At 36.4% G+C, this 72,089-nt stretch overlaps 2 protein-coding genes and 3 long non-coding RNA genes across 13 annotated transcripts; 3 read left to right on the top strand and 2 right to left on the bottom strand.

Moving 5' to 3' along the window:
• The first annotated feature begins 26,655 nt into the window (after nucleotides 1–26,655).
• LOC110870815 lies at nucleotides 26,656–28,444 on the top strand. Its single transcript, XR_002553260.2, has 3 exons — nucleotides 26,656–26,790; nucleotides 27,331–27,384; nucleotides 28,201–28,444. It is a non-coding gene; the product is annotated as an uncharacterized LOC110870815 (long non-coding RNA).
• Nucleotides 28,445–28,599: 155 nt separating this feature from the next.
• LOC110870814 lies at nucleotides 28,600–30,098 on the bottom strand. Its single transcript, XR_002553259.2, has 2 exons — nucleotides 30,060–30,098; nucleotides 28,600–28,800 (listed from the first exon to the last, which is right to left on the bottom strand). It is a non-coding gene; the product is annotated as an uncharacterized LOC110870814 (long non-coding RNA).
• Nucleotides 30,099–39,788: 9,690 nt separating this feature from the next.
• On the bottom strand, nucleotides 39,789–40,601 carry LOC110872024 (E3 ubiquitin-protein ligase RHA2A). Its single transcript, XM_022120780.2, has one exon. It carries the CDS (start codon nucleotides 40,550–40,552, stop codon nucleotides 40,043–40,045), a length of 510 nt encoding a protein of 169 aa, XP_021976472.1. The 5' UTR covers nucleotides 40,553–40,601; the 3' UTR covers nucleotides 39,789–40,042.
• Nucleotides 40,602–45,088: 4,487 nt separating this feature from the next.
• On the top strand, nucleotides 45,089–50,891 carry LOC118481170. 7 transcript variants are annotated; one of them, XR_004864655.1, is made up of 10 exons: nucleotides 45,089–45,371; nucleotides 46,135–46,212; nucleotides 46,343–46,446; nucleotides 47,116–47,738; nucleotides 47,857–47,909; nucleotides 48,064–48,131; nucleotides 48,229–48,322; nucleotides 48,733–48,840; nucleotides 48,937–49,103; nucleotides 50,087–50,891. It is a non-coding gene; the product is annotated as an uncharacterized LOC118481170 (long non-coding RNA). The 7 variants fall into 7 exon arrangements; XR_004864652.1 differs by lacking the exon at nucleotides 48,229–48,322; XR_004864654.1 differs by having other exon boundaries at nucleotides 48,229–48,840.
• Nucleotides 50,892–61,138: 10,247 nt separating this feature from the next.
• LOC110872023 (DNA replication complex GINS protein PSF3) lies at nucleotides 61,139–62,908 on the top strand. Of its 3 annotated transcripts, none has more exons than XM_022120777.2 (7): nucleotides 61,139–61,298; nucleotides 61,586–61,684; nucleotides 61,783–61,851; nucleotides 61,944–62,044; nucleotides 62,132–62,224; nucleotides 62,309–62,448; nucleotides 62,550–62,908. In XM_022120777.2, the coding sequence occupies exons 2-7, from the start codon at nucleotides 61,640–61,642 to the stop codon at nucleotides 62,660–62,662; spliced, it is 561 nt and encodes a 186-aa protein (XP_021976469.1). In that variant the 5' UTR covers nucleotides 61,139–61,298; nucleotides 61,586–61,639; the 3' UTR covers nucleotides 62,663–62,908. The 3 variants fall into 3 exon arrangements, with proteins under 3 accessions (XP_021976469.1, XP_021976471.1, XP_021976470.1); XM_022120779.1 differs by having other exon boundaries at nucleotides 61,141–61,298; nucleotides 61,596–61,684; XM_022120778.1 differs by having other exon boundaries at nucleotides 61,141–61,298; nucleotides 61,591–61,684.
• The last annotated feature ends 9,181 nt before the right edge of the window (nucleotides 62,909–72,089 follow it).

The following is a 72,089-nucleotide window of genomic DNA, read 5'->3' as shown; positions in this document are numbered from 1 at the left end:
TAAAAATAAGAAACATATCATTTCTCACCGCGAAATTCGCGGGTATTTTGTTGCGGCAGTCTATGAACGTTGTGTTGTAATTCAGGTCGTGATCAAACCGTGCGTACATGTTTGGTCTACTTTGTACACATATTGTATATAACAAACGTACAGTGGGGTTATGGGTTCCGAGCCACGGTGGTTGTGGTCTATAGACACCGATCTGTGGCAAATGGGCTTGGTCATGTAATGGGTCATAAAAAGAAACAAACCCGATGAGCCGAAGCCATAATGTCCAAGTCACATTTCATATTCATTTATTTTAATTAAGTGTAATTTTATATTTACTTTATTACTAATACTGAAACAAATCTTTCGTTAAAAGATTTATGAAAACACCGTTAAATAATATTTTTTTTTGAGGCCACCCGTGTAACACATGGGGTCTTAAGCTAGTATTACTATATAAAAGATCTCTTTGTTCTCGATTGCAATTTTACAAAATTTTAAGACATCAAACACAAATTTTAATGTGTAATGTACAATTTATTAATGCATGAAAATGATTTATTTCTCATTTAACCCTTATTAATATAGCATGTAAGGCTTATTAATTTTACTCATTTGTAGCATATAAATCTCTCATTTTTAATTGATTTAAAAAAATCTAAAATAACATCAAATAATAAATAAATTAAGAGATGAAATATGTATTCTTAAAATTATAAATAAATAAATCAATAATAACAATTATAACTATAAGAAAAATATATGAACTAAGTTTGATTTTATAAATTTAGGGTCAGTTTTTTAAAACAAACAAAAGGGTATAATTTGTATTTTACCCATTAATATATAGGTAGGTCTATGTTAGGATCTGAGTTTTAACTTGTGTTTGTTCTATGTGATGAAACAATGAAATGTTGGTAAAATAGAAATGAATTATGGATAATAATTATGAATGCAACGAAAATTGAAGACAAACACATGCCTGGAAAGATATCATAATGTTTTCTAATGATAACCAAAAGATTACAATTATATATATGATTATACAGTCCCTTTCAGCCTGATCACTCAACTTTATTGTTCGTACAAAAGGAATATGTGATAGCGATGACAAAATCTCTAACATGTAAGATCTATTTATACAAAGCACAAACATCTATTGGCAATCAGGAATGACATCACCCTAATAGCGACATCTAACATTCCTAACATAAAAGATTCCACAGATGTTAGACACAGATGTTAGAAACATCTGATGGAATTTAACAACTGTTCTAAGTCAACTAACATATGTTTAAACATACAACGTTACTGTGAAACGACTGTTCTTTAAACCACTGTTGGCATGATCCAAACATTTGTTCTGGTCTAAACAGATGTTTAGCACTTTAGCCTTCTATTTCAATGTTTTTTCTTCAACAAGGCTTTGGGCATTGAACAGACTTTTCTTCTTCTTCTTCAACAATGGTTCCATGTCTTCAACAGATCTTTGAAGTCTTTAAATAGATGCTCTGTTAGTTTTCAAGATTCACTATCTTTAGGAGAAGATGCATATCATAGCTTGATTATTTATTGATCAGAACAGTATGATTTGGCTTTTACAATCATCTATTCTTTTGCAGGTCTAACAGTCTAACTGAAAAAATATCAAATCAAGAGGCTTTCATTTGTATTTAACTTTCAATACAAGGGCCTAATGGAAAAAATCCATCCCCGGATTAGCGGGTGGTGTTCCCGGACCGGGTAAATTTGATTTCAGCAAAACAAAAAGTTCGTCAAAGTTTATGTTACGTTTTGCTCTTTTCTTATATAACATTGTCATTGAGAAGTACTTTTAACGAAATAAAAACGCAATGCGGTGTGCATTTTAGGTTTTCGTTGCGAAGTGTATAAAAGATTTTGTTAACAAAATAAAAAACTTAAATTTATTGGAACGAAATGAGACTTGTGTTAAACACTTTTTAATAAGCGGTTGATATTTCAAAATATGACTTGTAGTGTCTCTTCCTAAATCTTTAAACTAACTAGGGGTTACCCATCCGCGCGTTGCGGCGGGAAATCCCTTGTAATCTGGTTAGTGTTGAAGTGGTCACATTTCTCGCTTTGATTGGTCAGTACGACTCTCCCTTTAAAAACCCAAAAAAAAGATCACGGCCATAGATAAGTTGTTTACTTTAAACCATCTCACCATACCACTTAGATTTTAATAACGCGTTCAAGCCCGATTGATAACTCAACAATTCCTTCATTTTTTCAAAGTGTCTGTTGTCCTTGAAGGATTCTTTCCAGATTCCAAGGCTTGTTTCGAAAGTTTTTAGTGTAGCTCTTCTTTGGATTGGGACAATATGGTAACTTTATGCAACAATTTATTTACACTATCAGCTGTATAAAAGTGTTTTTAATATGATATGTTATACAATTCTTTTCTGCAAGTGCACTATCATTTTGGTGGCCTAAGAATTAATCTGAATCTTTATCACAATGGAAAAGTTGGCTTGAGCCTTCTAAACACTTGGGTTGGTTCCAAAAATGAGAAATGGACACCTGGTGTACTCAAACTTAAAGTCAAAGGCACAACTTGTGATCCTGGAAGAACCTTCTAAGAATATGGAAGATCTTGAACATCAGCAAGAGTTTTCCTTTTATCTTTTTTAATCTTGATGATAATGAAAAGATGAAATATTATAAACTTTACCTCACATACTAATTAAATAGTTGACTTATGGAGTGGGAATTTAAACTAATTACATTGATACCTGAGTCTCCAACTCGGTTATTCTTTGTAAAGATCTTTCTTCTATACACGCATGTTTTTTGGTATTCTTCAAGCAATCCAACTGATATCTCAACTCAACCATCTCCTGAGTTAACTCTTCAGCTTCTTCTTAATTTTTTGTCCTATAGTTGTTCATGCCAACAATAAAATTAACCAATAGCTGTGACCTGTTTGTTATATCCTATCACTTAAATGTTAACATACCTTCAGCTGGTTCACAAGAAGTTCATATTCATGTAGTTGAGCTTCATATCCATTTGATTCCTCATCTTGATTTCCGAAACTTCATTGCTTTCAAATGCATTAAGCTTCTCCCTCAATTCTTTATATTCTTCAACTAATAGCGTAACATTTTTGAGCATTTTGTATTTGAATCTTGTAGTTCTTAGTAAGTTCTTGTATCCTACAATGTTCTTGAGCAGCTTCTTCGTGGAGTTCTTTAGCTTCAAGAAAACTATGATCCATGGCCATTAAATCAAGTTTCATGCTTTCTGTATCACATTGGAAATCTAGCGTGATATCTGAAGTCGACTCCTCTAAGTTTTTCTATATATAATGTTGAATTACGCAATTCTTGTACTTTGTCCTCTAGTTTGTTCGGGTTTTTTACTTCGAAAGATGACATAATATCATTTTCAACCTGTTTAAAAATAATTAAAATAGATGATAATTAGAATGACAAAGAAGCTTGCAACCATATGACAATCGATGCTAGAAAATGTCGATACTTCCGTATACGCAAAGAGATGACGGCTTCGACTTTTTGGTGTGTCCCCTTTAGAGGATCTTTTAATTACAACAGCAGCGACTATCAATTTTATTGTTTCACAGTTTGCTGAGGGCGATGCTATGTTTCAAGCATATGCAGAAAGCATTATCCGGGGACTAGGTCAGTACTTCCATACAGCAGAAGTCCCGGGATAATACCCCAGATATCACTGAGCATAAAGACCTAGTATCTCAGAATAAGGGACCTTTCAAACAAGATTTCAGGGGTTACCTATATATCCAAGCAGTTGTAAACCCACAGAACAAGCAAGTTTGAAATTTTTATAAACGGGTTAATTTGGATTGGGTTTTTAATCTCAACCGGGTTATTCAAAACTATTTAACTAAAAGGGATAGAAAGATGTCCAACGTTTATTTTTAATGTAATACAACCCCCTAAGCTAAAGGTGTTTGTGGGGCAACCAGACCCGTGCTAACCTATTATGCAACTTGCCCACTCCGCAACCTCTAATGAAACGTAATCAAATTTTGAAATATTTATTAAATATACAAATAATAGTTTACCATAAGGTAATCAGTAGGAGCACATATGTTAACAAATATTTATTATATATATAGAGAGAGAGAGTGAGAGAGGACTTCGGCTATTCATCATTAGAAAACATGTTGCTAATAAGGATGAGCTCGATACCAACCAGTACGGGTACAAAAAATCCCAACAAATGGGTAAAAATCCCAACAAATGGGTACCGGTATGGGTACCAAAAATACCCGATACATACCGGTATTTGAAGGTAAACACCGGTACCGAAAACGCAAACGGTCGGTACCGAAAACGCAAAATGTCGATTCTAGAAATTCGGTACCGGTTCCGAACCGGTACCTGGTACCATTTGCTAACCCCTAGTTGTTAATCATCCATAAGCATATTACATTCTGTTAAGCATCCAGGTATCGGTTCCGAACCGGTACCTGGTACCATTTGCTAACCCCTATTATTCAAGTAAAAAAATATTGTGGAAATTTGTTGGATACCAACCGCTCCTTCCAACATAAACAATTTACCGTCCAACAACAGGCCTTTGAGTATGAATTCCTAAATAAGTGGGTGCATATTTAACGTGGATGGAATGAATGAGATATTAAATTGAACTAACGTAACAACCATTCAGATTGTACCTTCTTTGTCTTTGCATGTTGCCTGCAAATTTTAAATACTATACAATTGCAGGCCTAGCTTTAGTTAACCCAACTAAAACAACATCTTTAAATCATAAAGTGAAAAGAAGAGACCCAACAGAAAAACATATCATACCGTCATCCATCTACAACAAAAGGCCACATCCCTTGACATTAGAGCAAAACCGCAAAACTATTACATCGTCATGGCTGCAACAGAGTTGTAAGTGGAGCACCAATTTGTCGTCCTCCGATTTTGGCACACCAAATTGCATAGAATCTTAAACCGGTCTCAACTAGGATCACCTTTTTCTTCTTTCCTGGAAATAATTATATAGTTTATTAAAGGAAACCGGGTAAAGCATGCTATAAGCGACATATGAACATTAGTGTTTGTCTGCAAATGGACTTTTTTCTCGAAATTTTCTTAACTAAAATGGGTTAAGCATGCAATAAGCGACATATGAACATTACTGTTTGCTGCAAATGGACTTTTTTGCTCGAAATTTTCTTAACTAAAAAAAACTGATCCCTTGTTGGCCTGCAAAACCTGGGTGTTTATCGCCAACTTGCTCTACTGATCCAAGCTTGTCCCTAACACACAAAATGCAAGACATGGACTATAACAGTACACCATTCATAATCAACTTCCATGATTAACAAAGATTATGGATTATGAAGGATACCCATGTGTTCACAAAATAATGACATCAAGAACATAAGTTTTTGATATCGTTGATAAAAATCTAAAAATTTTATATAATCACTTAAAAATATACAGATCTAAACTCATAGACACAAACAATGAAATACAAACATACATGCTGATAAAACCTCATCGGAAAAGGTAGAGCCGAAACATCTCCGATCATTATATGAGTCGACCTATAGAAAAAATAAAGACAAGTAGACGAAAAGGGCTTACCGGAATTCTCGCCGGAAACCTAGCCACCTTCACCGGAACACTAAATCAAGTCTCTAAGATTGCGGTTGTTCAAAATCACCTTCAAGTCTCCGATTCTTTCTCTAGATCGTCCAACGAGAGTCACCGGTACCCTCGTCGGAACCCTAGAACCCCCAGCCGTTATTGTCGGCTTCAGCTACCACCGATAACATTATTGTCGTCATACTATCATGTTGGAACCCTCGTCTACCACCGTCTTCTACCATCGTTTCACCGTCTTAACCACCACAACCCACCACCGGTCTGACCGAAGGCCAAGAGGGTGACCGGCGGGAGACGATGGTCGGTTCCTCCATTACCGCCGCTCCTCTCTCTCTATCTCTCCATTGCTATAGCTGCGCACTCTTTCTTTATCCATCTCCGTAATCTGGGCTTTGAACTGGTAGCGGTTGAGGGGGAGGTGTCCAAGTAAGTGTCAGTTGTGAAAGTGTAAAATCCCCAAAATACCCTGATAACTGTTCATTCACTTCTTCTATTAATATATAGTAATAATTATTAAAAAAGAAAATTTCAATCTGATTGTTAACTCAGAAAAATAGTGTTGTTTAAGAGAAAATGGCTTGAAATGTAAAGTGAATCGGTTGTACACCATCCGAAATTGAACAAACTCTGGACATGGTGTCGTCCCAAATTTCCCCAAAACTAATTTATTTTGATCTATTCTAAACTATATATTTAAAATATTTTAACTAATTTAAAAAAATTAAAATAACATCAGATAATAAGTATATTAAGAAGTGAAATATGCAGGCGCTTGAACGCTTAAATGTCTTTCTCCCAGACTTTGATATCGACGGTTTCTCTTACAAGGACACCGCCCCCTCGAAGCCATAAAAAATTTCGACGAATGACCTGTTTAGCAAAATCCCTCAAAGCCTGGGAGAAAATTTTGATTTGTCATCTCACCAGAAGGCGGTGTTGGAGTGTCTGAAGGGTCCCCATGCTCAGGATTTTAGCACACCGTTATCCCGATTAAGGGGTTGGGACAGCGTATGTCAGCAGTAGAATACAGAGCCATCCTTAAATACCGGCTGATGATCCCTACGTACCCAGAAGATGAAACATGCCCGATATGCCGTAAAGCTTATATGGATAAATACGGAGAGCGCGCCGCGCATTGTAAAGAGCTCCCTAGGTTCAAATATCGGCATAACTGGGTGCAGGATGTTTTGTGGGACATTCTGAGAAGAGCTGGGATTTCGGCTAAGAAAGAGGTTCCTGTGAATTTCCTTACGCACCCTATAGAAGGGAGATCTACTCTGTGACCAACGGATCTACTCTGTGTGGACCTCACGGGGGTTTCCCCTCTGGTTGGTTTAAGGGAAAATGGGTTTGTAGCTGGACAAGCAGTAAGAAAGTCAGAATCATAGAAAGTTGATAAGCACGCTAAAGCTTGTGCAGAGAACCAACATGTTTTTGTCCCTTTTGCCTTTGAAACATTTGGCTCCCTGGCCCAGAAGCTATCCAATTTCTACCAGGGTCCAACGAGTCATCCACAACAATTGTTCAGCCTCAGGGGGCAGGGTTTTGTCTTTGGTAGATTAGGGTTTGCAATTCAGAAAGAGGTGACGACGCAACTTGTTACCCGTCTACTTTCTGTTTTGATGTAACTTGTCATTTTATAATCAGGCATGATATCACTTTCTATTTAAAAAAAAAACCTAATATAATATCAAATAATAAACAAATCAATGAATAATAATTACAATTATAACAAGATTATATGAATTAGGTTAGGAGTTGGCTACAAAGTCCAAATTTCCTAAAAAGGTTAAAAAGTCATAAAACATCAAATTATCAACCATAAAACACACCAAAACCCCACAAATAACAAAATGAAGATTAATAAAACATCATATATGTGGGTTGTGTTTTGTGTTTTGGATGATAAGGCTCTGATTATCGAATAACAAATATTATTGTGGTTTATGTTGATTAGCATGTTGTGTTTTATATTCATAGTTCTACAATTGTGTGTTTGAAGTTTTTATGGACTATTATGCTTTGAATATGGTGTTTTAGTAATTTTCACTATGTTATTTGTGGGTTTTAGATGTGTTTTATAGCTGAAATTATAGTGTTTTATGACTTTTTGTACTTTTTAGGAAATTTGGACTTTATAGTCGAACCCCACCCATATGAATTAAGTTTGATTTTATAACCTTAAGGTGACATTTAATTTGTATTATATCTATTAATATAAGGGTCTAAATGAAAAGAAATCAAATTAAGATGATTTAATTTGTATTATATCTATTAATATAAGGATATAATTGTACAAGTGAAAAAAATCTACTATAGGAAAGGGGTGGTGTTTCAGGACGGTGTAAATTTGATTTTAACAACATAAATAGTTTTTTTTTTTGAACGGTCAACAAACTCAATCCTGAGCACTCTCGGGGCACCTACTGGACAAACGGAGTACTCCGAGAGTAATCCGAGTCCACCACTAATTCCGGGAAAACCCGGTAATCCACCCGCCCGTAGGCACGAACCTGCATCTCTCAAGAGAAATGTAAGCTCTCCACCACTTGATCTAGAGATCATTGACAACAACATAAATAGTTACACTTAACTTGCATTATAGCCTAGTGGTATCTTGGGGGTGGGATAAGGCTTATGACCATTAGGTCATGAGTTCGATTCCCACAAAGGGGGTTTTCCCAGATTTATTGGGTTTCCTCCTGAATTGGTGTATAGGCATTATTGCCTAGTGGAGATGGATATGATCGGGTGGTTCTATTGGTGGCACGATGATACTCCAGTGGTCCGTCAGTGATCCAAATTTGCCGTTAAAAAAAAGTTACACATAACTTGCAAAGCATGTGTTACTTTTTGTTTTTTCTTATATAAAGTTTTTGTTGAGAAATTTTTTAACAAAATAAAAATGCAACGCATCATGTGTGTTAGGTTTTTGTTAACAAATGTTTTTATTTTAGTTTTGTTGAATCACCAGCCGTGAAGTACAGATTCTGTCACTAGTTATCTATTATCTATCTATATGAGTAGAAAAGATGTGATACTTTATTATTGTATGTTACTAGTGTGTTAATAAATAGGAAAAGTTGAAAGAAGGGGTGATGGGACACAGGAGGCAGTGGAGTTCAGACTTCAGAGTAGTTGCTGTTTTGTTCAAGGAGCAGCACCAACAAACTAAGACGTGACACTGCTCCGCCCTTAAATATACCCTTTGTATATATTTATTTATTATTAAATCATTTAATATGTTATTATTAAATATTAAAAAATCACAGATATGAAATAACCACCATCATGTATGAGTGTATGACATAGATTCTTTTAAAGGACTTAGTTTTACAGTCAAACCTTTTTTCCACTAAATTCTCCAACACGTAGTTAAAAGGATGGATTTTCCATAATAATTAAGAAATAAAAGAACATAATAATATTACTTTTTAAATAACCATCATGATACATAACATATCAACATCTGATTCTAATCCTCTTTATTATAAACTCCTTATATTATGCAATAAGTGTGCATGAGATCAAATGTCACACTCCTAGTGATATGGCAAATTGGAAATAAATAATCTCAACTTTCTTAATTTGGTTGATAATAATCCCAAGTCGGTTATTAGCCGATAACAATCCGAACTGGTCAATTTTTTTTGTAAAATAGTCCGCCGTTAAAATAGCTTAACGGAGTTAAATTTTTTTTCGAATTACAAATCAATGAATTATGGCTTTTGATCAGAACGAGAACACAAACGTAAAGTTTGAAGGTAAAACCTGCTGTATTTAATTAGGTGAAAATGTGAAATGAAGTTTGTTGTTTGTTGTTAAAAAAAAAAGGTTGAAGGTAAAAGAGCCATCAAAATCTGTCAAATGGTAAGAGGAAGTGATGTGATGGCACACCCCCCACATGTCACAGCTTTTTAATCACAACTTAATCCCAAAAAAGATTTCCTTTTCCCACTTTAATTCTTTCTTTGTAGCCACGTTAATTTTGAACCCTTTAGACTAATATATTATGTAAAAAAACAATGATAAGACATTTCTAGGGATAAATTACACTTTCCGTCCTTTATGTATGTACCGGATTGCAATAGATAGTCTTTAACTTTAATAATTACAGTCACAATCCTTTATTTGGAAAACTCATTACACGTTAGGTCCTTTAACACTAGCCAAGTTAAAATTTTCAATTAGGTTTGGTCAATTAAGGGTAATTTAGTCATTTTACTAACTTAATTAGTATTTAATATAGTTTTATTAAAAAAACAAGTCAACAAACAATATTGCTTCTCTAAAGTCAACACCCTCTTTTTTCCTGCAAAAACCTAAACTTCATAAACCACTCCAGTCACCAGTCGGCCACCACTGCTACCACCACTCCGGCCACCACCTAATACCCTCACCTGCTTCTATCCTTCGTCAGAGATTTCAAATTAAAGAAAATCCTTCTCCACTTACACACCACCACCAGCACACCATCACCACCTGCCACCACACCACTACCCACCCTCACACCACCCCGTCGCAACCACTACACACCGCCATTAAAACAAAGAAAAATGGCAGGGTCTCCAGTGAATTCTGATGCCCTCTCTGCACATCCACAAAACCTTATTATTACTCAAAGCCCAAACAAGTAAAATCAACCAGTAGTGAACCCATTTGATCACACAATTCAACAGATCTGTACGAACCTGAATACAGTTGAAGAGTTTGTAATCCTTGGTGTCGGCTTCGGTAACGTATAGTTCAGATCTGTACGAACCTGCTTCAGGGTAATTAAGCCTTTTGGCACGAGCAAGACGCTTGTGAGCCAAGAATCCAGCATTGTGTAACATCAATTTCTCCACCTCCCTCGGTGACAACTTCATCTCTACACAAACATCACCGTGACTGGTTTAAAATGATGATAGAATATATATATTATACGTATAGTAATACAAATTCGAGAGATAAACTAAATAAACAGAGATTCGAAAACTGGAATGGAATTCTGACCGGCGATTGGAAGTAGACGCTGTGATAGTGAGCTTCAGAGTGAAGGATGCGTTGACCTCGTGATATGAAATTATGAATCGAAACTGTTATGATTGGGGTGGGGGGCGGTAATGGTGGTGGTGGTGTGTAGTGGTTGCGATGGGGTGGTGTGAGGGTGGGTAGTTGTGTGGTGGCAGATTGGGGAAGAAGCACTCAAACAGAGTTAGGGTTTTTTGGTTGGGTGCTGGTTGGGGAAGAAGCATTCAATTCATTCAAATAGAGTTACAAAATAGAACTTTTTTGTTTTTATATATAGATATATATTTTAAATAAATAGATAAAAGACAAATTTGCCCTCATGTGAGGTCCACATGACTAGATTTAACTATGAAAATTAACTAGGTTAGGGTCAAAGGACGTAGGGTGTAATGAGTTTTACAAATAAAGGATTGTGACTGTAATTATTAAAGTTAAAGGCTATCCATTGCAATACAATACAAACATAAAGGACGAAAAGTGTAATTTATCCATATTTCTATTTTTCATATAATTAAGAGTTAATTACATAGTTAGTTTATGTAGTTTACACAAACTAACAATCTAAGGTACTAATAGTTTAAAATAACTTCTTAAGGTACTAACTTTTCATTTCTTAACATGTGGGGGTATTAACGTTAATTCTCTGGTTAATTATTAATAGCTTAGATTGTTAGTTTGTATAAACCAAAAGGACTAACTATGTAATTTACTATGTACCTAATACCCCACATGTTAAAAAAATGAAAAGCTACTATCCCAGGAAGTGATTTTAAACTAGAGTTAAATGCCAAAATGGTCTCTGAGGTTTGCTCACTTTTGCCACTTTAGTCCAAAATCCAAAAATTTTAAATCTGGGTCTCTGTGGTTTGCATTTTGTTGTCATTTTGGTCCAAAAGTGAAATTTGACCAGAATCCTCAAATTAAACCCCCTGTTTTGTCCTTTTGCTCATGGGTATTTTTATCATTTTAAACATTAATATATATATATATATATATATATATATATATATATATATAATAGAAAATCCTCAAAACTCAATTTGATTACATATAGTCATCATCATCACCATCCCAACATCTGCATCTGTTTCTTCTTTCTTTCTCACCCCAGCAACACCACCCCTCTTCTTCTTTCTTTCTCACCCTAGACATCACCACATGCCACCACAACCACCACTTTTTTTCTCTTTTTCTAACCAGTTCAGATTAAGAGCCAAAAACCAAAAGCCACAAGTTTTAGATCCATCTCTATTCAAATCCATCTCTTTGATCGGAATCCTAGCCGCAAGTTTTAGATCCACCGCTAAATCTGACACTTGTCACTCCCGATCTGGACAAAAGAAGAACAATCAACTTGAAATGCCTTACCGAAATCTGACCAGAACCCTAGCCACTGTCGTCGGAGGCGGTGACTAGGTCTCCGAAACACCATTGCTGCTTTCTTCATGGCCCGAACAACCTTCATCACCGTCCTTTCATCTCTAGGTCATTATCACAAAACCCCAGACTCGGTGGTGGTGGGGGCGGGGGTTGGTGGGTAGGGATGGTTGTCACACCCCCAAAATCCACCTGCGGAGTATCACCGCTTGGGAGCGTGACTGACCAGGATCAAGCCACCAATCATATCGAACATGTAATTAATGTCAAGTATAATAAATGTAAACCAATTATTCAATACGATTGATGTTCCAACAGAACATAATTTAAGTAGCGGAAGCGTGATAATGATATCCAATGTATGTAAATAGTTCAAGTGTTGTAAGTATAACGTAACATCCACGATCCAATCTCCACAACGACTTGCTCCTCCCTGTGCAAGCTCCATATGTACCTAATGTCCTGCAAGGCATGCAGCAGAGAGTCAACAACTAGTTGAGCGAGTTCACAGTTAACAGTTCAGTAATAGTATAGCGTGAGTAGTAGTGGGTTCGTTCGTTATGTCATGTATCGTATTAGTTTCCATCGCGGCCTCCCAGGCAGGTATGCGAAGTTATTAGGGGATGTTCATCCCAAGTATTCTAGACTAGGTTTATCTGTATCGCGGCCTACCAGGCAGGTGTGCGAAGATTAGTATATTTCAGTTCGCGGCCTTCCAAAGGCAGGTGTGCGAAGTCAGTCATAATATCGCGGCCAACCCTTGGCAGGTGTGCGAAGATCAGTTCAACAAGTGTTACTAGTCTAGTCGTAGTTCAATCAGCGGGGTATGTACAATAGTTCATCAAATCACATCACTACGTTCCAGTATAGATAAGTACCAGTAAATAATCAAATCCCATTCCCACCCTGGGAACCCCATGCCTTGGCTGTGTGAACTCACCTTGGTTTGCTCGGTATGTTATTGCTTCTAGGGTTTGCTAACCGTCTAAGTCCGTTACACACGACCTAGGATGCATTGCACATGATTCGATGTAAGTGTTACATTCAAGTAGGGTTTACATGTTACTTATGTCTAAACAGTTGTGATCTGTGTGAGGGTTGTGTACAGGATGAGATGATAAGAATTGTTCGCACATATAAGATCATGTAGTACCATTCAATATCATATAGTCACATATAGTACATGCAGTAAGCTTTAACTGTTTGTTCTAAACTCAGGTTACACGTCACCTATAAAGTTCAGACAACATTATTCTAATCGTGTGTTCAGCATCATCAAATCCGTTACTGATTATCAGTAGTTTATTACAATCGTTTATTGCATGCATATCATGAAATCGTATATCTATATGTATATATATATCATTCAGTATTTGATCATCAGAACAATCACACAGCATCAGACAATTACATATCAGACAAGTGTGGGGGGGGCTTCCCCTGTTTGAATGTCGGACATATATGATCATGTTAAACTCAGTCCAATGGTTAGCCCATTAAACTCGGTCCAATGTATCATCATTAAATTCGGACAAGTTATCATCCAATAACCTAACAAACTCGGTCATGGGCTAGAGGCAATAAACTCGGGCTACATGTTTAACATAAACTCGGACCACCTTCATTAACATACTCGGACCACCATACCTTAACATACTCGGACATGAACAAGGGAAATGGTTTAAACTCGGACAAGGGATCTCCCTTTTAAATTCGGACATGGCTGCCCCCTTTAAACTCGGACCACATGCAATTTTAATAAACTCGGACCCTATGTGGTTTTGATAAACTCGGACCATATGTGGACTCTTTAAACTCGGACCATAGGATACAAATTAAACTCGGACATACAATACACATTTAAACTCGGACCATGTTGATTTCATCAACCTCGGACCAAGTTGATTTCATTAAGTTCGGACCAACTTCATAACCTTAAACTCGGTCCAACCCCATATCATTAAACTCGGACCAATATCATTCACATTAAACTTGGTCCATAATTAAAGCATTATATTCGGACCATGCATTCATCAAATAAACTCAGGCATAATTCCATTAAACACTCGGGCATGGATAAGCATATTAAACTCAGACATTTGCTATCATATTAAATTCGGTCATGAGGTATTATATTAAACTCAGACCACACATACATGGCATTCACAAAACTCTGGGAACAATTCCATCATTCATTCTTTGAGATCAAAGCAGTTACGTTACGTGGTTTCTAACCCTAATTCATACATTTTGACGGCAGAAACAATCATAAATCAACCTATTCTTAACAATAACAATCATTACAAGGATGATCTATCGAGCATGAAACCAAGCATCATCATAATCACAATTATCCCGAATCAAAACAAAATCACAGAATATTATATGAGGAACTAGGGTTTTCATGCACCAATCAATCAACAATTAGTCGCAAACAATGATATGACAATTACCTTGATTTGATTCTAGATGGATTGATAATCAAACTTGATGCCAAAGAACTTGTGAATCCAAAATGATAAGAAGATGGTTGTAGAGAGGATTAGAGGATGAGAGGGTACGTGCTTTTGATTCTTGATGTGAGGTTTAGTGAATGATTTAGGGTTAAGTATTATTTATGTTTCACTAATGACTCTTTACACCCTCTATTGTTATATTCTTCACAAGTACACCATCTCATAACCATTTCATAGTTTCACCACTAAGTTTATGCATTTAATAAATTTCTCACAATTAACACATAACCATGCATAATCACACAATGCACTTTATTGTATCAAAACGTTTATAATTCCATAGTAATTAACTGTGCAAATAATCAACAAAACACTACAAGAACGTGCAATAAATGCGAAATAGAAATCTTGGGAATTCGAGTTGTCACATTATCCCCAACTTGAAAGAAATTTCGTCCCGAAATTTGGTACGCACTCACTGAGGAAGCTAGGTAAGTTATATCGTTCACTGGTTTTCCTGGGGTGTCACATCATCCCCCCGTTGATTTGGAATTTCGTCCCGAAATTCAGTAGTGGTAGCTTCAGCCTCAGTAGTGGTTGCATTGGTTTCGAATAACTGGGGGTATTTTTCTGTCATCTGATCTTCGCGTTCCCAGGTGTACTCTGGGCCACGTCGGGAGTTCCAACGAACTCGAACAAGAGGGATTCTCTTGTGTTTGAGGACCTTAACATCCCGGTCCGTGATTTCAACTGGCTCCTCGACGAACTGCAACCGCTCGTCGATAGTGAGTTCCTTAAAAGGAACTGTGAGGGTCTCATCTGACAGACACTTCTTCAGATTCGACACGTGGAATACGTTGTGAACTGCACCGAGTTCAGTTGGTAGGTTTAGTCTGTAGGCTACTGGGCCTATTCTTTCAGTGATTTCGAACGGTCCAACATACCGTGAATTGAATTTGCCTCATTTACCAAATCGAACCACACCCTTCCAGGGTGAGACTTTTAATAACACCCGGTCCCCGACCTGAAATTCCAAAGGTTTGCTACGCTTGACCGCGTAGGCTTTCTGACGGTCACGAGCTACCGCCATGCGTTGTCGTATCTGTGCAATCTTTTCTGTGGCGTCCACTAAAATCTCTGGACCCGTAATCTGACTATCCCCCATCTCTGCCCAACAGAGAGGTGACCGGCATTTACGTCCGTACAATGCCTCGAACGGAGCGGCTTGAATGCTGGTGTGATAACTGTTATTGTATGAAAACTCCACTAAAGGGAGGCGCTTTTCCCAGCCGTTGCCGAAATCGATAACACACGCCTGAAGCATGTCTTCAAGAGTCTGGATCGTTCGCTCAGACTGCCCATCGGTCTGAGGATGGTATGCTGTGCTCATGTCTAATCATGAGCCAAAAGATTTGTGCATCGCTTGCCATAATTCTGACGTGAATCGTGCATCCCGATCCGAAATGGTGGAGGTGGGCACCCCGTGCCTCGAAACAACTTCTTTAAGATGGATGTCTGCGAGAGTGGAGAACTTATCCGTTTCCTTTGTAGCCAGGAAGTGTGCAGACTTGGTGAGTCGATCCACGATCACCCATATAGTATCATTCCCACGCTGGGATCTAGGTAAGCCCGTAACAAAATCCATGGAAATTTCTTCCCATTTCCACTGTGGTATCCCGGGTTGTTGAAGTAGACCTGAGGGTTTCTGGTACCCTGTCCTGTCTCTCGCACCAGTCAAACATTTGCAATGTGGGCCTTCATGCTAGACCACCAATATGTAGTTCTAATGTCGTGGTACATTTTATCCGACCCTGGATGTACCGAGTAACGAGACTTGTGTGCTTCATCCATCACAAGTTCGTGTAGTTCGCCATAGGGTAGGACCCAATACGTCCTGTTACATAGTAGGCGCCGTCTTCCTTTTGTTCTAACCGTTGCCTCGTGCCGCGTAAGGATTCAGTCTTGACGTTTTCTGGTTTCAATGCTTCTACCTGAGCATTTCGTATCCGTGCAGGAAGTCTGGACTGAGTAGTAAGCTGTAGCGCTCGCACGCGCTTAGGTAAAGTGTCCTTTCGACTGAGGGCATCAGCCACAACATTGGCTTTGCCTGGATGGTACTTGATGGCGCATTCGTAGTCGTTAAGTAACTCGACCCATCGTCGTTGACGCATGTTCAAATCCTTCTGCTTAAGGATATGCTCGAGACTCCTGTGATCGGTGTAAATCGTGCACCTGGTACCGTACAGGTAGTGTCGCCATATCTTAAGCGCGAAAACAACAGCTCCCAGCTCTAGATCGTGCGTCGTGTAGTTTCGTTCGTGAACCTTGAGTTGCCGAGAAGCGTAGGCTATCACTTTATCCCGCTGCATCAATACACAACCAAGCCCCTGTATCGATGCGTCACAATGGACCACGAAATCGTCGGTGCCCTCTGGCAATAAGAGAATAGGTGCACTGCGAAGCCAGAAGTCGCATTTTGAAAACTTTGCGTACAGTTTCCAGGACAAGACGTAAGCGCTGCTCGTGTTCCTCCTGACTCTTGGAGTAGGTCAGAATGTCGTCGATGAAGACAATGACGAACTTGTCAAGATGAGGTTTGCACCCCCTGTTCATAAGGTCCACAATTACGGCGGTGCGCTCAATAATATCAAACCATCCATCATACCAAACATAAGATATAATAGGTAAAATAATTCATAAAACCCAACACGATTAATGTTCAAACCAAACTTTGTTTGAGTAGCGTAAACATAATAATGAAAACCCAAGATAAGTTATAAGTTCAATTAGCGTTCATTGCGTCTCCTCCTCCTAACACGAAAACTCGACCTCTTGCCTCGTTGCCATTGTTGTTGTTGTTTCCCCCGTTGTTGTTGTTGTTCCCGTTGCCCTGGTTATTGTTGTGGTTCTGATTCTGGTTCAACTGAGGGCAATCGCGTTTGTAATGTCCTTCTGCCCCACACTGGAAACATCCCCGGTTTCCACGCTGTGGTTGCTGCTGCTGGTTCTGTGGAGCTGGCGGTGGGAGTTGCTGATTCTGATTTGCTGGCCGCGAGCTTCTACAATCCTTAGCCTCATGACCCATCTTGAGGCATCTTTGACATTGTTCCCTGCGACATCTTCCGCTGTGGTGTCTGTTGCACTTATTACACAGTGGGTGAATTCCCCGATATCCACCCTGCCCCTGACTGCCGGATGATTGCTGACTAGAATTCTGGTAGTCATTTGTCTTGCGCTGCTGAGACTGAACAGTAACCGATCCCTTGCTGGAATCCCCCTCCCATTTCCTCTTGTTGTCACTGGGGGTAGCAGAAGTGGTGACAGCAGTAGTGGTAGCCTTGACACGTTTTGGCAGTTTGTTCTGATCCACTGCCTGATCTGTAATACGGTGAGCGAGGCGCTGAATAGCCTGGATGTTGTCGAGATTAGCCGATGTTACGTGGCTCTGGATTTCTGGCACCAAACCTTTGAGATACAACTCGATACGCTTGTAGGGAGGGTCCACCATAGTTGGACATAGCACAGCCAACTCATTCGACCTCTTAGTGTAAGCCTCGATTTCTGACCCAGTCATCTTCAAATGATAAAACTCATCCTCCAGCTTGTGGATGTCTTCCCGAGTGCAGTATTCACGCTTAATCAATTCCTTAAAGTCATTCCAAGGTGTGGCGTTAGCAGCTGCCAACCCCAAAATCTGCACTTGCGCGTTCCACCAAGTGAGCGCAATCCCTTCAAGTGTGCCAGTGGCGAACTTCACCCTGCGAGCCTCGGGGCATTCACACATTTCGAAAACCGACTCGAGCTTCTCAAACCAGTGGAGGAGTCCAACTGCTCCCTCCGTGCCACTGAACGTGCTAGGACGACAATCCATGAAATTCTTGAAGGTACACACAGGTTGTTGCTGAGCGGGTTGACCTATTGTGTACGAATAGGACAAGGTTAAATACGAGAATTAATGTAGGATCTAAAGACCCTAGTATGAGTCTATACTGCAGGATATACTACCTGCTTGAGCGGCTGCAAGTGCCGCAGCAACTTGAGCTTGAACGAGAGCCTCTAGCTGGGCTTGAGTTATGTTAAGTCGTCCAGACATGATCTTCATAGTAAAAGTAATGTAAGTGAGAGTGGTTCGCGAGTAGGGCGATGACAGAAAAAGTGTAAGCACGTAGGTGTTCTCAAGCAATAACAAGTAGTGAGCAAAGTAATGTAAGCATACTACGAGCAAAGTTCTACGCAGTTCTAGCATGCAGGTAATAAACGTAAACCTTATTACCTAGGATGTCGAGTCTTGCACGTGGAGCGAAGCGTCGTTGTGGATCGTTGAGAGCACTGTTCTGGTTATAGTCTGGTTTTAATAAAAACGTTTTCCCATATTAAAACCAAGTTCTCTATAACCAATGGCTCTGATACCAATCTGTCACACCCCCAAAATCCACCTGCGGAGTATCACCGCTTGGGAGCGTGACTGACCAGGATCAAGCCACCAATCATATCGAACATGTAATTAATGTCAAGTATAATAAATGTAAACCAATTATTCAATACGATTGATGTTCCAACAGAACATAATTTAAGTAGCGGAAGCGTGATAATGATATCCAATGTATGTAAATAGTTCAAGTGTTGTAAGTATAACGTAACATCCACGATCCAATCTCCACAACGACTTGCTCCTCCCTGTGCAAGCTCCATATGTACCTAATGTCCTGCAAGGCATGCAGCAGAGAGTCAACAACTAGTTGAGCGAGTTCACAGTTAACAGTTCAGTAATAGTATAGCGTGAGTAGTAGTGGGTTCGTTCGTTATGTCATGTATCGTATTAGTTTCCATCGCGGCCTCCCAGGCAGGTATGCGAAGTTATTAGGGGATGTTCATCCCAAGTATTCTAGACTAGGTTTATCTGTATCGCGGCCTACCAGGCAGGTGTGCGAAGATTAGTATATTTCAGTTCGCGGCCTTCCAAAGGCAGGTGTGCGAAGTCAGTCATAATATCGCGGCCAACCCTTGGCAGGTGTGCGAAGATCAGTTCAACAAGTGTTACTAGTCTAGTCGTAGTTCAATCAGCGGGGTATGTACAATAGTTCATCAAATCACATCACTACGTTCCAGTATAGATAAGTACCAGTAAATAATCAAATCCCATTCCCACCCTGGGAACCCCATGCCTTGGCTGTGTGAACTCACCTTGGTTTGCTCGGTATGTTATTGCTTCTAGGGTTTGCTAACCGTCTAAGTCCGTTACACACGACCTAGGATGCATTGCACATGATTCGATGTAAGTGTTACATTCAAGTAGGGTTTACATGTTACTTATGTCTAAACAGTTGTGATCTGTGTGAGGGTTGTGTACAGGATGAGATGATAAGAATTGTTCGCACATATAAGATCATGTAGTACCATTCAATATCATATAGTCACATATAGTACATGCAGTAAGCTTTAACTGTTTGTTCTAAACTCAGGTTACACGTCACCTATAAAGTTCAGACAACATTATTCTAATCGTGTGTTCAGCATCATCAAATCCGTTACTGATTATCAGTAGTTTATTACAATCGTTTATTGCATGCATATCATGAAATCGTATATCTATATGTATATATATATCATTCAGTATTTGATCATCAGAACAATCACACAGCATCAGACAATTACATATCAGACAAGTGTGGGGGGGGCTTCCCCTGTTTGAATGTCGGACATATATGATCATGTTAAACTCAGTCCAATGGTTAGCCCATTAAACTCGGTCCAATGTATCATCATTAAATTCGGACAAGTTATCATCCAATAACCTAACAAACTCGGTCATGGGCTAGAGGCAATAAACTCGGGCTACATGTTTAACATAAACTCGGACCACCTTCATTAACATACTCGGACCACCATACCTTAACATACTCGGACATGAACAAGGGAAATGGTTTAAACTCGGACAAGGGATCTCCCTTTTAAATTCGGACATGGCTGCCCCCTTTAAACTCGGACCACATGCAATTTTAATAAACTCGGACCCTATGTGGTTTTGATAAACTCGGACCATATGTGGACTCTTTAAACTCGGACCATAGGATACAAATTAAACTCGGACATACAATACACATTTAAACTCGGACCATGTTGATTTCATCAACCTCGGACCAAGTTGATTTCATTAAGTTCGGACCAACTTCATAACCTTAAACTCGGTCCAACCCCATATCATTAAACTCGGACCAATATCATTCACATTAAACTTGGTCCATAATTAAAGCATTATATTCGGACCATGCATTCATCAAATAAACTCAGGCATAATTCCATTAAACACTCGGGCATGGATAAGCATATTAAACTCAGACATTTGCTATCATATTAAATTCGGTCATGAGGTATTATATTAAACTCAGACCACACATACATGGCATTCACAAAACTCTGGGAACAATTCCATCATTCATTCTTTGAGATCAAAGCAGTTACGTTACGTGGTTTCTAACCCTAATTCATACATTTTGACGGCAGAAACAATCATAAATCAACCTATTCTTAACAATAACAATCATTACAAGGATGATCTATCGAGCATGAAACCAAGCATCATCATAATCACAATTATCCCGAATCAAAACAAAATCACAGAATATTATATGAGGAACTAGGGTTTTCATGCACCAATCAATCAACAATTAGTCGCAAACAATGATATGACAATTACCTTGATTTGATTCTAGATGGATTGATAATCAAACTTGATGCCAAAGAACTTGTGAATCCAAAATGATAAGAAGATGGTTGTAGAGAGGATTAGAGGATGAGAGGGTACGTGCTTTTGATTCTTGATGTGAGGTTTAGTGAATGATTTAGGGTTAAGTATTATTTATGTTTCACTAATGACTCTTTACACCCTCTATTGTTATATTCTTCACAAGTACACCATCTCATAACCATTTCATAGTTTCACCACTAAGTTTATGCATTTAATAAATTTCTCACAATTAACACATAACCATGCATAATCACACAATGCACTTTATTGTATCAAAACGTTTATAATTCCATAGTAATTAACTGTGCAAATAATCAACAAAACACTACAAGAACGTGCAATAAATGCGAAATAGAAATCTTGGGAATTCGAGTTGTCACAATGGTAATGGCGGTGGTGGCGAGGGTTGGTAGGTAGGGGTGGTGTCTGATTGTGGTGGTGAAGCTGGTGGCGGTGTCTGGTCGTGGAGAGGTCTGGTGGTGGAGGGGTCTGATGGTGGTGGGCAAAAGGTAGAGAGAGGGAGTGAGGGAGATGATGGTGGCTAGTGTTGGTGGTTGAGTTGTGGCGGTTGGTGGTGATGGCGGCTGGATGGTGATGTAGAAGACTGTATTTGTTATATGTGATGGAGAAGACAGAGAGCGTAGAGAGAGAGAGAGAGAGAGAGAGAGAGAGAGAGAGATAGATAATCAAATTGGGTTTTGTTTAAAATGAGTTTTGAGGGTTTTCTATTTTATTTATATATATATATATTAATGTTTAAAATGACAAAAATACCCTGAGCAAAAGGACAAAACATGGGGGTTTAATTTGTGGATTCTGGTCAAATTTCACTTTTGGACCAAAATGACAACAAAATGCAAACCACAGGGACCCAGATTTAAAATTTTTGGATTTTGGACTAAAGTGGCAAAAGTGAGCAAACCTCAGGGACCATTTTGGCATTTAACTCTTTTAAACTATTAGTACCTTAGATTGTTAATTTGTGTAAACCACAAGAACTAACTATGTAATTAACTCTATAATTAAAGGAGTATGGAAATACTTTGACATCTTTTTAGGTTGTAAAAGAATTCAGAATGAAGTTCTTATCTTTATCTTTCTAATTTAACTAAAAACCATATTTACCATAAAAATTTAAGAATCTTTAAAAGACTCTCCACATCTCATTTTTTATCTTTATACTCTTTTTTTTATTATTTGTTTCTTTTTCTTTCATATACAATCTTAACTACTAACTATTTTATCTTATTATCCTTTTCTTCTAAAATTGTTTTTTAACAAGGTTAACGAAATGAGTTCGGGTCAAGGTGGATCCGTCTAAGATTGGTCTTTTGGTTCAGGTTAGAACGGGTCGGACGTAGAAATATCAACATGTTATGTAGTCTAATATGTAAAAATGATAAGTAATAATTGAAGTTTAGAGTGTACTAGTATAATACTATAATAACCCTATAAACAATCCTTCAGTGAGAATGTTCTGTAAGCAAGGGCGGACCCACATAGAGTGGATCGGGGTTTCCGTACCCCAATGTTTTTTAAAAATTAGTAGAGCTGGTATATTAAATTATATAAGAACCCATGAATACAAATAGGTGGACATTATAGAAAGAAAATGAAAGCTGGTGTAGTGGTAAGCCCTCCTCTTTACCACCAAGAGGTCATGGGTTTAATTCTTGTATAACTCGTTTTTCTAGTTTTTTTAAAATCTAATTCAAACCTCGCTCTAACCTGACACGAACGAGGACCGACCAAAAAATTTAACGTACCGAAAAAAATGGACCCCATTGCAAAAAAATAATAGGTCCACTACTGTCTGTAAGCCTGGATCAGCATAGCATGTTATGTAAGCCTGTATCAACATCTTCTATAACTGAAAGTATCTTTGCCTTTCTAGATGTTATCACATGTATATTAGTATATTGTTCTACGTAATCAAACTACTGTAACAAATGACACAAAAAATTAATGGGTAGTTAATATAAGACTAATGCAGTTCACAAGCTAGTAAACATAAGACTAATGCAGCTACAACTACTAGTAAAAAGAACCAAGTTCTGCTCTGTATACTAGCATCTGACATGTAATGGATAGTTAACATAAAACTAATGCATATCACAAGCTAACATTAAAAAGGTGAATCAAGCCCACAACCAAGTTGCATAAAGGGCAAATGCATTAGATACCCTACTCAACCAAACAGTTTTGGTATATATGGTCCAAAAATCAACTAAACATCAAATGAAGCAGTCAACAGTCAACCAGGTGACGAATATAAACATTGATCTTCATCTTACCTAAACACATCATGTTACTTGAAGGACTAATCCCGATCATCCATACTTAGTGGGTCATTAGCGTAAATAGTAAATACTTATAGTTTAAGTATCTAATGTATAAAGTAGAAGGGTTAAACTTGTATATCCTTATAACTTGATTTGGGATAAAACTATATATACCGATGTATGTATCAGACAACAAAACAATATATCACAATTGATCTTGCAATTCCTTTTATTTTTCTCTCAATTGATTCTCTATATCGTTCATAATCTGGGCAACAATTGGCATCAGAGCATCAGACTCTCTCGCTTTCAAGGATCAATTGATCTTGCTCGATCATTCAACAACCAAGCAAACAGTCAAATCGATTTCTGTGGATCAAGATTTCTTCGCGTTTGAAACTCAGACACGAGTCGACGGTGTCGTATAGGGTTATCAAGTCTCACGAAAATCGTTCACGTGCGCTTTCGGTTTTGTTTGTTTCATCGATCAGGAAAGAACAAGGGCTGTTCTTTTGTGTTAACTGATCGCATATTGTTCTCGTTTCCGAAGATCGTTCACGTGCGCTTTCGGTTTTTGTTTGTTTCATCGATCAGGAAAGAACAAGGGCTGTTCTCTTGTGTTAATTGATCGCATATTGTTCTCGTTTCCGAAGACGCTACTCACAAAACGTCCAGATTCAATTATTACGAATCTGTTTTTGTGTTTTTTTTCTTCCGATCAGGAAAGATTTTTATCTTTTCTTTTTCTGATTATTCACTTTTAATTCTCATATTAATATTTTTAAGATTGTCTAAAGATTAGTTGTTTTCAATCCGGATTAGGAACCTGTCTAAAAGTTCCTGTGATTGTTTCAAGTCCTAATCTTATTGGAATCTCATTAGAATAAGTCACTGTTTGGAATTAGTTTAATTCCTTGTTAGAATTGTCATTACTTAACAAATTTTCATTCAAGTTTGTTAAGATTGTTTACTGGTCCCCATTAAGAACATGGGTGAAAATAGTGGCAATAAAGAAATAGTTGTTATGCAAAAGGAAAGTGGTTCGTTAAACCATTTCCAATGTCCCACTTTGAAGTCCACAAATTATATAATTTGGGCTATCCGTATCAAGACTATACTTGAGGCAAACGGATTATGGGAAATGATTGAACCAAGTAAAGATACGCAACCAGATGTCAAGAAAGACAAAACTGCGATTTCATACTTGTTTCAAGCCTTACCCGAAGATCTCATATTGCAAGTTGCTAATTGCAAAAGTGCAAAAGAGGTATGGGAGGCATTAAAAACTAGACATGTTGGTATAGACATGGTGCAAAAGGCACGAATGCAAACACTCAAATCAGAATTTGATATGTTGCATATGAAAGAAGAAGAATCTATTGATTCGTTCACTGCCAAGTTAAACAGTATCGTTACTAAGGCAACCAGCCTAGGATCAACATTTGATCAGCCTACGTTGGTACGAAAGTTACTAAATTCCGTGCCTGAAAGGTTTATCCATATGGTTGCATCCTTGGAACAAAATAATGATCTAGACACGATCTCACTAGAAGAGACCATCGGTAGACTTAAGACTTTTGAAGAAAGAATCAAGTCTAAAAAGGGAAGTCATACCGATAGCAATGATAAACTTTTGTTCACAAATCACGACAACAAATTTAGTCGTGAAAAACGGTCTGGTAACCATGGACAAAAGAAGTTTGAACCATCACGAAATAAATGGCGTGGTGGCAAGTCTAGACAAACTAGAAGAGAGGAAAAATCCTCTTCGAAATCCAATCATAGCAAAGAAGAAAATGCTATGAAGGATACAAGCAATGTAAAATGTTACAAATGCAAGAAGCTTGGGCATTATTCAAATTACTGCCCTAAAAATGAACCTGCACAAGATCAGTCAAATCTAGTGCAAGAAGATAATGAGCCAACTCTCTTGATGGCAATTACCGATAATAATGAAATCCATCAAGAAGTTTTCCTAAACAAAAAGGAAACTGAAACTGAAAAGGTCATAACTACCCATGAGAGCATGTGGTACTTAGATAATGGTGCAAGTAACCATATGACCGGTACACGAACACATTTCACTGATTTAGATGAAACGGCTAGCGGAAATGTCCGTTTTGGAGATGATTCACGTGTACAAATTAAAGGTAAAGGCTCCATCTTGTTGGAATGTAAAAATGGAGATCAAAAGATTATCTCGCAAGTTTACTACATTCCAAGTCTCAAGAGTAATATCCTAAGTTTGGGACAATTAACAGAAATTGGGTGTAAAGTGGTAATGGAAGATAACCTATTAATGGTATATGATCAAAATCAAAAACTCCTAATGAAGGTTATACGTTCAACCAACAGATTATACCACATGAAGTTGAATATTGGTACACCCGTTTGCTTGTTGGCAAACTTAGAAGACCAAGCATGGTTATGGCATGCTCGGTTGGGTCACCTAAATTTTGATGCAATCAAAACCATGACCCAGAAACATTTGGTTCAGGGAATTCCTCGTATAAAACACGAAAGTCAAATTTGTGATGCATGTTTAGTAGGCAAGCATAGCAGAACTCCATTTCCAAATCAGTCCAAGTTCAAGTCTTTGGAACCATTGGATCTAATCTATGGAGATCTATGCGGTCCTATATCACCATCAACTCACGCAGGAAAGAAATACATGTTTCTTCTGGTAGATGATTGTACTAGATACATGTGGGCCTATTTTCTTAACTCTAAGGATCAAACCTTTGAGATTTTCAAAGAGTTTAGATTGATGGTTGAAAACGAGGTTGGAACCAAGTTAAAAATGTTTAGAACTGATAGAGGTGGAGAATTCACATCAAATGAATTCTCACAATATTGCAAAATTAATGGCATCTCTAGGCAACTTACAGCACCATACTCCCCTGTAACACCCCAAAATGTGCATACATGATTATTATAATTTTCATAGTTTGTCCTAGTAAGAAAGTATAAAACATAACCAAAAACTAATAAGTTTTTGGAAAGAAAATAACATAACTAAATGATTACATTTAGTTTTAATAAAAGATGAAGATGTTTAATGGAATTTAAGTATGGATCAAACATAAAGGGCCAATTATGGCAAAGTGGAAAGTTGAGGTTTATAGATGAATAAAGTGCAGAATTTTAGTGTGTGTGTACGTGTTCTAGAGAGAGGGAGAAAGGGAAGAACACCTTCAAGAACAAAAACTCAAAATTCAGCAAATTAGAAAGGAAATTGATGGTTAATCTCTTGCATGAGCCCTAATACATGATCATCTAAGCACGTTTAACAAGTGGTAAGTTGCAATTTTCGATTTGGATGATTTTGATATGAAGAGTATGGATGAAATTGACAAATTGCTTAAGTATGTTTGTGGAATAGTGTTGATTGATGAAGAAACCATGATTAGAAAATATTTTTGAATGCTAATTTGAATGAAATTGACATGTTCATATGTTTTGATAGATAGCTCTCATAAATCATGAAGTGGGTTTTTGAGAATTGATCATGAATAGAAGTTTTTAGTCAAAATTATGATGTTAACTTGTAAACTAGAAGGTAGGATGAATATTTGTGTTAATGTTCATTCGATGTGATGATTTTAGTGATTGGGGATTTATGTATGTATAAAAATATGGTGTGTAAGAACATGAAAAATAACAATTTCTAAACAACAATGATCGACGCACACCAAGTGCTCGATGAAATGCATAGATGATAATTATGTAACAAGTGACAATTATTAGTACAATTCATGTTTAGAAAGTGAGTATGCATTGTATATGGTGAAACGGATTCATGAGAACTAAAGAAAAACTGAATGCGTTAAATGTAGGTGTGAAGGAAGAAGGTTCAAGCAACAAGAAACCTTAAGGCTTGCAAAATCGAGGTACGTTACTTGTACGATTAAAGTTTACTTGTAGTAATGTTTATTGATATATATCGTGGTATTCGAAATGCGTTATAGAATGGTCGTGTAATAGACCCATCACTAACGGGTCAAAGAAAAAGAATGTATATGTTGGAATGTTATGTAGTCGAACCGTATGAACGGTTCGTACTAAAAGAATGTATGTTGGAATGTTATGTAGTCGAACCGTATGAACGGGTCGCACTAATAGAATGTATGTTGGTATGCTATGTAGTCGAACCGTATAAACGGGTCGCACGAATAGAATGTATGTTGGAATGTTATGTAGTCATGAATGCTAGTAACTTACATAAAACTTAGTTAAAAGTAGCATAGTGGAACATGATCGAATTGATGTGGTGAATATAGAAGGAATCGCTAAGAAAATGAAGTAGTAATGTATGTGGTATGACTCGTTTCGAATGGATCGAAATGGGTTGAAAATGAGACGGTAAAATGGATTAAGTAAGGACTCGATTGTAAACGGGTCAAAAATGATTAAATTGTATCAAGTATGTATGATATAAATTGACCCATTGTAAATGGGTTAATAAAGACTTGTATGATGAATAGCGGTAATGGTTGAGCATTGGCACGTTACTAACGGGTCGAATGGGTTGCATATATGAATGTTAATGAGATGTTGGAAATAATGCTAAAACGGAAAGAATGGTTACAACAAGGGTTAATAGCAAAATGGTAACATTGTTAATGGGTTGAATAAGGATAAGTAATGAATGCTATGGGTTTGTTTGGTATAATGAATTAACGAATGTTTTGATGTTGTGTATGTAGGTAAATCTCATCCTTAATAACGGCGAGCCTGGATCGAACACACTACAACTCATGCCCAAAAATACGCTTCCGTATAAGTTTTTATGTCAAATGGGTCAAAACTCTCTTTTGGTTTATGAGATGTTCCTTTATATTTAAGGTCTTTTGTAAGTAGATTAGTTGATGGTCATGGTTAGTTAAATTTGAGCAAATGTAGTTTAAAAAGTTATGATAGTCGTAATGTCATAGTTAGCCATACAGGGTATTTTGATGAAATCGTATGTGTCAAAATGAAAGTTTTAAATTTTTGACATTTTTACATGTCGTTTTGACCGTATGTAAAAGTGGGTGTAAAAAACTTGTAAGACCCTAACACGTAATTAACAAAAGTCGCAGCGGAAGTTCATGCCATAAAATTTCTTTCATTATAAACCTTATGTCTTACTTGAAAGTTCACTTTTAAGATAACTCTTTTATATTGAATACATCAAACTGACTGAATTATAGAATAAATCATAACTTATGTATAACAAATTACATCCTTAGACAACCCCGTACAATCCTTCATGTGACTCGGTCCTCGATCTTTATTCCTTGATGATCCTCCGTGACCCGTACAACCTGCACTCACCACATACATTCATCACATTAGTACACAATACATAAACAAGATTCCATCTCATACACTTCCTATTGCGTTATCATTCTATTTTTAAGCATTTCAACTGCGTATCCATATTCTGGTGAGGCTTCAATAATGTACCTGCATTACTTATCATTCACAAGGCACACTATTAATAACATATTACCCAACGTATCTAAATCATGCACACGTACATTTTTACATGTATACATACACATCTACATACGTACTTACCTTCCTACATCTCTACATACATGCATATACTCATACATACCTTCATATATACCAATTACATATCTGCATACACACATACATTACTACGTCTCTACATACGTTCATATACACATACGTATCTTCATATATACATAAAATACACATCTACGTACATACATGCTTTACTATACCTCTACTTACTTGCATACACTCATACGTTCCTTCATATATACTTAAATACACATCTACATATGTACATACACTAATATGTACACGTCCAAGATCTTACATACCTCATATATATCCATACATGAATTACATGGTGCTTAGACTTGAGTTTGCAACTTATAAGTGTCGAGGGAACACTCGAAATCATGTTTAAAAGGCTTGCCATAAACCACGGATAATATACTGAAGCCTACGATGCATATATAACATAAATAACTAATTTTTAGCTTTTTGGACATGGGAAGGGCGTCGGCGACGGCCCTAGGGGGCGTCGGCGACGGCCCTTGCATTTGCCCGTAGCCCAAACCTCCGTAGACAGCAAGATAACCCGTCAGCAAAACTGACATTTCCAGAGGGCGTCGGCGACGGCCCATGTGGGCGTCGGCGACGGCCTCTCAAAAGTTGGTTTTTCCTGCTGTGTTGTTTCATCGTTCGCGCGCACTAAAACTTGCATAACTTTCAACCCGTTTATCCGTTTAACCTCCCGTTTCTTCCTACATGCTTGTAAATTGGTTCTCTACCCTATGGACTCAAAATCCCACATCCGGATTAAGGAAATTCTTAACTTATGCGCTATCGGCTTATTATTCATTCACGGTTTATTCGACCCGTTCATGTTTTCATCAATCAACACTTTCGTTTTAACATCAAGACTGCATTTTGACCCGTTACATCTACTTAACAGAAATCATTGGTTTCATACCACACATCCGTATTGGTCCTCAATTAACTTACTTAACTAACTAGCACATAACTTTACATAAACAACTAAGAAGCGATTACGGAAATCACTTACCTTTTTGCGTCCGTTCCCTTGCCTCCTTTTGACCCGTTTGCCTTTCTTGCTTGAGTCCATTTCCACATGATCCCTATACTTTCAAGTCATTATGTCCACATCATAGTTAGTATGCACGTTTGTTCATATCACATCCATTTCTAACTCTTAATTATATAGACTTTCATTAGTCAAACATTAACATGCATACGACATAAACCGACAACCACATTGTTTACATTCTCTTAATCAAATTTATCATCATGCATACCCATGCATAATTGTCCTAACACATATACATAATTCTTTAAAATCTCATAAACACATTCATACGTTTAATCATGTGACTCGCATATTCGTTGACCTTTCCGAAAAGTCAATGGTCATGCTTACTTATTTCCAACTTATGAACATACACACACATTTATCTTGATATGATAGATTATTGTAATCACAACATACACATTTCACTTTCACGCCATTTGGTACATACAACTACATGATCACTTAATTTCATACCCTATGTTCACAAAATCATTTTCATGTAATCGTAACATCATATTTAACTAGTAGTCCACAACTTCTACATTTAGTACACGTTCATTCTACATTACCATTATGCCACTAATCCGCCTCAAGGTGTGCACCACCTTTCAAGCTTTGAGTACTAGTTCCTAAAGCATACTTTTACTAAATCACATCATTAACTACTACCCATATGTATCTCATTCAAAACACGTATCTCATGCTAATCTTAACTATCAATACTACATTATCACATCCTATGCCAAGTTACTCAATTCTTGCATACAATTTCCCTTCCTATCTTCACCTAGTCATTTCATCAAACACTTGGTGTGCGTACACCATTCAATGCACAATGTACAACTAACTCATGCATAATCTTCCAAGTTCCACAACAAAACGGAGTAGTAGAACGACGAAATAGAACTATAATGTCGACTACTAGGAGTATGCTGAAAGCATCAAATATGCCTCAAAATTTTTGGGGAGAAGCAGTTAGACATGCGATTTATGTTTTGAATCGGGTGCCCACTAAGGCACTAATAAACTGCACCCCATATGAAGCTTTGAAAGGAAGAAAACCAAAACTTGATCATCTTAGAATTTTTGGTTGCATAGCTTATGCAAAAGTTGTGTTGCCACATCTAAAGAAATTTGATGATAGAAGTACTAAAATGGTGTACTTAGGCAGTGAACCAGGATCAAAGGCGTGTAGATTATTTGATCCTGTTTCAAAGAAAGTTTGCATCAGTCGCGATGTCAAATTCTTGGAAAATGAATCATGGGATTGGAGTAAATACTTAGAAGATTTCAACCATGAGGAACCTGAGTGGACAAACTTCAGTATTGAAGATATTCAAGTTATTGATCCACCGGTTGTGGATGAAACTCAAATTGAAAACAGTGAATTTGAAAACCCAAAGGGCAATGAAAATGAAGATGAAGACACTCTATCACCAAATTCACTTCACACTCCATCACCAAACACCTATGATCCAAATTCGCAAGGATCCATTGAATATACACCAGCTTCAGCAAGTTCATCTAACCCATTTGATCACACACCTGTACGAGGCTTTCATCCTTTAACAGAAATATATGAAAGAGCACCGGAGGTTGAGACAAATGAGTTACTATTGGCCGAAGATGAACCTAAAAATTATAAAGAAGCATCGAAAGATGAACAATGGATTGAAGCTATGAAAGTTGAAATCAATTCAATCAACAAAAACAAAACGTGGAAGTTGACCACTTTACCCAACAATCAAAAGGCAATTGGCCTCAAATGGGTGTTTAAAACTAAACGAGATGCAAGTGGAAAGATCATCAAGCACAAGGCACGTTTAGTTGCAAAAGGTTATGTGCAACAACATGGGATAGACTTTGATGAAGTCTTTGCTCCTGTAGCACGTATAGAGACAGTTCGTCTGATTTTGGCTTTGGCAGCCTATAATAATTGGGAAGTACATCACTTGGATGTAAAATCTGCTTTCCTACATGGCGAACTCAAAGAAGAAGTATATGTTTTGCAACCTGAAGGTTTTGTGAAACCAGAAAATGAAGGGAAGGTATATAAACTTTTAAAAGCACTATATGGACTAAGACAAGCTCCGCGTGCATGGAACGTTAAGTTAGATCATACCTTAAAGTCCCTTGGATTTCAAAAGTGTTCTTTGGAACAAGCAGTCTACACTAAAAGAAATGAGACTTCAACGTTACTAATCGGAGTCTATGTTGATGATCTAATAGTGACTGGATATCCAAAGAAAGAAATAGATCATTTTAAATCTCAAATGGAAGAGAAGTTTGAAATGAGTGATCTAGGGTTGTTGGCTTACTATCTTGGAATAGAAGTCACCCAAACAGGGGGTGAAATCTCTATTAAACAATCCGGCTATATAACAAAGATTCTCAAAGATGCAAGAATGTTGGGTTGCAATGACACCAAGATACCAATGGACCCAGGAACTAAGTTAACAAAAACCGAAGGAGGAAATTCAGTTGATGCAACAGAATACAGAAGCTTAATCGGTTGTTTAAGATACTTGTTGCATACAAGGCCAGATCTCTGTTATTCTGTTGGTTTACTTAGTAGGTTCATGCAAGAACCTAAAGAACATCACCAAAAGGCTATTAAGCAAGTGCTACGTTATATCAAAGGAACACAAAACCTTGGTATAACATACTATAAAGTTGGTGGTTGTAGAATAACGGGCTATAGTGATAGCAGTTATGGAGTTAATACGGATGAAGGAAAGGGCACCACAGGAATAGTCTTCTATTTTGGAAACTCTCCAATAACTTGGTGCACTCAGAAACAACAAACTGTTGCTTTATCATCCTGTGAATCTGAATTCATGGCAGCAACTGCAGCAGCATGCCAAGCACTATGGCTAAAAAGATTACTCGCTGCAATGACTGGATGGAAAGAAGAAAAGATCACATTACTAGTGGACAATAGATCAGCTATTGCTCTAATGAAGAATCCAGTATTTCATGGAAGAAGCAAGCACATTGATACTCGTTATCACTTCATAAGGGAATGTGTGGAGAACAATCATATCAATGTGGAACACATTAGTGGAGAACTACAAAAGGCAGACATACTAACAAAAGCACTGGGAAGAGACAAATTCGTCACAATGAGGAAGCTGCTCGGTGTTCAAGACCTGCAACAAATATGATCGTGATTAAGGGGGTGATTGAAGGACTAATCCCGATCATCCATACTTAGTGGGTCATTAGCGTAAATAGTAAATACTTATAGTTTAAGTATCTAATGTATAAAGTAGAAGGGTTAAACTTGTATATCCTTATAACTTGATTTGGGATAAAACTATATATACCGATGTATGTATCAGACAACAAAACAATATATCACAATTGATCTTGCAATTCCTTTTATTTTTCTCTCAATTGATTCTCTATATCGTTCATAATCTGGGCAACATTACTTACAAAAGGTGCAAAATCAATCATCAAATGCACATTCATTTAACTATTACAAACCATTATACAAAGTAACATATGCAAAATGTTCCTTCAAAAAGCCTTTCTTCATCAATAAAGTTGACTAAAAAATGTTTGATCTTCAAAGTAGTCAAGAATATTTCTTCAATCATGATCGTCTCTCATCATGATTTCGCTCTGAAGTTTCTCAAAATACAACCATTGCAATTCTGGCATGTCACTTACATCCATCGTCATAATTCGTTGATTTGCTACCTTCTTTGCTAGATCCATTTTCTCGGCCTCCATCCTCAGTCGTTCATCCTCTTGCTGTAATTTTTTCCTCTTTTTCCTTGTCAAAATCCATCTTCTCAGCCTTGAGACGATAAAACTCTTTCTCTTGAGCGTGTGACTCCTCCCAAAGGGTATGTTTCGTCTTTCTTAATTCGATCATTTCCTTGGCTTGCCTGCCTTGGGCCTTTTGTTTTTTTGCAGCTTTCCTACCCATTGGTCGGTCTAACTCAATAACTTTATTCTCGACCGAATTCTACAATGGGGACGGGGTTGTGGTCGTGGTCGGGGATGAGACCATCGACCTTCGCTTTGGGGCATTCTTTGTTGTGTGTGAAATGCCCAATTTTTGCAACATCTTGACCACAGAGAAAGATGGTCCAATTTTTACGGCCCATTGGATTTGGTCAAAGAAACACAACCGTATCTCCCTGTTTTGCAACATCTATTTTCATTCATGAAAATCAAGATTTAGTGTCGGACTGTCGGCTTAATAACTCGAGTATTTAAAACTTTTGTTCTATCTTCTATGAAAATCAAAACCGTAATTCAAAGAAGAGTTAAATGCGATTTTAGTCCCTGTGGTTTGGGCCATTTTATTTTATATGGCCGAATTCTCATTCTAGTTCACAGAATTACATATAAAATGGCCGAATTGCCCTTCTCGTTAACAGAAAAATGAATGAAGTTAACCCAGTGGACTATAATGGCCACGATGAAACCTTTTTGGACCCACATGCGAAAAATGAAACCTTTGCACTAAACAGGCTAAATGACCCAAACAACAGGGACTAAAATGACATTTAATTCTTTAAATAATAATCATCTTATGCATGATTATAAAAAGTAGGAGTGAATGATTCCTAGGGTTTGTTCACTTTTCCCACTTTAGTACAAAACTCAAATCTTTTAAATCTAGGTCCATGTGGTTTCAATTTTGTTGCCATTTTCATTCAAAATCAAAATCTTTTCAAATTTTTCAGTTAACATCCAACTTTTTTTTTTCCCTCTTTTAATGAAGGGCAAAAGTAGAGTTCAAATAATAAAAGTAGAGTTCAAATAATAAAATTAGTGTCAATGACAACAGTGACGGATCCAAATCTTTTTAATTAGTGGATCACAATATACCTTTTTATAATTGTTTTACCAACTCTGTTGACGATATTTTCAGTAGTTAAATTACAAGATACCAACAACATTGAAAACCATATTAATTAAAAAAAATACTGGCTGGATAATTAACAGACTCCCAGGTTCTGGTGAAAATATTTAAAAAAAAAAAAATCTTTGAATACAAACGGGCCATCCTAACCTTGTACCATCTCCGAAGTATATTTTGGGCTTATCTATATCCTAGAAGAAATAATATTTTTTTTTCTAATATGCAAGGCCCAAAGCATTTTACGACATCTCCGAAGTATATTTTGGGCTTATCTATATCCTAGAAGTAGAAATAATATTTTTTTTTTCTAATATGCAAGGCCCAAAGCATTTTACGACAACCCTCATGATAACACACTCCCAAATCCATTTGGGATGTAAACGAACCAAACGTTTAACAAACCACTAGGCGACATTTGTTCGTTTAATAGAGGAACAAACATGAACAAGAAATTATGTATTATTAATTATATGACCGAATGTGAAAAGAGGTTGCCTTCGTTCCATTATGTGCGTTAACGTTCAGTAATGTGTTGGTTCGTTTACGTGCATAGTGTTCGTTCATTTATGTTCATTAATGTTTGTTCGTTTGTGTTCATTTAATTCATCATACATAATTGGAATATGATTTATATGGTTTTATTGCCGTTTTGTGATTAATCAAGAGAAGTTGTCAACAAAACACTAATTAGCAATTTAGCATGACACAAAAAATATCATCACACAAATGAAATTATATATAGCGTTTCAAATGGATGTTAACATATCCATAATACATCCACTTCTTGATCTTCATGGTTGTAAAAATCCCGACTAGGCGCCGATTAATCCCTGATTAATCGTCGATTAATCTCGATTAATTTCTGGTTAATTACAATTAATCCCGATTATATCCGATTAATCACCGGTTAATTCTGATTAATTTCCGGTTAATTACATGTAAAGATAGTATATTAGAACACATATATAAATCTGTGTGAGATGGTGACAACTGACAACAAGCCAACAACTTAAGTCATAGCTGTCTAGTTATTAGCCCAGTTTACACGACCAATTTTCACAAAGCCCAATTTACATAAACTCTTCACCACAAAGAAGATGGCCTAGTTACATGAGAACGGCCCATTGGATTTGGTCAAAGAAACACTACCGTATCTCTGTATTTTGTAATTTGTAGCATCTATTTTCATAATGAAAATCAAGATTTGTTGGAACTGACATGACATTATAGCCTAGTGGAATCTTGTAGTAGGATAAGGGTTAGTGATCATGAGGTTCTGGGCTCGATTCCCACAAGGGTTTTTCCTAGATTTATTGGGTTTTCTCCGGCATCATTATAAAATAAAATGCAATTTACCTATATTTTTTATTTATTATTAAATAATTAAGAGAAGATTTTGAAAGCAATTAGGCATATGGCAATCTCCAGTCCACACCACTAGGTAACACTGTCAACTTGCACCAAGTGTTGTTAGGAAACAAGAGTGTGCGTGACAACCCAACCACTTGTAAACTTTCATCCCTTCAATAGCTGTAGTTGCTTTGGAATTTGCTTTTGCTGTTCATAAAATGTGGTATCAACCGGGTCGGTTATTTTTCATGGACTAGAAAACAAACACATGATATAGCGGATGAAAGTGTTATTAGGTTTTGTTATTCTATTTTGTCGGGTTGAATAATGAAGATCCAAAAAGTGGTCGGACACTAAACTGCCACGATTAGATCTTGAACTGCTTGGAGACCTGAACCTGCACTACTTAACATACCGTTAGGCTCGCCGCAGAGGTGGGAGGGCCACTCTGCGACCACCCTCCGGTGTGAGGATAAGTATCTGTTAGAGAGAAAATAAGGACGAATGTTCAGAAAATCATACTTGTGTACTTGAAGAAGGTATTTATACTAGTTGACGTAGATGACATCATTCGGAGGGACGCACTTCAGAATGTGCGCCCTTTGTTAGGCAAGGGGGACGAACCTTAGGATGTGCGTCCTTTTTATTATCGTCCGGTCTCCTAAGGGGAATCCGGATTCGGTTATGTATCTACAAATAAGTTTTGTCCTCCCTAACAATTTCTAGTTACAAATTTTATAATTAATTGTTTTAACAAATTCAAAGATGTTACAGGAAATCACATAACTATTTTTTTCTCTAATGCTAAACATACATGTTAGAATCCGAATACGATTTTAATTCCTTGAAATTATTGGTAATCAGGTGAACCGAAAGTGGTTAATTATCATCATGTTTGAAAAATAACTCTGATTTAAAAAAAAAATAATAAATCATTAAATAGTTATCGCTGGTTAGCAAATTCTTTTATTTATAAATAATTAAAAATGAAAACAATTTAATTCAAATATTTGTAAATACTGGAATCGGAACATGCTGAAATGCTTCCTGTAGTGGGTCACGAGAAGGCCTACACGACGTGTTTTTCATGTTATATTGGGAAGGAAAGTAGTAGTGCGACTCTTCTATGCAAGTTACCTTTTCAAATTATCGGCCATCTTTTTAAATATATAAATCGGCATTTTAAATGTGAGTTTTTTTTTTTTTTTTTTTTTTTTTTTTTTTTTTTTTTTTGTATTCGGATAACAATTAATGAGTATGAAAAGAGTGTATTTTTAATACCTCATTTTACAATTAAATGATGATTAGGATATATTTTCTTATGTTTCATGAAAATAATTAATCATGTAATTATGTAAACATTGTGATGGGCTCATGCCTGTTTGTAACCGACCTGATCAGGTTGTGGCCTACTTGTCACTCATAAAAAGGGCCTAATCCATGTTTTGGGCTCATTCTCTGTGAGGGTAAGGTCAACTCGGGTTCGGGCTCAAATTTAAATGAACCAGATCAGCTCGGTTCAAAATAGTCGAACGAGCTAAAAACTTGAGCTCGTACTTAGCTATGATATAAGCAGCTTTGGTTCCGCTCAATTCCCGTTTGCATGGAGTTCAAATTAGAAACCTTTCAGTTTTAAGTCGTAGGCAATGTAGGACTAGTTTTTACATGGAGTTCAAATTAGAAACCTTTCAATTTTACTTCGGAATCCGATTTGGATATGGGTTTTTTTAAATTTCGAATATCCAAATTATCCGAAAGATTTAAAAAAAATTGTTAAATAATAAGTATTACTTGAAATTTTAGGGTTTCCCGATATTATCCAAATTATCCAAATTTCCAAATTTCCTGAAATATCGGGAAACCCTAAAATTATCCAAAAAAGTTGTTTTGGATGAAAATGGCAAACATGCCCAAACCTCAGGGACGATTTTGGCAATTTACTCTTTACTTAATATCAAACATTACCAGTTGTGCACGACACCATTTTTATAGATACTAAAGTCACAATTATAATTGTAGGCTTCCGCAACATTTACTTTTCACGTGCATAGATTTATCAGTTTTGCTTCGCAGTCAAGGTACGGACTACTTCGGTTTTCCAACTACCTCGTAGTCGAGATTTCCGAATTGCATGTGTGAATTGTAATTGATATAATACATTGTATTGATTGTTTATATATAGGTGAGCACTACACTACTGTATAAAGGAATGCACCGCTTATAAGAGTGTATGCACCATTGAAGCCAAACCAAGCTCGCAAAAGGCTTGGAATATTGCCATGTCAATTTGTGGGGTGTTTCTACGTGTTCCTTGACTTTGCCTACCGATTTTATGTTAACCGAGTTGCCGCAAACGCTTCCCTGACTCCCGAACCCCTGATGACCTTGTGGCAGAATGGCCGAACTGTTGTTCGTAATGATGGACAAGCTCATAGGCATGGTTTGATCCCGTTTACTATAAATTAATGTTTTTTAGATAAATATACATACATGTGTTGGTGTATGTATATATGTATGTATAAGATTTAAATCAGCTAACAAAGTGAGATCATTTTTTTTTTTTTTGAGCTCTAGTAAAAATTTCACTTAGTTCATTAATGATTTTCTTTTTTTTTTTTCCGAATAAAAGCACAAAATGAAAATTAATAGCGTTTTGACAACACATGAAAGAAAAAAAAATAATCTTACAAGTCACATTGTGTTATTTTCAGTTTTAGACTTTTAGGTAAAATCTTCTTTCTAATCAATCCAAACCCTGTATATTGCATACGACGGAGTACTACATAGACACCGGTAATCACATGACATGTTAAATTTATTTAAATTAAAAAAAATTACGATTTCAAAATGCTCATTTTATGTGGTTTTCTAAATATTAATGAGAAAAAATTACATAAATTTTGAAAAGGGTGGGGCCCACGCTTTTTATCTAAGAACCTTTAAAAATTATAGGTTGGTTTGGTTTAAAAATCAACAATATTAAAAAAAATGCAAAATTATATTACTTAAAATGTTAAAATTTATGTTAAATTATATTTTTGTCTTCGTATCCATTATAATTTTGTTTAGATATACATTCAGACTAAAGGTGAAGGTAGTTGTTACCTATTTGGAATAGGTAACTCCTTATTCACTCAATCAGGTAGTAGTACATCAATTCATCTAAATTGTTTATCTATGCTTAAAAACGTTGGCGGTGATTTACCTAATAGGATTTAGGTAAACTATTTAAAAAAAGGAAAAATGTGTGATTGGTAAAGAAGAAATGGATCCCATCACATACATTTCTCTCTCCCCCTTCCCTCATCGGTAAACCTTCACCGATCATTCAATGTAGCCGAGCAGTAAACACCATTGGCGTCAGTGTTACCGATGCTTTACCGAGGTGTTTGCCACACCATCCGCTCACCCTAAGCTTTTATTAAAAAAAAAGTTAGTTTAATTGCAACCTTAAAAACGGTAAAAGTAGTATATAAGATAACCCTTCAATGTCAAAATTGCCATCAACCCTTTCCAGTTAAAAACCATACAAGAACCTGGAATAAAACCCTGGAATGAATCTTGATTTTTTTTGAACAGATTAATAAAAAAACAGATTAATAAAAAAACAATAAGACAACTTTTTCCAGAGCCAGAATATCCAAATCCAGAGCAAAGAACACCTCTCCAACACTCAAATACATCTCTACAACCAACTCAGAAGTCAGAACAACATATGCATACGTCATCATCTAACAGAGAACCAATCCATGACGTCATGCGTCAACCGTCGGCGCGTGACAACCACGCGCTCATCGGAAACCAACGGCGACCTGCACAACGGACATTTAAAGTTAAGCTGGTCAAGCCAGCCGTCAAAACACTCCTTGTGGAACACGTGCCGGCATGCTAACTTGCGCACGTGCTCACCGTCGGCGAAACCGCTCAAACACACGACGCAATCGGAGTTCACCGGATCCGAACCTTCGGCACATAAGCTGTATTTGTAGGAGCCGGCGCGGTTTAAGCTGAGCTGGTCGGCTAAGAGAATGAGGCTGGCTAAGCCGGAGCCGACGGCGTCGAACAAAAAGGCGTCTTGGATGACGTCATCGGAGGGGTGAGTTGAAATGAGGTTGAAGGTGTGGAGGATAGTGAAGATGAGGGAGTGGAGATAACTGACGCCGGTGGCGATGATGGATAGGAGGAAAATGGGGAGAGAGTCGGAGGAAAGGTCGGTAAGGGTGTTTTGTAAACCCATGAATGAATAAGTTTTTTGGGGTGGAAGGGGTTATCGTGCGCTGGTTGGTTAAATACGCTCCCGAGTTCGTGTTTTTTCAACAGAAGAAAAAGAGTCTTTTACGAGTGGGGGGCGAGGCATGTGACATGGGTCCTTTTTTTATTTTATTTTATTTTTTTAAATAATATAATATATATTCTTTTTGCTTTACACAATAAGAGCATTCACATCCAAAGAACTAAATTGTGAGTGTGGCGTTTTTAAAATATAAAGAGTATAAAAAATGGTTGTGAGTGGAGGAGAGAGAAAATGTTACTGTTCATCTGTATATTTGGGGGGACACTGTTCACCCACTATAATTTTTTAATATATATTGAAAGTGGTTGTGAGTGAAGGGGAGAGAAAAATGTAATGATAAAGGTATAAAAATATTATTTAATTGAAAAAGAGAGAGAAAAAGTATTTGTTTTTAGTGGAAATATATTGATATAAGAGTTGTTTTTTAGTGGAATGTATGTATAATTTTAGGGGGCTGGATGTGAATGCTCTAATATTATTTGTTACATTTTAGTTTTTCAAAAATGGTTGTTTTTTTTTTTTTTTTTTTGCTTTTTAAATATCATTTAAGTAACTTGTATTTAGAGGGATTTGAACCGATACCTAATTAACGTGCACTTGCAGGAATTTGGATAAGCAAAGGCGAACCATAAACCAAATTGAATATTTTGTTACGGTTACAAGCTGAACTGAATAACCAAATAACAAGCTGATTTGGTTTTCTCTGGTTACGGTTTGATTCTATTCAGTTTCGGTTAATAAGGTTTGTAACCAAATAATGAATACTCTGATGCTCACAAGTCTCTCTCTCTCTTACACACTTGTTATAAAGGTGGTCACATTATAAATTTTTTTTAGGGTGTGTTCCCGAGTTAAAAATCCCTCCCCATCCCTCCCCTCCCCTCCATGTCTTTCCAAATTGGAAAGACTATTATCAGGCAAAAAAAAACCCATTTTCCCTCCCCTCCCCTCCCCCTGTTAAGTGGATCTCTGGAACACAGCATTAAGGTGTAAGGAGTGGTTAAACACTTTGGAGTGGTAAACCAAAAAACCGACTAATTAGAGCGTGCCATGTCAATCAGTCAAAAATGTTTAAACTTTGCTGAAAAGTGTTGGCAATGGTTTAAACATTTGGTGAAGTGGTAAACTTTTTAAATAAAAAAAAGGAAAAAAATGTGATTGGTTGAGATTGGAATGGACCCCACCCCACACCCCCCTCTCTCTTTCCTTTCTCCTTTCCCGCATCGGTAAAGCATCACCGATTTTAACCCAATTTCGTCAACATTGTATGCGGCAATGGGGTTGGCAGTGGTTTGCCGCCCATTGCCAAATCGGTGATCTCCGTTTGCCGCCCCCACTCCTTACCCCCTTATGTGGGGAGTCTGACAGCGTTTTTGTTAGCAGGAGCGATTGGTTATTTTAGGCTTTAGACCATGGGGTATGGTGGGGCGGGGGTTTGGAGCATGGGTTGACACGTGGAGTTCGAGCACCCCCCCCCCTGCGCTGGTGAGTGACGTGTCCGTGGGGTATGGCGGGGCGTGGCTAGCCCGGCGTGGCCAACGGTTATATTTTAAAATTTAAACATGGCCCGCTATGCCCTAGCCAACAAGCCAATAAGAGTCGGTCACATAGAATCGCTAGCATGCCCCACGCCCGGCCTTAAACTCCCGCCCAAGGGACCACGCCCAAACCCAAGCCCTATACCCCACAGTCTTAGCCCAAAAGTTTTCAGAGGTAATTCGTGTCAAAGTATGTATCCATGAGACTCGGGCCCACTACAACGTATTCAAATCCAATCATAACACATTGGTTCGAAAAGTTTTAAATGACTCGTATAAATATATGATTAGGATGAAAAGAAAAAAATAGTAATTATCTTATTACATGTGATTTTAAACTGAGTTTTCCTTTCGATTATTAAACGATTCTTGATAAAACTGGCATATACGAGCCACTATTTATGGGACTTGACCCTTAAAACGAAAGGGATTGGGGCTTGATTTATACACCGATTTTAATTCACCTATATATTAAAAAGACAACGGATTGAACAGTAATATAATATAATATTAAAAAAAACGGATTGAACGGTAATAATAAAATAAATATTAAAAAGAGTCTTAATAAAAAGTAATAAAATTCACCTATATATTAAAAAGACAACAGATTGAACAGTAATAATGATATTAAAAAGAGAACGGATTGAACAGTAATAATAAAATAAATATTAAAAAGAGTCTTCAATGAAAAGTAATAAAAATAGAAATGAATGAATAGTATTGGTACACTACGGCTTGATACGGACGGTACTGGTACGGCACCGGTATTTGAGGGTAAAACCCGATGAATACCGGTGCCGAACGGATACCGAAAATACACTCAGTTTGGTAAATTTGATACCGATACCGAAAATACACTCAGTTTGATAAATTTGATTTTAATTATGTTTATTTCAAAGTTTTATAGTAGACACTAGACAGTTGGATAAGACAAATATGTGGTTAAGATGTTGTCATCTGACCCAAGTTGGGATGAATGGAATGGGTTAGGGGTCGTTATCAATCGTAGGCCGAAAAAAGCTTGTTGATGTACCCATGTCAAAATTTGTCATTTTGTGCCATCATTATATCTGTATCCTCTTTGGGAGCGAAATCAAGAGTTAACTGCTATTTTTTTCTGTGGTTTGGTGGAAAATGTCACCTCCGTAAAAAAAAAATATTTACGCTAGTTCCGTCCTTAACATTTTTGAAACGTACCATTTCAGTCCAAAAAGATAACGCCCCGTTAAAAACTTCGAGGACGGAACTGGCGCAAATTTGTTTTTTAGACTGAAATGACATTTTTCACCAAACCATACGGACGAAAATGACAGTTAACTCAAAATCAAATCAAATGTAGACCCATGAGTTTCTTCAGTGCCAACCCGTATAATAAGTTCTCTTAAACCCAAACATATTGTCATATAAATAGACCGTGGAAACAAAGAAACATATTTTTATTCATTGATGTATCGTTTATTTATTAAAAGTTTTGTGCAAAAACATGCGTTGAAAGATGATTTTCTTTAAAGAAGCATGTGAAAATGGAATTGTGTAAGACCGTGGGGCTTGGGTTAGGGCTTGGGTTGGGCATTTGGTGACACGTGTAAAGAGAGCCAGCTCACTGCCTGGTTACGTGTCCGCGGGGTATGGCGGGGCATGGGTTGGGCTTGGGTTGGGTGCACCGCGTGGCAAAAAGTTTTTTTTAAAAAAAAATACAAAAAATTTATAAAAAATCACACATTTATAAAAAAACCTACAACTTCATTAAAATTTTAAAAATTACATAATCCTAAAAATTACATAATTTCTAAAAATTACAAAATAAAAAAAACCTAGAGCGTTAAAAAAATTTCAAAAAGGTCGATCTTGTCGAACGCCTTGTTTTCCTTGCCTCGAAACTCTATGTTCGCCACCGCCACCCGGTCCTCGTGGCTTAACTCGCCACCGGGAACGGCTTCGTAGTAAGCCTTGAAACGCTCGAGCTTGGGCCGTAGCTCGCGCCATTTATGTTGGCACGCGTTGAGGTTGTGGCGGTCGTTACCGATGTTATGTCGGTAGGCCGCGAATGCTTCGGCCCAATATTTTGTTTGGCCCGCTGGGCGCCCCTTCATAGCGTCGACGACGCTAGTGACGAGTGCCATTTCTTCTTGACGAGTCCAGGATGCCATAGTGGTGTTGGGTTCGTGGGATGGGGGGACCAGCGGGTTCAAGACAGTGGGTAGCCGGTGGGGTTTTGGTTCGTGGGATGGGGGGACTAGTGGGGTTGGGGTTGCAATATATAGGCCTTTGGGGGACCCGGGTGGCGGTTATAGAAGATGTGGAGATGGGGGGACCAGTTTGAATTTTAAATTTCAAAATTTTAAAACAACCGTCTGACGTGGCGGGTGACCCAATGAGATTCAGCCAGCTCGCTTCGCCATACCGCCCCACGCCCGGCTTGAAAGCCAAGCCCCAAGGGGCCACGCCCCAACCCAAGCCCCATACCCGACGGCCTAATTGGGGAGGTGATAAATACATAATATTTTTGCATTTTATATATTGAAAAATAGTTCTTTAAGAATGTTTTGATCGAATGTGTAACCGATCGTTTCAAAAGATGAATACCATAGAAAACTATAGAATGTAATGTCTTTTCAATTTCTATTGTTGATAGAAAAGAGTAACTTATATATATAAAGTTTTTAACATTGAATAGTGTATTTGGTTTTATTTTTAGCAAATGACGATGGTAATCTAATATTAGCTACACGTATATGGTAGCGTATGTCGATTAAAATATTAAACGATAAGTATTTCTCAAATAGGAAAATGAAAGTTGCATCTATCTATTATACTAAAGCAAAATAATGGTTGACTATTTGACCATGATGTGGCAACTCTCTTTGGCCAGAGAATTGGAATTTTAGGCGGCATTTTCTTTCTCTCTCTTCTCCTTCACTTTCACGAGCGCCTAATTTGTTCCATAAATTTGAAATCAGTTTTCTTTCCATCTTAATTCCAATAAAAAACCCTAATCAAAGCTTATTTCACCGTCGATCTTTCTGTTGGTTCTCTTCCCTTTTCTTCAAACCCTAGAATTGATTGTTCTTTCTTGAGGCTTGATCTAGAGCTCGAATTGATTGTTCTTTGTTTTAGCCAAACCATTCACAACCCTAATTTTCATCTATCTCCTATTCGTGTAAGCGATGATGACTATTGAATAAACCCTAGATGATGGCGATTGAAGAAACCGAACAACCCAGGTAACTTTTTCGTCGATCTTTAATGTTCTCCACATAAGTATTTTTGATGATTCGTGTTGAATTATGAAAATGTATAATTTATCGATTAGGCTTATTGTTTTTATCTGATTTCGTTTTTTAGCTTTGTAAGATTACGATCAAGCATTGTTTACTTTATCGATTAGGGATATTTTGTTAGCCCCTTCTCGCTATTGATACTACAAATATAATATTCCACATTTTTATCAATTAGGGTTTTTATATTAGTTTTCGTTGTTGATTATGTCTAATTTTTTGGTTTAAACCCCTCTTCTCTTTGTTCTGGAGTATTCGGTAGTTTTCGTAAACCAATAACTCTGAAGATTGTGTGCGGGTGTTTAGGATTATTGTTTAATATTTGATTTGTACACCTCTGTTTGTGGAAAAGCTCAAATGCTTTAGTCAAAGACTCTATTGTATGTTTTTAGAGGAGGAAAGATAATGACATATGTATTCTATTTATTCAATAACTTGATTGATTACATTTTTTAAACTAATTTGATGTTTCAATAGTTTCAAGCTTAATTCATATATGTTTGTGTGTGTCGGATGTATTCAGTTTATGGAATAAGTTGATTAAATAGATTTTAAACTATTTTAATGTTTCTTTAGTTTGAAGCTTAAGTAAGTCACATTTGTGTACAACGTATCTATTAAATTTACCGAATAACTTGATTGATTGCGGTTTTAAAAATTGTTGTAAACGAATATGTTTTCTTCTTATTCTTTGATGCTGGTGGTCTAGGGTTTCTCTGTGACCATGACGGCTGCGGGTGTAGGTTCCACTGGTGATGTCCAGACGATTTTGATGTTTCAGCATGTAGTAAGTGGTTCGATTTTGATGGTAACGATTGGGATTAAGGGTTTATGTTCTAGATATTTTCAATTTTTTTGTGCGTACTAAAGGCCCCCAATTTTTAAGGGTTTTCAAGTTTTGTTGTTAATTTCTGCAGTGAAAGAAGAAGAAATCAATAGATTTTCCAGCGGAGAAAGGAAAAGTGATCATCTTATGCTTTGTGCATAGACGGGGAACGAAAGCTTTATTAAACACTTCTAGGTATGTAATTTTCCCAATTTCTCTATAAATCTTCTTTATGTGTTTGGTTTAGTAGAAGTTTTGCTTAATTTTATTGGTATTTTACTTTGCTGCCAGTAATTAATTAAATTACTAGGATGGATGTGGATAGTTTCATTCTAAAATTATGAAAATCATCATTTAATTTTTGTAGGAAGTCAAACTATTACTAAATATGTTTAAAACACATATTTCTATAGTCTTTTTACACTGGTTGTGGAAATTATAAATGGGCAAAGTGTGATCGACGATATGTCCCCTACATATGTAACAATGATTATGGGTCATAATAACTTCTGCGTATGTAACCTATTTTTCAAATAATAGAGGCGTTCCGATGTTGCAAATCAGTTTTGTATTATGATATAGCAGAAAGTTGAATTGTTGTATGTGTAGAAAAAATTGTTGGCATGATTTTTTTTTATATATGATTGGTCCTAGAGTTGAGGTGGGTTCAAGTTTGATTTTTGAAGACGAAGTTGTTGTGTGTTCAAAAAGAGGTTGCATTGTTCCCTACGAAGTTGGTGTTTAACAAAAATAATGTTATTTATTTCACACAATCTAAGGTGGGGTTGCAGTCCAAAGCGATTAAATGGCTTTTTAGTATTTACTCATTTTGATTAACATATTTTTGTTTTTACTTTTTTACAGGAAGTGATTATGCCAATGGATAAGAAGCAGAAGTTTTTGGGATCGGATACTTCGGATTATGAAAAAGTGATCGACTTTGATGTATGTTCAGAGAGTACTAGAAATTTTAAGGTTGTCTTGTGCAAAAGTGCTGGTAAAAGAATATGTTTAGGGAAGACTAAAATAGGGTTGAATTATGGGAATGGAATGAATGTAGGATGATGGTCAACTCGATATCCGTGTCGGATGAAAAAAACAAGTGGGAATGGTTGGGGGAGGCATCTGGTAAATTCTCTCTGGGTTCGGTGAAAAGGTTTCTAATCGCCAATGAAGATTATAGTTCGAACCAGGTGATGAATTGGTGCAAATGGTTACCGGCGAAGTGCAACATATTTATTAGGGGGTTGCTCTTAATCAGCTTTCAACTAGATCAGCTCTGCAGCGGAGGAACATTATGGTAGAGGACGGCACCTATGCATTATGAAGTAAAGATATTGTTTTCATGTTTTGATGACAATCCAAATTTGACTAAGAGGAAAATCGAAGCTGGAGTTTACTGCAGGATAATCGAAACAAGAGCTGGATTGTTGGAGATAGGAGTTTGCTGGCTTCTTCAGCAACCATGGCGATAGGAATGTTTTTAAGTAAGTTTTTTTATCTTTTTTTTTTTTTGCATTTCATCTATATATTTTTAACTATGTATAGAAATGCAATACTTTATACTATTTTATTGTTAGTAACAAATCAAATTTATGCATATAGCAAGAAAAGGTTTGGATGCGGCTGCACATGATCAACAATGCATGAAGGGACTGGTATGTACACTGTATATGTTTACCATTTTTATCTTGTAATTCATAACGAGTTTAGACATTTGGATTGTGATTTATACTATGTATAAGATCACCCATTAATAGCCCAATACGTGTCTCTGACATATTTTTTCTTATTATTAATTCTGATTGTTAGACCAATGGAGGTCCTTACCAGAACCGCGCAACAGTTACAGAGGGCGTGAAAGAGGCAGAGGATCCGGGGTAGTTTTTTCGAACTTCTTATTCATTTTAGTGTATTTTGTAAGAAAGGGTATATTCGTCAATTCAGTTTATAGGTTCTTGAGTCTCGACGATGCAGGGAACGAGTGAATTAACTAGGGATATAAAGACACTTTTGGGAGTTTTTGTGTTAGTGACATAAATGGGTTGGCTAACGAGTCAAAATGATTCAGGTCAGTGGATATAAAGACACTTTTGGGCGGTTTTCTATATGTTCAAACTTTTTGACCCGTTTAACTTTCAATTGATTTGTCCGTCATTTTGCTCCTTGACACGTTAGATTTCTAAAAAGGTTTACCTAATTTCTAACAAGATGGTTTGTGTGATAACTATTGAAGAAGGTTAATATTACTTTTAACCCATTCAATTATGATAATATTATTTGAGAAAGGGTCGAAAGTCGCCCATGTGCATTTAAGGCTCATGCCTTGAAATTAGTATAAATTTTTGCAACACTAATTATTTTAGTATTCTGGGTTGACCCAACCTGACCCATTTTGATGAGCACAAAACTATTTTTTTTGACCCGACCATTTTACCATGAGTTTTATGATTGCATGTATTTTTGCCATCTTTTCTTCAGCCACCATTCACACATTCCAACACAAAGAAACTTCAGGAGCAGATTGTCAACTAAAAAGTGAAGTTGCTATCATGGTTAAGTGGTGAAGCTCACTCTTTGCTTAAAGGGGTAAGTCACTTAGTCATGATTAACCTCTTACTATGCACGTTAATCGCTAGAACTATTTAAACTTCATGTGTTTATATACGACAATTGTTGCAAAAGGACCCGACGCTAAGGCTTGGAAGCTGGACTTGAGGTTGTCATGATATCAAAAATCATAAATGGGTCAAGGAAATAACAAGTGAATCTTAAAGAAGATGGGTATAAATTTCAAAGCGGACTAGACTTACTTTATCAACAATAGAGATGGACAGCAGATTTCTACTCAGGTTAGGGTATCCCCTATTTTAATCAAGTCAATGTACGCATCAAGTTCAAAAAGAAGAACTGTTTGTTGGAAAATAAATTTTTTGAAAGTAAAATAAAAAGTCAACGTTTCTTTTTTCAATAATATTTTGATTTTGTTTGAATGGGTAGTTAATAAGGCCATAGGCGATGGTTGGTATGGTTTAGGATTTGGAGAGTGAGATCTTACAGTGGACGTGTGGAGTTACATATGCAATTTGTTTAGTCCAGAGTAGTGAACAATTGGGCTTGTGACATAAATGGTAAAATCAAGTTAGAAGATGTTGGATTTGACTGGTAAATCCATTTAAGAGGTACATAAATGTTAAGAGCAAGCAAAATAGATGGGTTGGGTAACAGACTAACAGGTTAAAATGAGTTTGCGTCAATACGGCTAAATTTTTGTTCTGGGCTGAAGTGAGAATTATGAGTTTTATACATTTGTTTATCCCTTCTTTTTAGATAAGTTGAACTTTTGGCATTTTCTTTTTATTAGGTATGTTTATTTTTATTATTTTTATAAAAATAACCATATCCTTAATATTTTACCTTTTGTATGATATTATTCTTTTTTCTCTAAATATCATCTCTGTTATATAACGAGCCCCTCCTCACTATGCTTCAAATACTCATTAGGTATGTTATGTGTCTATTATTTCATTATCTTCAAAGTTCACTTATATTTAAGACTTGGGAAACCTGTAACCGTAGATTTGAGAGGCAAAGTATACGAGTATGTTTTTTTTTTATTTTTTTTATTTTTGTAAGTATTATAAATTTCTGTGTTCAAGTGGATTGTAAACCTGCCAACATATTTACTAATGCAAGTCGTAAAAGTAACACCCTAAAGAGCCACGAATTGCCTGATTTTTTTTCATTCTTATATATAATAAGTATCATAACTTAAGAATAATTATGAATTTATTATTTTTTAAATAGTTCTTTTACTGTTTGTGTTTACTTAAAGGTTAGATGGGCTCTCGAGTGGAAACAGGCGCTGACCTAGGATGAAGTTGAGGATGAGGTGCATCTAATTTTGGGGCTGCTGCATATTACGCATCGTAAGGACGAGTTGGACAGGTTGGGTTGGCTGTACTGATGAATGTTGGCGGAGTTCACATTAAAACAAATCAGATTTTATTTTCCTAAGGGTCCAAATAATAATACGGGTCATAATGGGTTCTACTGGAATAAGATTGCAGTTCCAAAAGTTAGTTGTTTTGTTCAGGTAGTGGTCAACGACAACATTCCAACGGCTATGGACCTTGTGGTGAGGGTCGTTGAGATGGGAAATGTCCCATGTATGGTATACGGGAGGAGACTGCAGATCATTTACTTGCAGGTTGTGTAAGTCCTACAACGATATGTTGGAGCATGCTCTTAAAATGAACAAACCAGCAAAGGAGAACCCTATTATCTATGTGTTTTTCTTAATGACCATTTGGAAGATGTGTATGTGTCGAAATGACAAGGTTTTTAGAGGAAAAGTATGTCCTGATGCAAAAATTTTGTTAGAAGGAAAAGTCTATTCTTGATGACCATTTGGAAGATGCGGACGCGTCAAAGTGCGGGTCTGTCCTTCAATAGGTGGAGCAATTTTGATGTTGGTTTGTGACGTTCCTGCGGGTTTTAGCATTATTATTATTATTTTGGGTTATGTACGTTTATTTTTGTGTTTTGGGGTTGTATGCTCTATCTTAGCTTCTGGCTAAGATGGAGTTTGTGAGGTTCTTAAATAAATTTATCTCCTTTGATTGGGCAAAAATAATGTTATACAGTTTTATGTCTGTTATTAATTATTAATTAATTAATTCTAAATGTATATATTTTATTTGTTCACCCTCCTCGGACTCTACCTTAGGTTTGCTATTGGTGGGATAAACTGAGTATGATGATGATATATTTTATTTCTTGTAAACAGTTGGTGAGTTGGGATCAGCAAGCATGTGTTAATTTTTTTGGAAAAGGGGTATACAAGCAAGGTGACAAATGGTAGTGTCAATTATACTTGTAGAAGCCTCGACCTTGAGAATGCTATGATTGGTGCTTTGGTAGGTAATTTGCTATTTTAAAAGATTTATTTGATTGGTCTTCAATGTTATTTTATTTGCAAGTAATTTGCTATTTTAAAAATTGGATCGAAGGTAGCCCCTTTTGGCTTTCACAAGTTTGATGTGTGTAGATGGAGTTCACAGTTTAACCCATTTACCTATGAATTGTCTAAAAATTTTAAAAGAACTATCGAATGAGTAAAGTTTAAAAAATTGTGTGAATTATCGAATGATAAAAAGTTTAAAAAGTGTCCAATTTTTTTAAAAAGAATTGTTGAATGAGTAAACTTTTAACCACTTGCTTTCACAAGCTTGATGTGTGATGAGTGGCTTATTTATGTTTGTGAGTTATAATTTTACTTTAACTTTTTTTCCTTATTTAATGTAAAATATGTGATTTTACACACTTATGTATATTATATAATGGATTCTAAACACACCGGAGTGATTTAAGGTATTTTGTTTCTTAAAACGATATGAAAATGGTTTTGATATTATTGCCGGTTAAAATTTGTTTATTTCTTTATCAAGGGTTAAAACACGAGATGGAGTAAAGCTCCTAATACTTGACAACGACGGTAAACCGACTAATAAAACAACTAACGTTATTTATAAAGAGATCTTCAATGAGTTGTGATTTTTTTGTTCTATTCATGCATTTCAATTATTTCGTGTACTCTCTAACATTTTTGTTAATATCTCAACGTATATAAATTATAATTTTACTTCACAATTTTAAAGGACTTAGTTTTCATGTTTAGCCACCCGTGTGTTACACGGGTACTTAGACTAGTGTTTGTATATAAGTGAGAGTAGTGACATGTGTACTCTAAACCTATGCTACGTGGGTGATAAAGTGATCACCGCCCTTTTTATATTTTTAACTAGAGTAAACTGCAATTTTACACCATGAGGTTAGCGGTCATTGGCATGTCTACCCCCTAAGGAAATAATTACAATTTTACCCCCACTGTTTGACCTTATGTCGCACTTTTACCCCCTGGCGTCAAAATGGGTAACAGAACTGTTAAGTCTAAGTTGAAATGACTATATTACCCTTACATTTTACCCCCCAACATTCCTGTTAAGTCGCACAATTACCCCCCACTGGTAAATTACTAATTTGTCCTTTTCTATTACCCCCTGTACTTTGTGCTAACACACAACATTACCCCCTGAAATTTACAAAACCCTTCCCGCCAAAATCAAATACCTGTTCTTTGATCTAAAACCTAACAAGCAAATACCTGTTCTTTGAACACGTAATCTGAAACGTAACAATCATACCTGTTAAAAAATCTAAAACCTAACAAGCAATGACTCCAAAACTGGTAAATTACTAATTCTGAACCTGTTCTAACAATTTTACATTTATATGCAATCAGTTATTTCTATAAGGAGTGTATACATGATCAACCAGGGTGTGTTCTATGGCTGGTACAATTTGCAACACATAAGTGTGCTGCTAATGTGAACTTATGGCACTGTTGAGTATGCTGCTAATGTCAACATAATGAGTGTAAACAAGCTGCAAATGCATACAATCAAACAAGCTCCAAATGCATACAATCAAACAAGCTGCAAAACATAATGAGTGTGCTGCTATTTCATTCACACTGATTAAGCACACCCTGCAAATGCACATGATTAAACACACTGATTAAGCACATGATTATGCCCAAACTGTGACCAACCTACAACCAGTGTGTGTTATGCCCAAACTCTGTTCAACTTATGCCTACAACCTGCAAATGCACATGAGTGTGCTCCTAATTTTTATCAAACATAATGTCAACAAAAGCTAAATAAGCTAAGTTAGGTTAACCTACATATTACACAAAAGGTTCGATTAAGTTAAGTTAACCTACATATTACACGTAAGCTAAATAACATCCATCCGCTCAACTCTCCGGTGGTAGATGGAAGTTGAGGACAGGCCTCCCAAACACGGAGACCACCAGGTGGAGCACCAAAGATGAGCTTGATAAGCTCATCGTCAGGTCAACTGTAGAAAAACCAACAGTGAACCAAATCAGACCCTAAACCCTGTTTTATAACATGATAATGACTAAATCTGACACTGATTAACTAACATTGGCCGATTATACCTTTGGTGTTGCGGATGATATAGCGGATTATCCAAAATACCGGCATTTCCACTGAGAATGAAGCTAGCGGCTGTGGTTGTTGTGATCCGACGAGGAGAAGAATGATCGGAAGAGGAGATGTCCCCGTCGCCGGAGAGACACGGATCGCCGGAGAAGAAGGTAAGGTCGATGGTGGGAAGGTTGGGGGGTAATTATGCGGTGGTATGATTCTTATAGGGGGTGGTGTATCAAATAAGCTTGACATAAGAGCAAAATGACATTTATACCCTTTGACCATCAGGTTATTATGTTGACTGGTTACCCATTTTGACGCCGGGGGGTAAAAGTGCGACATAAGGTCAAACAGTGGGGGGTAAAATTGCAATTATTTCCTTAGGGGGGTAGACATGCCAAAGACCCCTAACCTTAGGGTGTAAAATTGCAGTTTACTCTTTTAACTATGATACGTGAGGCTAGTTACACGTGCACACTATATGTTTTTCACATCCTTAAGTTAGTCATTGCCCCGATTGCATCCCTTGAAAATTTGGTTAAACCCTTCCTTCGCACCCCTGAAAAATATTTTCTGGGTCCGCCACTGACTTCGTGAGCAACTCCACGCTGAAGTCTCAAAGGCATGAACCACGCCTAGGGGTGCAGTGCTTCACACGTGGCCACAACGCCACATCGGTTTGCGCATGAGCTTGTGGTGACCAAGTTGTCGAGCTTTATCATACACCTTTGTGTTACTTATATATATATAGTTTTGTTTTTCACGTATGTACTGTTAGTGATTTGTGTTATACAAATAAATATATAGGTCATGTTTACATTTATATTATCGAGTTAGATAACTTGTACAATTAACACTCATAAGTATGTAGAAATAATTGAGATATAACACCTACATTAAATTATGATTAGATTATTTTTGGTCGTTTAATGACAACAAAAGAGCTAACGTAGATCAATCCACTATCATGATCACTTTTCAAAATAATTAAATGCCCTACTTTAAAAAACATTGCTCCATTAATCAATGAAAACTGTTTGCTTACGCCAGGGGTGTGGCTTGGCGCCCCCCGCCACATCACCAACTTTAGCGTCCCGGGGCGCCATCAACCACCCCGTGCTTGTTAAAACTTAAAAGGGGGGCGCTATGGATTCTCCGCCATGGTGCTAAAGAGCGTTAAAAGTGTGTGCAGGTGGAGCCCACCTATTTTCAACCATTTTTTTTAAAATTTTGTTTAATATGGGGCTTTAAACTATTGCATGCAAGTTAAAGGGGGGGTTCTAAAGCTCTCCATATGATGTGGCGCCTAGGTGAATCTGACGTGGCGTTATAAAGCCCCTAGAGACTTTATACCACACTCTCCAGCCTTATTATGGATATAATAATAATAATAATTTGTACATGTTTATATGGCTTGGAAAATAATAAAGAATGTATAAAAGCTTGTTGCATTGTGGGTGGTCCATGAATTTTAATACATACTGCAAGGTTCATGTTGTATCCTACCATAGAATTGTAGATAGGTACATGAATACCTCAAATTCTCAATCAACATAATTGCAAGTCGTATTTATTTAGTAGTTAATGAAATTATAAATTACCTCCTACTCTTTCACTTATTAAATATGAAAGTAATGAGGGTTCCAGCTATGGTAGATCTTGTTAAGATGTTTCGCTGGACTTTGACAAGTGTGTATTATTTGTTTGATCTGGATAGAGTAGTTTCAAGACACTAAGCCGTTAAACTGAGACTTGCTCATGTATTAATTTGATTACAAGCTAATAAACCGTTACAAGAGCATTCACATCTCATTCTGCATTTTTATGTGAGTGGATTCTGCATATTTTAAAAAAATGGTTATGAGTGGAGTAGAGATAAAATTTTACTGTTTACTTGTATATTTGGAGGACACTTTTCACCCCTATTTAATAAAATAGAAAAAAATGTAATGATTTTTAGTGTAATTATAGGAATGGAGACGTGGGAAGTGATGTGAATGCTCTTAGTTTTAGTCCACCGTGCATTACGCCAGAGAGATTCTCTCTTGTGGCGGCGCAAGCCCCTGCCACAGGCAGCAGGTGGTATGGTTTCCTTGGGAACGCCGTTAGCCAAATTCTGACGACAGCGTGGACCCGACTAAGACAACATAGTCTAACCATAGTGGGGTTAGGGCCCTCTGTTAATTTGAGAGGGTGTGAGATCTCTCTTTCAACTATTAAAGTTTCTTACTGTTCAAAAAAAAAAAAATTAGAGTACAAAATGTTAAAAAGATGAACTTTATAAATGAAGATAATGATGGTGCATATGATTAAATTGGTTCCTAGGCAAAAGACCAAAAATGAATAGTAATTGTCACAAGAATCTTGGACATTGTCATAGTTGATGATCAAATTATTAAATTAGTGAAACCGATGGTTTTGGACGGTGGACAAAATAGAGATTTTCCCTTGATTCTCTCATAATTATTTACAACTTGAACAATTATTAAACATTAATAATTTATTTATTCATAGTTGTCTTCATTTTTATTGGATGTCGACTTTTTTTAAGATTTGATTCGAAATTTTCACGTCTATGTATTTTATATATGATAAGTTTAGACGAGTAACTAGTATTTAAACAATTGCGCTACAAAACCTCCTAATGTACAAACAATATTTATTTTTTCTATGTTAATCATTGCATTATATATTTATTTAATTTTTTTCAAAAACATCGATGGTAAATGTTTTGATGATTGGATCTATGGTACCCTTAGCAATGACGATCCATCGATTCTAACAACCAACCGATCTTAAAAATGAATGGTCGACCCAGGGAGGAGGCAAGATCGGCAAGCTTTCACCGATTTGGTCCGTATTCTAAAAAACTTATCGATTCGTTTATGCTCAATCTGTTAGCTAGTGACCGAACTAACTACACGATTTAACCGGTCGTGCCAAACTCATTACATTAGACATGACTTAGTATTATAGATCATCTCTCACTCACACACACATATGTTAAAATCAATACTCAGTATCAATTACGTTGAAGCTAGACATTATCTGATTCATAAATCTAAATAAATAAAATCTTCAAACATTATAAAAACATAACAATCAAGGCAATTTATTCTTTTATTAAAAAATGTATTATGAAACTATTTTGGTTTTCCTCTTTCTCTATCTTTATTTGGTTGATATACACAAGATTGTTAAATATATAATAAACTATTTTCATGTTTAACACTTTCTCTAAGCCAATGCATAACTACTTCAACAACATGTTTTAAAGAATAACACCCCTTTTAATCTTACTTCTAAATCTATATATTTACTTAGTAGACTTAAAGTATTAACATCACAAGAAAGATGGACATCTTTTCAACACGTTGACACTGCCAGACTACAAACCTTCGGTACTCCTTTAACTAGATAAGAGATGAAATAAATTATCATACAAAATTTAGAGTTGCTACCTTGTATGTTGGGAAAAGTTGATGGAAAACTACTATAACCTTTTTATCAATGGTCGGTGGCTTTTGCCATCCAACCATTTTACCCTTCAACTATAGTATAATGTTAAAAATAACCTTTTACTTTCTAAACGACTTATTCTATCTCCAATTTTGGTATAATGTCAAAGTTAACCCTCTACTTTGTAAACTAATTTCTTATGTTTTTATTTCTAAGTACGTGTCAGTATAAATTCGAGTTCATCTATGTTTTAACATGATAATTGTTTGGAATTGAGTCGGGTCAATTATAAGATGTGTTTATTTTTATGTGTGTTTTGAGTTGGACTACGTTCTGATGTAAATTTTTTGGCAACAAATCGGTCAAACATAATACGTTGTTATTCAATGGTATAAATTTGAGTTAAAATACGTTTTGACATAAATTTAGTTCGGAAACAAGTCGGGTCAATTGTAGCCTATATTTTATCACTCCGCGTACGGCGCTGCCGCACATGTTTATTCATGTACGTTTTGAGTTGGTCTATATTTTGACGTAAATTTTGTTTAGAAAAAAGTTGAGTCAAATGTAACACATTTTCATTCAACGGTTTGAATTCGGATTACTCTACGTTTCAACGTAAATTAAATTCGAAAACGAATCGGTTTACGTCGCGTACGGTGGCGCCCCGCAACGCGCGACTGGTAAAAGAACTAGTGTCTATTAAAAACAAAACTATTAAATGGTATATATTATAAATTATTATATTGATGTACTTTTGTAAGTATTACGCAGTGATGGGTTGATCATTTTGCAAAAGAGGTCGGCAGCTGTGTTTTTTTTAATTAATATGAGAACTTAAGATAAAGACTAGTTGATCCACTGATCCACATAAGTACTGTATTATGATAACGATAAGCACTTGTTGTTCATTATTAAATTAATTCTTTTTGATCTAATTGGCTAATATTTATTATTTAAACAAGATGCAAGTTTTTTTATGTGGTCAAGCAATAATTCAATTCCTAACCATGATACCAAGTTTTGGTTATTATTTTTTATATTATTTATGTAAACCGACTTTCTAGGGATGCATGGGTGCAAATCTGGTGCACAAATTTGTGACCTTTAGTCACATGAAAACAACTTTACCGTTGCTCTCTTTGTGATTCACCCTTGAGAATGATTGACAATGTTGTCTTACACGATTTTGACCAATTCTTCATGTTTGTAAATCAAAATCACACTTCCTTTACTTCTCTCCATTTCAATGTCGATGCCACTTAACACCCCCCCCCCCCTCAAAGTTCTGGAAGTTTTCCTTTTTGTGACTCAAAGATATCACCTTTCACCTTTTGATCAACTCAATTTAGTTTAAACCCTCAATTTAGTTCAATGGTTTAAGTGGCTCCCAAAGTTCACATGTAAGTTTATTTCACCATAAACTCCCATTTTATGTCAACTAGTTTTTTTACACGTCGCGCGTTGCGGCGACGTTGTACGCGTATAGACGACAATTAACCCGACTCATTTATGAACTAAAGCTACATTGAAACATAGCGTAATCTGAATTCATACGTATGAAAAGTCGTTGTACGCGTATACTGTTGAATGAAAATGTATTTTATTTGACTCGACTTGTTTACAAACAAAATTTACGTCTAAACGAAGACCAACTCAAATCGTAGATAAAATAAACACGCGTGTATGGGTCGTACGCGATGGGATGAAGTATAGACATCGACCCGACTCATTTCCGAACTAAATTTACGTCGAAACGTATAATAACTCAAATTTATATTCTCAAATGAAAACGTATTATATTTGGCCTAATATCTTTCCAAACAAAATTTACGTCAAAACGCACCTAAAAACAGTACATGATATAATTGACTCGACTTGTTTCCAAACCAAAATTACGTTAAAGCGTAGATGAACACCAAAATTGTGTTATAGCGTAGACGAACTCGAATTTATACCGAGACATACATAAAAATAAAAATAAAAACGTTGCAAGAAATTAATTTTAGAGTAAATCCCAAACTTTAGTATTTTAGGGGATCAAAGTGACATTTCAAAGTTTAAGCACTAGTTTTGATACTATTGCAATGTTCGGGGCAGAATAAGCATTATAAATCAAACAAATTACCACAAATCACTGCATAAATTACAAAAATACCACAAACCACTATACAATAATCATATTTTTCTAAGAGTTTTTTTAAAAGATTTTATAATTCTATTTGTATAATAATAATAATAATAATGATAATAATAATAATAATAATAATAATAATAATAATAATAATAATAATAATAATAATAATAATAATAGGTATGTTACAATTACAAATTCCCTTTTTTATAACATGGAATCTTAAAAACTAACCTTATTTTCTTACATATGTGTTACCGATATTGTTTCTACAATCTATAACTTTATATAATTAATTATATGTAAACTTACTTCTCTATGTAACTAACTATGTATGGGGTAATGAATGAACAAAAGAAATGAATGGATGGATAGGGTAATGAAATGGATCATTACTATTCTATGGTCTTGTTTGGTTACCATTGTTGGTAATTTGCGGACTTCAAGTCATAAGTCGGTGAACTTGAGGGATCAATGTTGACAAGTTGGTTAAGTTTCCTAATTATGTTATAATTACATTTGTTAATGTCTTGGCCACCAATGTTAGGGTAAACAAATATAAATCAAGTAAGGGTTAGACATTATTTAGACCAAAGAAAAGAGAGGAAAGAAACCGAGTTATGGTTTGAGTGTTATTGTAATCAAGTTTTTTGAGTTATATTTTATTGGTTATAATAAAAGTTCTTAGAGAGTTATTCCACTTGTGTTCGTGTTATTCGGTTTGATTGTCGATCGGGACTTGAACCATGTGGGAATGGAATGAATCATTACATCGTCTTGTTTGGTAGGAAGGAAAAGACGAAAGAATAAAATCGGCGTTGGTGGCGGTAGTGGGTGGTGGCGGTGGGTGGCCTGGCAACGGTTGGTGGCGGTGGCGGGTGGTCAACGGGGCACCGGTGGTTCAGACATTTGCCTCTGAATTATTAAGCATTATACTGAGTCTGAATGGTTAAGACCACTAATCTGAATTGGTCAGACATTTGCATTTGAACTGTTAAACATATACTAGCTGTAAGTGGTTCAGACCTCATACTGGTTCAGAACTCTTATTGGTTCAACACTTAATCATTCAGAAGTTGCGAAACAACCCCTTAAATTGATTAACTACCATAACTCTTCTTTTGGTAATAAACTAATTAACCAAATTACAAATACAATAGCCACATAATCGAGTACTTACTCAGTACCTACATTATTGATATCTCATTTCAGTGATTTAAAAATGATACAAAATTTATATATGATAAAGCTTAATGTCATTTCAATTTCAATAATTATACGCGTTAAACCAAACGGCCAAACCGTAGTCGGCATTCGGCAAGCTTTCTCCTTCATTATTTATTCTATTTAGCTTTATTACCTTTTCTATTATCTTTCAAAAGAGGGTGGAATGCTCGTAGAAGGTGCTATGATAAGAGAGTAGAATGTTCCTAGAAGGTGCTATGAGAAGGGAGTAGAATGTTTCCTAGAAGGTGCTATGATAATGATATGAGTTAAGGGTTAATTAACTTAGTTATTATCTCATAAAGTTTTAGTGGTTTTTGGAATATAGATAACTAGCGTTTAACCCCTGCATGCGTTACGGGGGTCGTAAAACCATGCTAAGTAGTAAGCAAACGACGATTAAAACCGGCAAAAACGTGAAACAAAAACGCGAATTATACCGTCAAGTGACGTAAAACGTAGGCAAAGACAAACGAAAACTTATACTACAAACGGTATAAAACGTAGACAAAATCAAATTTATATCGAGAAAGCTTTAACTTAAAAAAAAACTTAGACATCCAAAATTGAATTATACAAACTTGCGAGATTGAAAATATAAATGACTTTAATACAATCAAAAGAAACAAACAATAAAATCACTAAATCACTACAAGGCCAAGAAAATAAAAAATAAATAAAATTAAACTCACTACAAGATAACTTTTTTTGAACGAAAAATTTGGATCACCGACAGACCACTGAAGTATCATCGAGCCACCAGCAGAACCACCCGATCATATCCATCTCTACTAGACATAATGTCTATACACAAATTCAGGAGAAAAATTAAACAGTGTTCCTAAGAACATACCCTGACAATGCGGATGTGGGGTCATAAAACCCGATTTGTGCACCTCTACTGGGTATGGATATGCCCATTGGTTTTCTGATAACTGATGGGTTTCTATTATTGGGCTCAGACTAGTGGGCTGGTATCCGCTTTTTGTTTTTTATAATTATATTTTTCTTTTATTTACAAAATCAATAAAATTAATTCATTTTAAATTCCCGCGTAAACCTTGTTTTCAGACTAAACTTGCCTCCTCCCCCAAAAAAACTCAGATCTCTCTCTCAATTTCTGTTATTCTCCAACAAATTCCGGCGCCATTAACACCCACACTTTTCTTCGCTGCATCCACACAATCGGACATTGCTGCGAATCTTCAAAGGTATTATTTTCGCCCAATTTCACTTATTCTAGGGTTAGGGTTCTGATTCGTCATTTGATTCAATGTTTCAGAGGAACAAAATCGTTCTCAGTATCTTTAATTTAATATTAAAGTGTGTAAATTGATTGATTTGATTTAGATTAACCGATTACAGCACAAAATGTCGTTCCGTTTTAGTTCATATCGTTTTCTAGGGTTTTGGTAGTTGTATTGTTATGCATCTGCTACAAATTCAATTAATTAGCATGTGTAATTCAGTAACTAAGGCTTAAGATGTTGATTTGCAGTCCAGTCCAGTCCAGTCTGGTTCTTGATACTTAGTGAGTTAATAACAACCGGTCATGGCGAAATATTACGATATCGATGACATCTTAGCAGATGAAGAGGTTGAAACTTTTTTCGTCTTTTCAATTCTGCATTCACATAATCACATTACTTCATATCGAAAGTTCATACGTCTAAAATGGTGACCGCTTTTCTATAGCTCGTTCCAGCGGTGTTCCTCGAAGCAGTAAACGGAGTTGGTTTACTTCAATCGAATGAAACAAACAGGGTAAGTAAGTTTTAATGATAATAATAATTATCAATTCCGCATGTTGATAACGATAACTGTTTCTAATGCGAATATCGTTGTTGTTACAACAGATAGAACCTAGGTCAAAGGTAGAATTACCGTTCTGGCTCGCTAGTGAACTGCACCTGAGACAGGCAGCATCCGTCAACGTTCCTCCATGTTATAATAAGAAGTAATACGACCGAATTGTGTTTCATGATTTATGCATTTGGCTAATAATATTATAGTCATTCTTATTACTATCGTGTTTCGATGCCAGAACTCGAGAAGAAATTGGGGCTGATGGTGCACACGTGGACTTAAGATCTCGATGCTCGTATTTTTATCAGTTAGGATGCAAGATAGTGCAACTGTGAGTGTTTTTTTATATGGATTTTGTATTTATATTGCTGCAAGTTTCCGCCTTTTTAATTGTGTTTGTTGCTAAACGGTTCAGGATCGGTGACAAAACTATTGGATCTTTACTCTTGGTTGCTTTCCAGATAAGGTATAAGGAAGTTTTGATCAAGGCGCATACATCAGCATCGATACTGGGCCCGAAGTTTTTATCGCTATTAACGAAAGAAGAAACAAAATGTGAGATTTGAATTACCCGTTTTATTTGCTTCCTATTTCTAAACATTTTGAATATAAGAATATAAGTAACTTAAAATCTTGTATATTTCTTGATTTTGAAGTGTATGATGCTGCTAAGTCATCAACTGCGGCATTTAAGAGCTGGCGTATGGGTGGACCGAGGTTTCAAAAGGCTTCTGTTCTTGGTAGAAAGAGGAAACCGATTGGTGAGTAATGTTCATTAGGTGAACCAAGTGCTGCTAATTAGCCGTTAGCCACTGCTCGTGTGGCTCACATGCTTATGGTTGGGTTTAATATTGTTGTAAATCCGAGGAGTTTGGTTTGTCATTCACAGTTCTTGTAAGTTGAGACGATCTGACACGGTGTTGTGTCTGTTTATCTGGACTTTGGTATTTACTGTTGAAGTTTTGTTTCTATCAAATGTATTAATGACATGCTATTGGTAAATTTGACATTGTTAGTCACACAGCTTACAGATTTACAATCTTTATAGGAAATGTATTGATGCGCACATGATACAGAACGAAGCCCAATCCACTATTAGTTGGTCTATGTTGGTTAAGACTTAAGTGGCCTGGTTCGTTATAACGTTTTTGGTCCCAAACTTTTTGAAATTACACGTACGGTTCTTATTGTTCGCTTAATTGTAACACTTAACGGTTTTTGAAATGGATAGAAGCCAACCTCCAACACTTCAGATTCTAGCGTCTGTCCAAATCCAGTAGCTTTCGTATCTGCTCTACATTATCTGGATTTTGACAGGCATCACTTGACGGTATTCTTTGAGTTTTGAAAGTTCTGAGAAATGGAGTTCGTTGAGTTTAGGATTTTTACGATTTAGCGTAGGAGTAAAAGGTGAGAAGTGGATTCTTTTTTAATTTATGTTATGACGTCGTTTTTTGTACTGTTTTATAGTTGAATTAACTCTAATATATGTTATTATGTTGTTGATTTAGTTTTGTTTTTTTGGAAGGCTTTTTAATTTGTTCAATGCTTGATATTACGGATTGGGATGAGCACTCAAGAAGTGGTAAAACAGTGTTCTGTGGTAACAAGTGGATATTGCTCATTACATATATATTTTAACTTTAGTTGGTGACGAAGATCAAAAGTGTTACGACCGAGAGAACACTTCCCATCAACGTCTGCATTTACCCCTATCTCTAAGTTATTGAAAATGGAGATGAGATTTGCGGTAGCTACAGTGATTCCCCATGTATGGGGATCCACCGTTCATCCCCAAAACCATCTGCATCCTCTCCACAACAATACAACCGTTCACCAGTGGTGAAGCTTGAGATTTCAGACACCGGACCTAAAATTTTCTATAAAACCGGGAGGTTGAAAACGTATATATCGAAGTGAACGGATATTCACTGGACCAAATTCTAACAAAACTGGAGAAGGATCTGTTGATTAATGTAAGGATTACAAATCAAAACTCTTGCGAGAATATAGAAATTATAAGTAATCACTTGTACAGAAGAGAAGAGGATGGGAATTAGACCAGACTTTGAGATGGGAGAAGAATAACCAATTTTCTTAACAATCTTCATGCCTTGATTCCTTCATCCTTCTTGCTTATATTATGCGACATTTCTTTCAGTGCCTCATTTTCGTTCACCTTAATGGGCCGCCTGAATTGGGCTGATCAATTGCGCCTTGTATGGGCTTAGGTTCATAACATTACTTCCCCCTTTCAAATTCACCTTGTCCTCAAGGTGAAAGAAATTTCCAAACGGGTCAGGTGGAATGAAACGTTGAAATCCAAGAAAATCATTAAATGTTGTGTGGTTGGTGGACCCATAGATGCTACTCATCTCAGATAACCCAAGAGGCCCAGTCGTTTCTTGTCTTGATGTAGCAATGCTGATAGTAATAAAGTCATTGGTAGGAGAGTTTTTCCGATCAATGGGCCATGGTGCGGTGAGAGAAGCTATGTTCGGTGGCTTATGCCCATAAAGAGCATTTAAATCGATAACCTTTTTATGGATAGTTGGTTCATGTCTTGGTGAAAACAGATGGTTGTCTGCAATTGTAGCACACACTGAATGCTCAAATGAACACACACCACAACCATTTCAAGTGTATTCCATTCTACCCAAACTGGTATAAGGCGGGCAAGAATATCAACAACCATATGCTCTTCGATTTTTGGATGTAAAGCTTCAAGTTCTGACTTAAATCGGCTCACGTTTGCAGCAATTTCACCCAACAATAAAAATGATCTAACTTTCAAATCTTCAAGCCGTTTAGACAATATGGAGAAATAATAGTGTGAATCTCTCATCTCTGCTTCCAAAGTTTAATGAAAATTTGTTTACAAGCTTGCCATTCATCAGATTTATCATAGTCTTTAAAGAAAACATTGTGAACTGTAACGCACAAACCAATTTCCATCTTGAGAACACGACTATGTAGCTCACTTGTCCTCACGAATGCTATAAGATACTGCTTTTGATCATCTGAAATAGCCGAGATGTAGGAAAGTAAATCGCGGCCAATATAACGGGCTTTGCAATTCCTGCTTAATATACCCATGTGATCTGAACCACACATCTTATCGCCCCAATTACCGCCCAGATCATCTTTTATCTTTATATATGTAATAACATGATCCAGAGGTGCAAAGTGTGGCACGGTAGGAGCAAGAACAGCCGGTGCAGGGTCCAAAAACAATTTATTAGACTTAAACAAAGCCACACAAACAGGGATAGACATGCTAATAACACGATTATAATTAGGCGGGTAAATCACATTCGGACCAGGATTAAAACATAAGTCTATCCGTAGCAATTCAACAACAAACATAAGTCTACTCGAGCATTCACTTTTGAATCCTTGGCCAAGACTAAATTTAGACAAGGTTTAACATGTTCAAGCACAAAAATATAATCTGATATATCCGGTTGAGCATCAATTACTTCGAATGATTCGTGAACATCAACCATTGAGTCGGTATAAACTTTTAATACCTCATCATTCATGGTTTCATGGTCTACACTGAAAATTTCATGTTGAACACGATCAGGCATTCCATCAAACACCTGGAGAGCAGATAATGGTGGGGACAAATTGACAACAATATCAACAGTAGGTTTCAAAGGCGAAGAATGGAATCGATGAAGCATTGCAGTAGTGAAATCGGTCCATGTGAGGTCATCGCTCCGAAACCATGAATTGAACCAGTAGAATGGTTCATCCTCAAATACTTCAATAACGTATGAGAATCGTTCATCACCATAGATTGAGTAAAATCGAAAGTATAGCTCAGATTGAGAGATCCACGAGTGAGGATCAGAGCCAGTGAAACGAGGTAAATGTGGTTCTGAGATCTTCCAAAGCCATCGATGCTAAGGATCAATGAAAGCACCAATGAAGTGAACGGATATTCACTGGACCAAATTCTAACAAAACTGGAGAAGGATCTGTTGTTTAATGTAAGGATTACAAATCGAAACTATTGCGAGAATATAGAAATTATAAGTAATCACTTGTACAGAAGAGAAGAGGATGGAAATTAGACCAGACCAGTGGCGGATCTAGAAAATCATTGTAGGGGCAACGTTTCAAAAAAATATATTTCCAAAGGGGGTAACAAAATCGAAAAAACGCCATTTTTTTCCCAAAATTTACACTACCGCCGGAGCGTTAAGGGGCAACGGGGGTTACCCCTTGTTAAACTCGATATCCACCCCTGGACCAGACTTTGAGATGGGAGAAGAATAACCAATTTTCTTAACAATCTTCATGCCCTGATTCCTTCATCCTTCTTGCTTATATTATGCGACGTTTCTTTCAGTGCCTCATTTTCTTTCACCTTAATGGGCCGCCTGAATTGGGCTGATCAATTGCGCCTTGTATGGGCTTAGGTTCATAACATATATCCAAAAATTTCTATACGAAAACTACACTCTCCACTACTGAGCGAAAAGTTCGGGGGTCGGCCGCCCCCTCCCACCCCTTAAAAGCTTCGCCTATGAACTTCACCATCTAGGGTTCGATTTCAATATGGGACGCGGTTGCTGTTCAGTGGTTCTTCTTCTTTCAAGCAACATCCAAGCTTTATCCCAACACACCACCATCACCATATTCATGATAACAAAACGAGTCAGAAAGATAAAACAACGTTGCTATATTCTCGTTAACATTAATTCAGGCTAACTGTTAGTACGGATTAGGATCAAATACAAAGGATCCTAATTGTAAGAAGTGTAAGAAGGATTTATAGAGGGACAAGTGTCCAATAACCTAAAACTAAACCCACTACACAAAAAAACCCCACTAAAAAAAAAAAAACCTTAAACATCTACCACCACCAAAAACCTAACCCCCCCCCCCCCCCCACCCACATCACCCACCCTAAACTTTTTTTTTTTTTTTTTTTTTTTTTTTTGCCGAGGGGGTGGGGGGTGGGGGTTTAGGTTTTTGGGTGGGTGGGGGGGGGTTAGGTTTTTTTAGGTTTTGGGGTGGGGGGGTTATTTTTTTTTTAGGTTTTTGGGGGGTGGGGGTGGGGGGGGGGGGTGGGTTTAGGTTTTTTGGGGGTTTTTTGGTGAGGTATAGTTTTTTTTTTGTTTTTTTTTGCCGGGGGGGGTTAGGTTTTTGGGTGGTGGTGGGGTGGGGTGGGGTGGGGTGGGGGTGGGTGTTTAGGTTTTTGGTGGTGATGTAGTGGGTTTAGTTTTAGGTCATTGGACACTTGTCACTCTATAAATCCTTCTTACACTTCTTACAATTAGAAGCCTTTTTTGTAGAATAACTTGAGCCCTGTTAGTACAATTACAAGTGGCCTTTTTTCTGAACTACATTCCGTTTCCTCTCGCTTAATTGCACCGTCTCTTCATCAAGATTCTTCTTAAGATCCACTTGGATTCGATCCTTTTTTATTAGCTGTTTATGTTCTTACATGTGATAAAACATTAATCAAGAATCTGCAGTGCCTGGTATATATATAGGCAAACCACAAATGGACACAAGCACAACTAGTTACCTTGTAGGACATTTGACGAACGTGCAATGATCAGCATCCTAACCTTACAGAGGGCGTTGATTTACTCGGTTTATCTTTAGTGAGACTGGGATCTATTGGGTTATTTTGTGCTATATAGGACCTGAACTGAACATCATTGAGAAAGAGTTTTTTTTTCCTTAACAAATCACATAACTACAATGGTCCATGTTTTACGGGTTCCAACTCCAGATGGATCAAAAGTTATATATGCGCGTTTTAAGTTGAAGTTGGGTTGTTTTGTAGTCCATTACTTCTTTTATCCAATTGCTTCAAATTCGAATATGCGCCAAGTAGGTCGTATAAAAAAAACATCGTGTTGCTTTCTAATAATAAACCATTATACATATATTCTTGGTAATGCAGAAACAAGGTCTAAGTCGAAGTTGCATTACCACCACGGAATCTTGATCTTTTTCATTGGTGTCAACTTCTTCTGGTTTTGGTTTATCTAAACGGTTGAGTCGTCCATTACTTTGAACTCAAAAGGTGAAAGAGGAAAAAGAATGGCTTGTTGTGTTAGTGTAAGGAATGTTGACGAACACTTTATAAGCGAGTGTTGTTGGGGAAGATGTTTTCTGGAACCGAAAGAATCGCTAGTGCAGAGGGGAGAGACAGAACGCTCAATCTATTGATCCTTTCAATGAAGTTTATGTTCCATTTCAAACTAACTACTAGTTTCAGCTGCAGTAGTTAATTATGATTCCTTTGGAATTATTTAAAGCCATGTAAAATAGATCTAAATTGTTAAAGTTTCTTACATACTTGATAAATTGGTTAAATAGCTTTATGGAACTATAGTACTAAGTCAAAAACTAAAGTCGGATTTGATATAAAATTTAAACACGAGGTTGTTAACAATATTCTGAATTAATAAGAAAATAAAAAAATGACCCACACGTATCGACAAACTTCGTTAAGGTAGAACAAAATCCTAAAACCAGATCGTCTAAGACATGATTTGAGTAGAATCTTATGGAGATGAAAGATCTCAATTTTGACAACCTTGTTTAAACATTTGGATCATTAACAGGTGCAAGATAGTAAATCTCCGTTTGTGTCATTGGCTTGCAGACCCTTGTAAATATGTAATTCAGTAATATTACGTATTTGGTTCTAGTTTCGGTTGGTTTGGTGGTTACATATGACTATCTACCCTATTCAGTTTAATCTTTTTGGTGTTAAAAATTTAAAATAAAGGTTAGCTGCAAATAGAATTAATGTTAACAACACATTAACCAACTGCAAACACCCATTATTATAATGTGGCTGCAATCTGGATCCATAAACACACCAAAAAAAACCTATAAAAACATATCTATTCTACCATAAAAGCATGTTATACCATTCATAAACAAGCCAATCTTTCAAGATAGCTAGAACTCAAGACCTAAAATATGAACACAGACACAGCTACTCAAGTTTGATTCTTTCCTAAAAACATGAATAAAGAAAAGACTAGAAATCCATATATAAACAAAAAAAAAAAAAAACTAGCTTCACCAGTCATCCCTTTCCACTTCATTCAAGCGGCTACTTATCAGATTCGTTGAAAATCCTGACGTGTTAAAACTAGGGCCGACCTCCACAAGATTTCTTTGAGCAACCGCATGCCTAGACCGGAATAAAAAGTTTGGCATAAGTTCATTTACAATCACATAACAACAACAATACTACTTTTTTGGATAGATAGGTTTCATTTTCACTCACCTCCTAGTCACTGTTTCAATATTGTGAAAACGGTCTAGGAGAGAACTAACGTCAGTCATCTCACCGGTCCTTTGCCTCTTTGTTCGTTGGCCAATTCCCAAATCAATCTGCAAGTTAACGGAGTTACAAAATTTAGCAATCGGAAGACATGGACCGAAATAGTTAGAAATATTCATCATCTATTCTTTTTACCTTAGGAATAGTTTCATCGCTGTCAAACTCCAGAGTTGGACTTGGATCCAAGTTAAGGTGAGGATGCAAATGATAGAGAACTTTTGATTCAAATTTCTGAAAAAAAAGTAATATAATCACCAACATAAACACTACATATTGTATGTAGTTTGATAGAAAGAATAACTGATCCGTTGGAGGATTAGTCACCAGCAGCATCATTTGCTTACCAACATATCACTATAGGAAAATTCTTGAGACATTGATGCCATGTCCTCAATCACATTATCCAACCCCATTTTCAAGGGGATTGTATCAACGATAGGGAACTCTATAAAAACACGGTAGTCCCGGACCTGCACAAAAATCAAATGTTAACTCCTTCTGAAATCTCATTTGATCAAAAGGGCTTCACAGAAAAGTTGTCTATTGCCTTGTTAATTTAGTGTCTAGCTAGTTTTGTATGCATAGTAGGGTCAGTCTGCAATCTAGACTATAAGCGAACTACTAACAAAAGATGTGCTTTTCATTTGTATATTATTTCTAGTACTACAATGTGTCTTGTGTGTAAGAAAAAGATTATAAAGTTTCTATGATACACTACAATTATGCCGCATTTTGGGACACTTTTGTGACAATTAAATAATTCAGGCTGTATAAATTAAACCCTATGTGAATGTGACTAAACAATTGTGTCCATATATTCTAAAACCTATGTGACTAAAATGACCGTGTCACAAGATCCCATAGATCTATAATGCACAAGAATATGTGTCAAACTGATGGATTTTCGCTCTTCTTGCTAGGAGGAAAAGGACTTGAAAGGTTCTGACTGATCTACTACTTCTAGTGAAGAATTGAGAGTCACTTTCTTGTAGCTATATATAGTCTGTTGCTCTTGTTCAAACTCATGCAATATGTTAGTTATAACATTTGATATAATTTCTAATATTTTTGGCATGTGTTGCAAAGAGAATTGAGAGTCACTTTCTTTTACCTCACAAAGAACAGTTCCATTCACGTACTGTAACGGCATGTCTTGTAAAACGCCAGTGGGTATGCGTCCACACTGGATATCCTGTTACAAAGTAACAAAAGTGCATAAAGTTTAACCTAGTTGATGAAAATCCAGTTGCAATATAGAAATATTAAACTTCTAAAAGTTTTACTATGAAGATTAAGCGATTAAACTTGTAATGAAGAGTACTAACAGTTAAAATCGGGTCTGTTCTACGGTTATATGGATTTAAGTTCTCTGGAACATCATGAAAGATCTGAAAAATTTTAACACCCATTATAAATTCGTTGATGAATATATATATATGAACTTAAAAACAAAATATAACGCAATCATTCGTAAACAAGGGGCTGCATATTGATTACATTTCTTACCTCCTCCGTATCTCCAAATGTGAAACCATCCTCAAACAGATTCAATGAGAATGACGGTCCAAGTGCTGCAAGGTAGAAGAGATACTAAACACAAAGAGTTCCTCATATCATTTTAAAAATAAAAAATGTTACATCACCTTCCAATTGTTCAAGTGTTGATTTGAATAAAGCAAGTGATTTGGCCTTTGCAGATGAATGCATGGTGATGGTAGGATTACCCTGCAAAAGAAGGGATGTTAACTATTCAGTCATGAAATGATGTCGTGACTGCATTTTTATTATATCGTGTGAAAAATGCTACACAATACCAACATGACCTTTTTAATCATAAATAACCAACATGACTTATAACCTTTTTTTAATAGGAAATTGGCCTGTAATAATCCCTAGTAGACGTATTGGCTATTATTGGCAGTCCTACTTTTCAATATCCCCCTGCCAGTTCAACCTTTCACCAATCTTTGTAGGTCCAAGGTGCACAAATCTAGGCCGGACCAGGGTTGGGCCTAAAAAGCCCACTTCTTCCATATATTACTATTTAAGTCACAATGAGTTTATAGACACTACTAGAATAATAACTTTTACCGAATGATAGATTAAAATTCCAAAAAATAGAAAACTATGATCTAAATAACGTGGGATTGCCGAAAAATTACCGGCCATAGAAAAAAACTGTGGTTTTATAAAACTCTGTCGATGATGTCTTTACCCATGTCCGGTTTCCCTATGGGCCATCACCAACGGTTACTACCTTCACAGGTGGATTACTATGCTTGTTCATACTCCGGGAAATATTAATGTAAAAAAAATTAATTTGTTTTTTAGCAATTGTAAAAGCCAAATAATACGGATGTAACGTCATATGTTGACTAGAATTCTCGAAGAAAGATGTAAACGCATTTACTTGTCGTGTTACGATGTTAATGACCATCTCTTTATAAAGAAAAAGCCTTATTTCACTATTTTTGTTTGACCATTCATATATAAATGTGAAAATTTACATTTTCGATACTAAATAAATTAATATTTTAATAAACAATTTGTAATACAATTTTTGTAGATGGTATATTGACGTGGAACAAAAGCGATAAAATGCTAGATACGTTTTAACAAATGTTTAGAGAAAACCCAGATGTAGTTCTACTGTGATTTTTATACACAATATCACTTTGCATATAGTAAATATAGCAATAATTGCAAGTATTTTATCACAAAGTAGTTTATAATGAATAAAAAAGGTAAAATAGTCTTGAAGATCTTTATCTTGTTCCCATAGGATCATCAATAATTAACACCAAGAACAAATAGTATGCGAAAATTCCAAAGTGATTACATCTTTTGCAGGCTTATTTTATACTAACAT

Source organism: Helianthus annuus, chromosome 8, assembly GCF_002127325.2.
Source record: "Helianthus annuus cultivar XRQ/B chromosome 8, HanXRQr2.0-SUNRISE, whole genome shotgun sequence".
Lineage (NCBI taxonomy): Eukaryota > Viridiplantae > Streptophyta > Magnoliopsida > Asterales > Asteraceae > Helianthus > Helianthus annuus.
Note: the sequence above shows the minus strand (reverse complement) of the source record. Positions and strands in the feature narration are given on the sequence as shown.

What these genes read in the sequence shown, in the direction of transcription:
- LOC110872024 (XM_022120780.2), bottom strand. Translation starts at nt 40,552, where the DNA reads ATGGGTTTACAAAACACCCTTACCGACCTTTCCTCCGACTCTCTCCCC.
- LOC110872023 (XM_022120777.2), top strand. Translation starts at nt 61,640, where the DNA reads ATGGCGAAATATTACGATATCGATGACATCTTAGCAGATGAAGAG. An exon ending in ACATCTTAGCAGATGAAGAG is followed by an intron (nt 61,685 to 61,782) that starts GTTGAAACTTTT and finishes GCTTTTCTATAG; the next exon opens with CTCGTTCCAGCGGTGTTCCT. An exon ending in GGATGCAAGATAGTGCAACT is followed by an intron (nt 62,225 to 62,308) that starts GTGAGTGTTTTT and finishes TAAACGGTTCAG; the next exon opens with GATCGGTGACAAAACTATTG.